At 58.2% G+C, this 67,261-nt stretch overlaps 4 protein-coding genes and 1 long non-coding RNA gene across 13 annotated transcripts; 3 read left to right on the top strand and 2 right to left on the bottom strand.

Annotated features, from left to right (window-relative positions):
- The first annotated feature begins 86 nt into the window (after positions 1–86).
- Positions 87–3,822, top strand: LOC101788231 (male-specific lethal 3 homolog). The gene is made up of 2 exons (XM_063228884.1): positions 87–242; positions 1,061–3,822. Exon 2 carries the CDS (start codon positions 2,072–2,074, stop codon positions 3,083–3,085), a length of 1,014 nt encoding a protein of 337 aa, XP_063084954.1. The 5' UTR covers positions 87–242; positions 1,061–2,071; the 3' UTR covers positions 3,086–3,822.
- A 17,171-nt stretch (positions 3,823–20,993) lies between these two features.
- On the top strand, positions 20,994–23,720 carry Tle6 (TLE family member 6, subcortical maternal complex member). Its single transcript, XM_003460817.3, has 9 exons — positions 20,994–21,198; positions 21,286–21,341; positions 21,428–21,462; positions 21,932–22,190; positions 22,272–22,522; positions 22,809–22,953; positions 23,088–23,238; positions 23,384–23,460; positions 23,558–23,720. Exons 1-9 carry the CDS (start codon positions 20,994–20,996, stop codon positions 23,660–23,662), a joined length of 1,284 nt encoding a protein of 427 aa, XP_003460865.2. The 3' UTR covers positions 23,663–23,720.
- A 731-nt stretch (positions 23,721–24,451) lies between these two features.
- On the bottom strand, positions 24,452–42,387 carry Tle2 (TLE family member 2, transcriptional corepressor). 8 transcript variants are annotated; one of them, XM_063228872.1, is made up of 20 exons: positions 42,225–42,383; positions 42,024–42,121; positions 41,712–41,775; positions 41,400–41,444; positions 40,274–40,336; positions 38,216–38,290; positions 37,906–38,089; positions 37,485–37,504; positions 36,880–36,987; positions 35,759–35,803; positions 35,495–35,644; positions 31,054–31,192; positions 30,649–30,809; positions 30,118–30,194; positions 29,236–29,485; positions 28,346–28,593; positions 28,032–28,224; positions 26,316–26,466; positions 25,841–25,917; positions 24,452–24,690 (listed from the first exon to the last, which is right to left on the bottom strand). In XM_063228872.1, exons 1-20 carry the CDS (start codon positions 42,246–42,248, stop codon positions 24,583–24,585), a joined length of 2,280 nt encoding a protein of 759 aa, XP_063084942.1. In that variant the 5' UTR covers positions 42,249–42,383; the 3' UTR covers positions 24,452–24,582. The 8 variants fall into 8 exon arrangements, with proteins under 8 accessions (XP_063084942.1, XP_063084946.1, XP_063084944.1 ...); XM_063228876.1 differs by having other exon boundaries at positions 28,077–28,224; XM_063228874.1 differs by having other exon boundaries at positions 30,685–30,809.
- Positions 31,199–33,882, top strand: LOC134471072 (uncharacterized). The gene is made up of 2 exons (XR_010040421.1): positions 31,199–31,736; positions 32,693–33,882. It is a non-coding gene; the product is annotated as an uncharacterized LOC134471072 (long non-coding RNA).
- A 9,132-nt stretch (positions 42,388–51,519) lies between the features above and the next one.
- On the bottom strand, positions 51,520–58,312 carry Tle5 (TLE family member 5, transcriptional modulator). 2 transcript variants are annotated; one of them, XM_063228882.1, is made up of 7 exons: positions 58,132–58,312; positions 57,088–57,185; positions 55,220–55,283; positions 54,346–54,390; positions 53,886–53,948; positions 52,776–52,850; positions 51,520–52,687 (listed from the first exon to the last, which is right to left on the bottom strand). In XM_063228882.1, exons 1-7 carry the CDS (start codon positions 58,156–58,158, stop codon positions 52,466–52,468), a joined length of 594 nt encoding a protein of 197 aa, XP_063084952.1. In that variant the 5' UTR covers positions 58,159–58,312; the 3' UTR covers positions 51,520–52,465. The 2 variants fall into 2 exon arrangements, with proteins under 2 accessions (XP_063084952.1, XP_063084953.1); XM_063228883.1 differs by having other exon boundaries at positions 51,520–52,684.
- Between the last annotated feature and the right edge of the window lie 8,949 nt (positions 58,313–67,261).

Genomic DNA, 67,261 nt, shown 5'->3' with positions numbered 1-67,261 from the left:
TGAAAATCTCCCCACTACCGCCCCCTCCACACTGCGCCTGCGCACTCCAGAGGTCTGCAATCCCAGGTAGCTCTGGGGCAGGATGTGTGGCTGGATGGGAGGACAGGTAAAGCCACGCCAAGCGTCCTGCGCATGCTCATTGTTAGTCTGCCATTTCCCACATGCCATCGGGGCAGCGTGCAGGAAAGGCGCATGCGTCAAGATGGACGGCGCTGTACCTGAGGCTCTGAGGCGGCGGCGAGGTAAGGAGTTAAGAAGTGGACAGGATGTCCACGGGCCTGAATGAGTGTGAGAGAACCCTGTGGAGAGACGCGGGGGCCGGGAATATGCTTAACAGCTGAGGCAGAGCACACGGGACGCCTGGTGACGGCCCTGGCGCCATTGAGGCTGTGCTGTGTGTGCCGGGCCAGCTTCTCCTTGTGTCCACCTGACGTGGGTTTTGCTTCTGCCATTCATACACCTCACAGCTGTGGGTGTCTGTCTCAGGCCTGGAACCAGCTGGCTGTGGTAGCTCATGCCTGTCACCCCAGCGCTTGGGAGGCTGAGGCAGGAGGATTGCTGTGATTTCAAGACCAGTCTGGGCTACGAAGTGAGTTCAAGGCCAGCCTGAACTGCGTAGCGAAACCCTGTCTCCAAAAGACACACCTATAAAAAGATACAATGATGCTCAAGGGTTACGACACCCCCATTAGGATCCTCTGGGAAGTGGACCTTTATGTATACCTCTTAGAGGCATGTAGGGAATTGTTTCTCTAAGTCAAACTATATCTGCAGTGGGGCTAAAACTCACCTAAGTGAACTAGAAACCGGAATCCTCAAAGGCCCAGTGCATTTGTCCTTTCAGTCCTGGTTGTATTGGGGATTGAATTTAGGTCTCTTGCACTGAGTTGCATCTCCTGTACTTTTTTATTTTGAGATGGTTTTACTAAGTTACTAGGTTGCCTAAGGCGGGCAGGAACTTGTGATCCTCCTGCATCAGCCACCCAGAGTCCTGGGATAATAGGCCACCATGCCCAGCAGTGGTGGCTCTAAACCTGAGTAATATTTGCTTCCTTTCCAGGTGTCACAAAGTTAGGGAACTGCTGAATTATAACGCAGCACCATAGAGGGAAAGAGTGCTCCGACTGACAGAATCTATCAGGAGAATCCTCTACATCTCTACATGGTTATTCACAGATATCTTTGTTCCAAATTCATTTTCCAAGTTGCTATTAGAAGCAAAAACATTTGCTGCTTAGAAAAAGGCAAAAACAAAAATAACAGTTCACCTGATAAGGAACTTTGCATATTTACCAATTTTGATCAGCCGTTTATTAACAGGATATTAACAAGGTTCCTTCAGTCAAAGAAAGGAAGGTCAGTTTCTCTGTAAGAAGACTGGAATGTATGTGGATATGGGCAAGTGTTACTCAGTACCTGTTACATTAAATGACTAAAAACAATTCCAGCATCTACCAAAAGGATATTTTTAATTACTCTTTAAAAGCAATTAAAAAATGCGTAACTCCTAGAGTCACTTGTGTAATGAAAATGTACTTCAGATCATATAAGGAGCCAACAGATCCACAAAGGTGAAATTTTATTAATTACATGGGAAAACATCATGAAATTTCTGTAATATGGCTCATAATGTAGTTCGAATTCTTGCCTAACTCCATGGCTGTTTGAAAACTAAAGTAGAAATTCATTACCCCATGGGTCCTCTATAAAAATGAACCACTGATGTGAAGCACCCTATTTGTGACTTGTACATTTCTTCTCAATTGATAAATGAGCCCAAGTCAAGGTGTGAAATTTATATTCCATTCAAAGGAGAAAGCGCTGTCCTTTGACCCTGACCCCAGTTGCTGTAGGATACCAAGATTGTACACGTCACTGTTGGGAGAGGTGAAAAAGGCAGGAACATACATCCCAGAACCTCTGATCCATCTTCATGGTTGTGATCAGAGCCGGGACAGGTAGTTGGCGTGCTTGGTGATACAGATGAAAATCATCGATTCCAGTGTAAATCAGCAAGAAAAACCAATTGCAGCTCAAAACTAGACCTGCAAACAAAGAGGAAAGAAGGAAAATGGAAGAGAGAGGGATAACTATAGAGATCCCTGACGTCCTGAGGAGGCAGCTTGAAGATGATTGTTACAACATTAACAGGAGGAAGCGGCTGGTGAAGCTCCCGAGCCAGACCAATGTCCTGACTATTTTGCAGACCTACGTGAAGCATTTTGCCATCTCTGCAGTCTCATCTGCCAAGCAGAGGCCTCGGCCCCAGCACACTGTGGTAGGTGCCAGCATTGCCCTGTGTAAGGAGATGGCTGACGGGCTGAGGATAACCTTCGACCACACTCTCCCATCACTCCTGCTCTACCCGTGTGAGCGGGCACAGTACACCAAGGTGACTTCCGCTAAACTTTTTGTCCCAATTAAGCAAAGCCCCACGACCAGTGACAGGAGCCAGGAAGCACTGTCTCCCAGCCCAGCTTTGCTGATTCCCCTCACACCACAGTCCGCAGACTGTGATGAGCTTGCCACCCCCAAGAGGCACAAAACCAAGCTGGAAGTCTCGCAGTCCGTGCGGCGGTCTGCGAGACACAGCACCCACTGTGACAGGCTGGCCCAGGGCAGCACCTGCGTGGGCCGACAGCAGGACACACCAGCCAGCACGCTCAGGCTGTCCCTGCAGCCAGAAAAGAAGTTGCCAGTGCATAGCAGGTCATCTTCCTGCATACCTGTGACCCCAAACAAGGAGGGGAATGGGAATGCCGCCTTTGCTGGCTTTGAAGGGGGCAGTGAAATAAACAGTGACCTGTTCTGGAAGCTTGTGCCCGACAGTTACCCTCCAAGTGACCAGCCACCGCCACCCTCTTACATTTATGGGGCACAACATCTTCTACGGTTGTTTATAAAACTCCCAGAAATCCTGGGAAAGGTGTCCTTTGCCGAGAAGACGCTGAAGGCTTTACTGAAGCACCTTGACCTCTTCCTGAGGTTCCTAGCAGAATACCATGCTGACCTGTTCCCAGAGTCAGCCTATGTCACTGCCTGTAGGGGCCACTGTGGCACCAAGAGCCCTGGGGCAGCTGATTAAACTGGTGGCTGCACTGCTGGCTTTATGTTTCAGGGTGCACAAATCTTGGGCCCACCCTAGGGTCTCCGGCAGAGGTGGGCTCTGTTATTTGAACTGCCCACATATTGTAGTATTTCTGTTAAGAATTACTTCCTGGCTGCCTGAATGTCCTCTGACATAACTCTTGCTGTTACACAGGACGTCTGTGGTGCCAGGCAATGAACAGATGCATTCATCAAGTAATTTCCACAAGAGTGGCTTATGTTTGGTAGGCATTGCGGTTGTTCACTGTTGTCAGCATGAAAAGATGAGTTTAGTTAGTTGTTAGCAGAATTTTTTCTTGAGTCAGCATCTTTCCAGTTAACGCTGGCCTCAAACTCAGGGCAACCCTCCTGCCTCAGCCTCCCAAGTATTAGGGTTACACACATGCACCACCACAGCTAGCTAAACTAAAACATTTTTGCAGTCTGTTTTCATTCTTGTGGCAAGGCTGAATGGCTCTGAGCAATCTATTTTAGTTCGTACGTGGAAACTACCAAGAATCCCAAAGTCTTTTCGAAGGGATCAGTATCAATAGCAAAAGATAATACGCAGCTATACATTTAGAGTTCTCTCTATGAAACCTTATTTGGGTGCTTAATAAAGCATTGCCTGTCTTGTTTGAGCTTTTATAGCCATACTTCGTTGAGTAATGTCATGGTTCCCTTTCTAGAAAATGTTATCTTTGGTGATCTAAATAAAAAAGTTTCCTGGTTTGAGTTTCCTGGAGCATTATCTGATTTCCTTCTGTCTTTCTGACCTTGCTTACCTTTACCTGCCTGCTCTCTGAGATGAGCTCTTGTGTTACGCTGAGAGCAGAGACTTTAATTCCTCAGCTTTCCTGGATTTTTCTTTTCTTTCTTTCTTTCTTTCTTTTTTTTTTTTTTTTTTGTCTTTTTCGTTTTTATCGGTACCAGGGATGGAACTCACGACTGCCTCCTTGCAAGGCAGGCGCTTATGCCACTGAGCTAAATCCCTAGCCCCTTTCCTGGATTTTTCACATGTGTGGGTTTTGCAAGTTTTTGTACACAGGACCAGATGAGGACCCCGCCCCTCTGTTTATATCGCTAGGTTTCCCTTTTGCTCACGTATTTTTGTGCAGGTGAGGGCCAGTGGTGAGCTTCACACTGTTGGCATTTGTAACTTCTCCCTCCAGGGGACGTGTTCTGATGTCCTTCACATGCAGGACAGGCCACATGCAGGTTCCCACGGTGCCATACTTGGGTACATGAGACGCTCTCCAGCAGAAAGCCTTCCTTACCGTTAAAAGGAGCAGGCTAAAGCTTGCTGGCCTTGCTGTGTTCGGTCCCTTCACTGTGACAAAATGCCTGAGACAATCAACTGAAATGAGGAGGGTTTGCCTCGAGAGGAGCACAGAGGCTGTGTGGGCAGACTGCTTACTCCAGGGCACAGAAGAGGCAGAGGGCACAGGGACCAGGGACAAACCCCGGCCCTCAGAGCTCCGCTGTCACGGTCTGTTCCCTGTGGCTGGGCCTGGTCTTCTAAGTCGCCACCGTCTCCCATTAAGGCAAGCAGGTTATGATCAGGTTGGTGGATTTGTCCTTGAATGAAGGGTGGGAGTCCCCGTGAGCCAAGCCCTTCTGAAGCTCCCCCTGTGAACGTCGCCAAATGGGGATCAAGGCCTCAATGCAGAGCTTTTGGGGGCCATTAAAGGTTCCCACCATGCCTCTGCCATTCAGCAGTGTGCCTGCCTTGGCAGAGTCTTTCGGTGTCTTAGAAAGGCATGTGAGCCGTGGTCTCTCTCCTGGCCTTGTGTTTATGTGGCTTCAGCTTGGCGGCACCCCCTGCAGATGGTGATGCCGGTACAGGCGGGAACCTCGGCTTTTCCCCTCAGAGTGACACCCAGCATAGGACACACAGGAGAGCCAAGGGTCCTGCAGGGTCTGGAGTCAGTCTGGGGCATGAGATCACCTGTGCAGCTAGCTGTGTCTTTTAAGAACAAAACTACTGCCAGGCATGGTGGCCCACGCCTGTCATCCCAGCACTCAGGAGGCTGAGGCAGGAAGATCATTGTGAGTTCGAGACCAGCCTGGGCTACAAAGTGAGCTCAAGACCAGCCTGAACCACATAGCGAGACCCCGTCTCAAAAAGACAAAAAAAAAAAAAAAAAAAAAAAAAAAAAAAAAAGAAAGGGAAAAAAAAAGGAGAAGAAAGGACCTCATTGTCGAAGACTTGTTATATATTTAATAGGTAATTCGACCTAGTAGGAAAGTGACTCGGAACCCCGAGACCAAGGTGTTCCAGGCTGGGAAATCCCCACAGCATCCATTTTTCGGGGCTCTGATGAAAAGACAGGAAATGCACCATAAGCCGTTCATATTCATATATGCAAGTCCGTGTCACACTCGTGCCCACGTGGAGATGGAGAGCCTGGGACATGCTGGGCTCTGAAGCCAGGTGCACAGTTTTGAATATATTTTGATTTTCTGTCAGCGCAGAGCCACTGCCCACATCGGTCCATTAGCATGCGCACACAGTGTGGCGACCTCATCCAGTAACTGGCAGATTGGTCCCCGAGACATTCATGATCCCTTGCTTCTGAACAGGTCATCATTGTTGACCATACTTCCCAGACCGCACTGGAGGACTTCAGAAGTTATCCTCCCACCCGGTGGCACCCAAGCCAAGTTTAATCTGCGGGGGTAGCATTGAAATCCAGAGGGACACGAGTGGATCCAACCTTGAGTTAGCTGAATTCACCCCTTTTTAGCTTAGCTTGGGATAGGAGACCGGTACCTGTTGGTCAGAGAGGCAGCAAATTGAGATGAGTGACAGAAACAGGTCTGCAGTGTCCTTAAAAGAGAACTTTCAAGAGCCGTGTTTTTAGCCATGTGTGGTGGCACTGAATCAGCACACTCAGAGGCTGAGGCAGGAGGGTCTCAAGTTGGAGCTCAGCCTTAGCAATTTAGGACTTAGGCTCTGGCTCCAAAAACAATCAATAAAATGAGCTGTAATATCAAACGCTGGCGGGGCTGGGGGAAAAGGGCCCTTCTCCAGTATTGGTGGGGTGCAGACTGGGGCAGCCACTGTGGAGATCAGTGTGGAGACTCCTCAGAAACTAGGACTAGCGGTTCCATTTGATACAGTTACTTTCCTGTTTGGTATCTTCCTGAAAAAGCTAAAAAGCATCACACCACAGTGATACACGCAGGTTTATAGCAGTGTGGTTTGTAATAGGCAGGTCTTAGGAAACAGCCCAAGTGCCCATCAGCTGAGGAATGGATAAAGAAGATGTCAAGGTTTTTAATACAGTGGAGTAGTATGCTGCCACGAAGAAGGGCACACTCGGGACAGTCCAAGGTAAATGCACACACCTTGAGACGATAATCTTAAGAAAAACATGGAAACAAAACTTTCGTAAATAGAGAAGGGAGGAAGGGCTGAGGGGAGAGAATGGAAGTGGGGGGATTAAGTTACGTCATGCACAGGTACAAATTCTCCATGATGAATGTAATTATGTGGATCTAAAATGTTCCAATAAAATCTGATTGGAAAAAATAAAAAAAGGTGGGTGTCAGGCATCTGCCCAGCAACGTGACTGAGACTAGAAGACAACTGGCCCCTTACCCCCAGTAGGGCAGAGCGGGCTCTGCATACTGGCCTAGGTCCAAGGCCTTAAGGCCTGGCAACAGCCCTCGGGCCAGAGGGACAGCTCATTCCTGAAGCCTTTGAGGCCAAGCCGGTGTGGTGGCGCCAGCCTGCCATCCCAGCACTCAGGAGGCTGAGGCAGGAGGATGGAAAATGCAGGGACAGCGCAGGCCGCTCTGGGATTGGCTCTTGCAAGGCAGCCCTGGGCCTCCGGCCCTGGCCCCTCAACCACATAGCTGTGGTGGAACACAGACCCCAGGGGCTGCCACCCTAATTGTGTGAGCGAAGGTGCCAGTCCCAGCCCTGAGCTCTGGGGACTCCACTCCGTTCTGGAGGTGGGCTCCCAAGTCTGAGCAAGCACAAAAATGTGACACGAGCCCCCTTGTCATGGCCACCCGTGCTTCTCCTTGGGGATAAAAGAAAAAACGTTTCTTTTGGATTCCGGCGCTGACGGATGCCAGAGTCTGAAATCCGTGGTCTTCATTGTGCTAGTCTCCCTCAGTCTCTCTGTCTCTCTTTTTAGATAGGGTCTCACTATATAGTCCAGCTCGAATTCACAGAGACCCTCCTGCCTCAGCCTCTCACGCGCTGGTGCCCCGCCACACCGGTCTGCAACAGTCCCTGAACAAAGTCCCTCCTCATTCCACATCTGCTGTTGACAAAGCCAGCACAGGTCACCCTCATTGCACAGGTCGAAGCCCTCAAACCCTCCGGCCGTCCATCTAACGCTGCCACGCCCCACCTGGCTGGGCAGTATCTCCAAAATAGCACACCTGCCACCTTAAAGGGTCCCGAGTCCCCCTCCTACGCTGGACGGCTTCCCAAACTGGCCCCTCCCCCATTCACCACCAGGCTGACCGCTTGCTGCAGCCCCCGCCCACCCTCAGCCCAGGACACCTGGCAGCCTGGCCCGCACCCACAGTCTCTAATCCCCTGCCGCATCTGAGCTATTAAGGCGGCGACGCCACGCCCCTGAGTTCTGATTGGGCAACGCTTATGGCTCCCTCCATGATTGGACTATGATTCTGAGATCCGCGCCTTTTATTGGACAGACCTTCGGGTCTCGCTGTGGAAGCCGTGATCGGATATTTTCCCCAGAATCCGTCCCCTAGAGCCTAAGTGACAGCTCTAGACTCTCGAGTCTCAAGTGGGCCATTCAAAGAATGCTGTCTCAGCCCCGCCCCGCTCACGCCCTCCGAGGACCCGATTTGCCACGCCCCCCCATAGCCCGAGTGACAGGTACACCCTGGACCCGCCCGGTACTGTCGCCTGCTGGGTTAAGATTGCTCTGCAGCCTCCAAAGCGAGCTGGGACGCTCAGATTAACTAAGCGAAAAGAAATCGCCCTGCGTGGTGGCGCATGCTTGCAACCCCAGCACTTGGGAGGCTGAGGCAGGAGCATTGCTGCCTGGGCTACTAGTGAGGTCAAGGCCATCCTGAATTACATAGGGAGAACCCTCTCAAAACAAACCAACTAACAAACAAATGAGGTCATTAACGGCTGCTCATAGCCCTATCTGATGGCACACACCTCTAACCACAGCACTCTGGGAGGCTGAGGCAGGAAGATGGCAAATCAGGGCCCAGCCTGGACAATTTAGCGATTTAGTGAAACCACTATAACATAAAAAAGTGATGGTGGATGTGGACAGCTGGGTTCCGCTGTGTGTGTGTGTGGGGGGGGGGGAGTTGTTCGTTTAGTGCCTTTTACTGGTGCACACCAGGGGTTTCATTTGGCACATCTACACATGTGCATAACTTTGGTCCCCTAAGCTGCCCCAGCCCCTGTTCACGGGACATCCGCACCGCTCCTCCCGCCCTGGACTCCCCCGGCAGGGAGCCCGTGAGGTCTGAATGGTCCCCTTCTTTCTCTTGACACGAGCTTCTCCTTTATCCGTGCCTCTGCTGCGCCCGCACCGTTAAGAGAGTTTTAGAAACGCACAAAACATTGCCACGTGCGGGTTCAAGGGCAAATGCCCGAAAAACATCACCTCTGCCACCCGCACAAACTCGGGTTCTGTCCCGGGGCTCGGGAGGCGGCTCATGGCGGCTTCCGGGGTGCAAAGCCCTCGACTCAATCCCCACAATCGCGATGAAAACAAAGAAAAAAAAAAGATAAACTTTAAATAGGTACTTCTGGGAAGCTTTGATACATACGTGCGGCGAGCAGAGCTCTGGGTTGAAAGCGGGACCTGACTTGCATATTTTTGTTTGAATTATTCCATTAGACAGCAAATGCAAAAATGCTCTGAGGGGCTCACTGAGATGAAAGGATTTAGCTTTCCTCTCTCTGTGAAAACTCACGGACCACGCCAAGGGTTTCATTATCTAATGAAGGCCCACTCCGTGGCATGAGAGGGACTGAAGGAGGCTTCCCCTCTCAAATGAACGGGCACGAGCCCGGCCCGCGCGGCAGCATACATCAGCATTCAGGAGGCCGAGGCAGGAGGATCGCTGAGCATTCAAAGCCACCCTGGACTACACAATGAGCCCCTGTCCCAAAAATAAATGGATGAATGAATTTCAGCTCAGACCACTCAGCATGGCAAATCTAAATCCTGGGAGGTGCGGTTTCCTGAGCCCCAAAGCCACGCGGGTTCCCTCACTCCGGGGCTGGTTGCTCCCTGCAGTGGGCTGCGTGTGCGTCGTCAGGTGCTGAACCGTTTCCACCGAAGTCCTAAGTGCTGCCACTCCGGCATCCACCAGGCCAGGAAGGTGGGGGCGTGGCCAAGTCACGGCGCATGCGCACTCCCCCCCCACGCCTCCCTGGCTCGAGGTCAGCACCTTCCTCCGCGCACATTATTTTCCAAGCGTGCAAAGCGAGCCCGACGGACACAGTGAACGTTCAACTTTTTTAAAAAGAATTTTCTTACACTTAAAAGACACATCGCCATGAATCCCCCTCAAAATCCTCCCTCTCATTTCAAACACATGTACTGATGGTTCCTGCCACCCTGTGAGCAGCCCTGAACTCTTCTTCCCCGAGTGTCTTTAGTTGTGACTTTCATTTATTTTACAAGGTCTCACCATGCGGTGCAGGCTGGCCTCAGACTGAGTGACCCTCCTGCCTCAGCCTCCCGAGTGCTGGCATTACAGCCCGGCCTTTCTGTGGCACAGCACCTGGCATACCTAACTTTTATCACACCTAAGGACACTCTCCAGCACTGCTGCCCAAAAGCGTCTCAGGATAGTGTTACAAGTGAGGGGCAACTGGGGGGTGGGATACAGGGCTGCGTCCTTTATTGTACCAAAGTTTTAAAACTTGAAGCCACGTCCTGTTTTTTATCGCATCTTGTATTAAGCGCCTTTATGTGTCCTAAGTGGAAACTGAGGCATCGGGAAGCTCTGTAGCAACTGGCCAACCATCTCCCAGGCCGTGGTTAGCGCTGGCGCCCAGCTAGGCCCAGTCTCCGCGAGAGACCTGCCAGGAGGAGTGAAATCAGCTCCATCGAGAAAGCATCTGCCGAGAACTCAGGCTGGAAGCGCAGACCAAAGTAACAAAGTTAACAGGAAAACATGCTCCAATCAGCAACTGTCCAAAATAACCCTTTCTCTGAGCCCTCGCTGCCTTCTGAACCGCCGAAAGCTCCGCCCATTAAATCACAGACAGTAAACCTGGTGGAGTGGTGTCGCCTTGCCATTCTAACCTCGGAGGCTGAGGCAGGAGGATGCCGCGACTTGAGACCCTGTCTCTGAAAGTCAACCACTCCATCCATCACGGATGGTGACTGAGGGCTGCTCTCGGGATGCACGACCGGCCTTCTCCTGGCCCCGCATTGCCTTGCTCACAATCGGTATCCATATCCAACCCGGTGGCGGGGCTCAGGTAAGGGGGTTCCGAGCACACAATCCATCTCGCGGTCCGCCCCGAGGTCCAGACCCGGTGTGACCCGGTCCACGCGTGAGTCGGATTTGCTCCGAGCAGAAGCAGGTCCTGCGGCTCTCAATTCCATCCAAACCCCGCCTTGCCCCAGAATCCCACGACAGGACCGTGGAACCCTGCTCCGCCCTTTGACCCATCCGCCCCCGGGCGCGCCCCACCCTCGCCGATCTCCAGACGCCCAGGAAACGCGGAGAAGCGGCGGTAGACAAAAGAGCAGCCGGCTCCACCACTCACCGCGCTCCCATTTCCGGTCAGGGAGCTGCCGGAAGCGGAAGAGGAGGTGTTTGCGGTTTCTGATTGGTGAAGACTTTAAGATGGGCGAGAACTGCCGCGTCCTCCAACCGCGAATCAGAGGAATGCTACCCCGCTTTCTGGGACGCGATTGGGCTCTGTGTTATACCCGCCCAGTTAGGGCGTGTCCAAAGATGGAATTCGTTTATGGGCGTAGCTTTAAAACGCATTTCCTCAGGGGCGTGGCTATGGCAAAAAAAAAAAAAAGGTTTCCCGAGGCGGTTGAGACCTTGGTCTCTGGAGCAATCACAGCCCGCCCCGTCTCCCCGCCCGCATTGCCCAATGCACAATAAACGCTAAAATGTGCAAAAAAATGTGCTCATTTCCTCCACCGCTCTTCCCTTGCTAACACATTCGCATCAAAGACACCATGTGTCTTTGTTTGAATGGCCGTTATTTCTTACAGAAAGGCACTCTGGTGCCGGGCATGGTGGCACACGCCTGCAACCCCAACACTCAGGAGGCTGAGGCAGGAGGATCAATGCGAGTTCCAGCCCAGCCTGGGCTACAAAGTGAGCTCAAGGCCAGCTTGAACTGCATAGTGAAAGCTCTTCTGAAAAAGACAAAAAAGACACCCCCCCCCAAAAAAAAAAGAGCTCTGCCTGGCGTGGTGTCGCACGGCTGTCATCTTAGCACCCCGGGAGGCTGAGGCAGGAGGATCGCAAATTTGAACCCAAGGTAGGCAATTTGACGATTTGGCGAGACCCTGCTTCAAAAACATTAAAAAAGGGCTAGGATGTAACTCAATGCAAAGACCCTGGGTTCATACTCTAGTAACACACGCACACGCACACACACGCACGCAAGGAAATCTTGTTTCATTCGTTGCTCTACACGTGGCATAAGAAACACGTGGTGATTCCCACATTGGCCACCAGAGGGCGAACTATCTTACCTTTTTTTCACATCTGGGACTCTTTCATTGTTTGCTGGAAAAACCAGCAAACACTGAGTAAGTAGAGGTCTTAGCCCTTGAACTGTGTCCCCCGTCCCTAGAAACAGTCTGGTGACAGCCTTGGAGAAGCTTCCTGAGACGTTCAGGACAAAAGTGTGTATGTTCTATAATTAACACTGCACGTGGCGTCTATCACACACCTGTTTTCGAAGGACTTAGGGAGGCTCAGACAGGAGATCAGGCGTTCAAGGCCACTGTGGACAATTTCGGGATAGCCTGTCTCAAAACAAACAAGCAAGCAAGCTAAAAATCCTTGACCAGCGAATTTGAAATGGATGACCTCATCTTCTGGGAATTAGTCAGCGGTACTGCAATACACAGATTCACCAGCAGAGGGAGCCGGAGACCGCGCGTTCTGCCGGCAGCCGGAACGGGGTGGGGGAGGGCACATTCTGCCCCTTCCCGCCTCGCCAGCCGGGCCTCCCGCGAATCCAAGGCCCTCATTTTGCAGCCCGGCGTGGAATCGGTCATCGCCTGATGCCAGGCTGGAGGTGCGGCTCTGCGGAGGGCGCTTGTGTAGCATGGGCGGGGTCCATCCTCAGCGATGCCAAAAATAAAACAAATATCCCGGCCTGGAGCCACAGGCCTGTCATCCCAGCCCTCGGGAGGCTGAGGCAGGAGGATGTAGCTGTGAGGAGTTCGAGGCCAGCCTGGGCTACAAAATGAGTTTTTAAGGCCAGCCTAGAATATACACTGCGGCCCTGTCTAAAAACAACTTAATAATTAATTAAATTTAATTAAAAACCAAAAGTAAACTACTCCTACATTTTAAAAATGAATAAAGGAAAGAATAAAAAGAATGTTTTGAACCGGAATTGCACAGAGGACCTTGCACTTGCCAGGCAGGCGCTTATGCTGTGGAGCCACATCCGGCTTCCTGTATTATTTTAACCCAGAGCCACAAGTGGTCGAGCGTTTTGTTTTTTGAGTCCGGGTCTCGCTATATAGTGGAGGCTGGCCTCTCACTCACGGCCATCCTCCTGCCTCAGCCTCCCGATGACCGGCTTGAGCCCCCACACCTGGGCACAAAGTGAGACCTGGGACCCAGCATCTAAGCTGGTCACCATGGAAACACCCCGGCCCTGTCACCGCCAGCCAGAGACAGAAGACACAGAGTCAATGGGACCAGCTCAGAGCCAGCCTACACAGCCCTGGTGGGGACAAGGGTCCAGAGGAAACGCAGGCTCCCCTGGGAGGCACCTCAGACCCTCAGCTGAGGCCCCCCAGGACAATCAGCACCAAAAACCAATGTATGGCGGGTGTGGGGGCTCACGCCTGTCACCCCAGCACTCAGGAGGCTGAGGCAGGAGGATCTCTAGTTGGAGCCCAGCCTGGGCTACTGAGAGGCCCTGTCTCAAAATACAAAAGAAAAAGGGCCAGGCTGCACTTCGGCTCCCAGTGCAACAGGGGGAACAAACGGAGGAAGAGAAGGCGACTGGGGTCCCCTCCCGCAGCCGGACGATGGCCTTCAGCTGGCCCAGCTGTGGCCACCCACCTGTCACCGCAGACCGGAAAGCCAGCGCGCCTTTCCACCGGGTGGCGGGCCGACCTCAGCGGTGCAGGGCGCCGGGAGGCCTCGCTCCGTGCAGCAGGGCTCAGCACCCTGCACCGCAGGGCCCCAGGGGCCTCTGCACCCCCACCCCGCGCCGCCTGAGGCCTCACTGTCGCCCCTGCCCAGGTCCGTTGTGCTCTCGGGAAGTAGCCAGGCTGGCCTAGAACTCACAGCGATCCTCCTGCCTCAGCCTCCTGAGTGCTGGGATGGCAGGCGTGCGCCACCATTTACACCTGCAGTCCCCGTCCCCACCACCACGCCGTGGACGCAGCCTCAGCGGTAGGACCCAGCATCGCGAGTGCTGGACACAGCAGGGTCCACAGGCTGTCACCCCTGAGCCACTGAGATTCTGTCCTGATGATGCCAATCCAAGCCACATTTGAAGAAAACTAAGAAGGCAGACAGGGAGTGGTGAGCACATCCGTGTTCCCTGCACTCTGGGAGGCTGAGGCAGGAGGGTGGCAAGTTTGGGAGACCTGCTTCAAGATAAAATAATAATAAAAACAGACCCTGGGCTCAACCCTCAATTCTGTCTAAAAAGAAAAAATTTTTAGGGAACTATTCAGGGGAATGAGGGGTTGCGAGGCCCCAATAAAGAGGTGACAGCCTCTAAAGCAGATGTCTGAAGGAGGTGAAGACAAACCGGTGGCTGTGCCCAAGCAGAGGGAATAGCAGTGCAAATGTCCTGGGGCGGCAGAAACTGAGCCTGGCCCTGTGGAACTTTGGCTCCTCCCCCACCATATGGGAAAATTTTCACACGGGCCTGGGCACAGCCCAAGGACTCCGACCTCCAGAGCCACTCACATCCGGGAAAGTTTCCTTGTCTCCCCTTTATCTCTCTCTCGGCTCCCATCCTGCCTCCCAGTGATTTCCTGTCCTGTCCTTGAACCCCAAGATAACTGTGGCAGCTTGGGCCCCAGAGCCTGACTCCCAGGCCAGGGCAGAAGAGGACATACCTGGGCGGCCTGTGTAGTCTGAGGCTGGGCTCAGTCCAGGACCGCAGGACCCATCAGGCTCTCTCCAGAAAGGGACTTGAAGCGTCATTGCCACCACACCAGGACGCCATGCCCCGGGAGGCTGAGGCAGGAGGACTACAGATCAAAAACTAGCCTGACCTACATACGGGGACTGTCTTCAATCAGTGAGGAACATTGATCCTGATCTAAGGTCTGGGGTTAAAACGCCAAAGATTCCACTCTGGGAGGCTGAGGCAGGAAGGCTGAAAAGCTCGATCTCAGCCTGGATAATTTAATAAAATAGTGAAACTCTGCCTCCAAATTTAAAAATTTTTTTAAAAGGCCCGGGGATGGAGCTCGGTGCCAAAGGCCTGGGTCAAAAATCCCACCCCACTGGCCACCTGGGTCACAAGCCAAACCAGAGCACAGCTAAACACTATCAGACCTGTCTCCGAACATGCATTTGCTACTCGCCTTCTCCGAGCCCCACGCCCTCCTAAGTATCCGCGCCCCAGCCCGAAACCCTAAACCGCCAGCAGCTCAACAAGCCATCCCTTTCCGGTGCGGGACCGCAAGGGTTAAGCAGAGGCCCGGGTTCTTTGATTGACAGCAGGGCAGACAGCCCGCGGGATTCAACCAATCAGCAACGGAGGGCGAGGCCCACGTGGGAAAGCGACCTCGGGATTGGCCGGCGCCTTCAGTGCCCGCTCGCCGAGCGCGATCCCACGTGCAGCGGTGTCTCTTCCATTGAGAGCTTCGCGGTCCCGGTGGAGGGGGCGGGGCGAGGGGCGGGGCCGAGGGGGTCAACTTGGAGGGGGCGGGGCTTCTGCGTCCAGCTCTGCCCTGTCCCTCTGGGCCGTGCTGGTGCTGGCTGGCAGGCTGTTTCCCCGAGGGCACCGGGAACTGGGGAGGGGGCTGGAGGGGTCCCAAGGGGCGGAACTGAAGCCAGGAGGATATGGCTGCTGGGAAGCGACTAAGGGAAATCGGAGCTCTTTCGGGGGCAAACTCCTACTCCTCCTTCAAAACCCATGGCCAATAAACTGTCGTGCTGTAGGAAACTCAAAACCAAGGTTCGCTGGGTGTAGTGGCGCACGCCTGTCGTCCCAGGGAGGCTGAGGCAGGAGGAGCACCAGGGTCACCCAGCCTGGGCAACTCAGCAGTGTAGGAAAATCTTGGCTCCCAAGCAGAACACCGGTGCATGGGGACTGGGGTTGGGGTGAGGGAACCGGACAGACGGATGGACGCAGGCCTGTAATCTCGGCACTCTGAAGGCCGAGGCAGGGTTTCCAGGAGTTCAAGGCCAGCCTGAAGTACAGAGTGAGACCCCGTGTCGAACAAACAAATAAGATCCATGAAAATCTTAAAGTGCCACCTGGGTCTGGGGGATGGGCATCAGCTGCTGCGACCAAGACTCCTCCCAGTGCGGTACCCCGTGGCGGCTCAGCCCTTTGGGGGTTCCCTTGGGTCCAGGCAATGCTGGAGGTCAGAGGGGGAGGGAGGGGAGGCGTGGTCGCTTGTGATCCCCGGAATCAGCTGAGGTCTCAGGGCGGCTTGGGTGTCTGTGAGGACTTGTCGGTTTTGTTTTTGTTTACTTGTTTTTGAGACAAGGTCTCCCGGTGCTGGTCTCGAACTCGCAGCGATCCTCCTGCCTCAGCCTCTCGAGTGCTGGGCTCACAGGCCTGCGCCACCACGCCTGGCTTTTTCTTTGTTTTGTTTTTCTCCCCAGTTCTAAGGATTGAAGCCAGGCCTTCAGAAACAGAGATTATTTTGAGACAGGGTTTTCTAAATCCCTAGATTGCCCAGGATAAACTCAAATTTGTGACCCTCGAGTCTCAGCCTTCCTCCCCAGGCCTCTCAAACAGACTGCAACTGAACTCAAGGTGAACAAGAGAAATGGACCTTGTGAGTCAAAGCCGGGTGGCTGTGGCTGGCGCCAGTGCGGGTGCCCGAGCCATCCCTGACTGGGGCCCTGGAACAGTGCTCCCCTGGAGGACTGGTCCCTGAGCCCCTCCAGTGCACCCACAGGGCTGCACCTGAGCGCTCAGGGACTCAGAAATCATGGAGAAACCTCAGGAGAACCAGGTCATCCCCGCACTCGGGAGGCTGAGGCAGGAGGATCACTGCAAGTTCAAGACCAGCCTGGGCTACACAGTGAGCTCAAGGCCAGCCAGAACTGTATACTGAGACCCTTCTCAGAAAGACAAAAGAGAAAAAAAGCGCTTTGACCCCACCTTTCTGCCTCTGGGGGCGGGTGGGGGACATCTAGCCACTCCGTGTCCTGCAGAGACAGCCCAGCAGCTGAGCAGGTCCCCTAGCTACCCAGGGGAACAATGCCAGGCAGGCACCAGGGTCTTGAGTCCCCCATACCCTAGACAGCCTGCCCTCTGGCTCGGGCCCTATTTGGGGACCCTCCCTTTGGGGCGGTTTGAGCCAGGGTCTCCCTGTGTAGTTCAGGCTGGCCTTGAGCTCGCTGAGATCCTCCCGCCTCAGCCTCCAGGTGCTGGGATGACAGGCGAGAGCCGCCGCCCGGCTGTCCTGTGGGTTTTCTTGATTGTTCCTTGAACACCCACCAGTAAATCCACGCTTTGGCTTCCTTCTGGGCACTGTGCAAAGTTAAAGCCTTGCTGGTCGGTCTCGGTGGCAAACACTTGGGACTCGGGCACTCTGGGAGGCTGAGGCGGGAGGGTGGCGAGGCCTGGCCAAGCTGTGCCGATTAGCGGCTTAGACCTCGTCTGAAAACATGAAATACGAGCTGGGCGGCCAAGTTCTCAGGTCACACTGCAGGACCACCGAACAAACAAACAGGAAAAGCTGAACTTTTTTAACAATGTCAGGAACTAAGTTAGATTATTGGCTGCTCAAAAAAAAAAGACAGGCAATAAGCAGGATGCACTCAAATTGTAAACAAACACCGGCAGGGTGTGGTGGCTGACACCTACACCGGCAGCCATCAGGAGGCCGAGGCAGGAAAGTTCAAGGCCAGCCTGGGCTACACAGCCTAGAAAGGAACAAAGAGAGCGGAGGATTTTTGATTTTTTAGCTCAAGCAAGGTTTAGGGGGAGAGTGATGCTCAGGACAAGGCCCCATAATTAGAGCCCAGACTGCCTGGAGAGAAGGGGCGGGTCAGCCACCCAGGCTATGCAAAGGCCCTGAGGCCAGGCCTGGGTTAGGGCAGAGACAGGAGGGAAGTGCAATGTGGCCTTCAGGTGACCTGAAATGGAATCCCCTGAGCCCCTGAGGCACTGTCCCTGGGGCGGTGCATGTTGCAGCCTATTTAAGAGGAGGATCAGAGAGGTTGTGAAGTCACCCAGCAGAGTCTGCTGTGGCATGGGAGCCGAGCTGGCTCTCCCAGTCGCCTCGAAGGTCAGATACCGTGGTGCGGTTCGCTTCTCCACGCTGCCGATGGATCTTGAAGACAAAGACAAGGTGGGTGGGAGCCCTGGAGGGCAGGTGGCGAGCACCGTGCTTCGGGAAGGTCATCACCTTAGTGCGCCCCCATCCCTTCCCCTGATCCTGGGCATGGACCCCAGGGGCTTTGCACTGAGCTGCATCTGCAGGTTTTTGTTTCGAAACAGGGTCTCACTTAGTCACCCAGGCTGGGCTCCAGCTTGTGACCCTCCTGCCTCAGCCTCCCAGAATGAGGATCACAGGCAGGTCTCGCGACCTAGGGCTGCCTGTCCTGCTCCCGGCTTCTCCGGGACTCAGGCTGTGCCCATGTGGCGCTGGGCTCCTCATGCACGGCAGAGGGGTCCGTGTGGGGCCCCTTGCCAGCCAAAGCGCCTGCCCCTCCTGCCCCCGCCTGTCCTCCCGCCACCTGGCCCTTTCTCTGGGGTGCTGGCCGCGGCTCAGCCTGAGCCAGCTGTGACTGGCAGGGCGCCAGGGCCGAGTCTGCAGCTTAGCAGCTCCGGGCAGGAAGCCGCCAGAGCACAGCTATCCATTCAGCAGGGCCTGGGCTGTCACCTGCCTGCCACCCAGGCCAGGATGCCAGTGAAGAGGCAGGGGAGGGCCGGGGGAGGAACAGAGGTTGTCAGTGAATCCGTCCAGGGATTGGGGTAGGACCGGAAAGTGGAGGTGGGGCAGGCAAGCTTGAGGTCCTGAAATCAATTTCCGATACCTCTACCCCGCCCCAAAAAAAGCTGGCTGGGAAGGTGACACTTAAGCAAAGACCAGAGCCCTGCTGTGGAAGTCTGGGACGGGGAGAAGAGTGTGGAGAGCGTGGGCCATGCAAATGGCCTGGGGCAGCACAGAGCTCCGAGGTGCAGCCCCTGTGGCTGGAGCAGAGGGAGGAGGGGCGCAGGGGAAGCGGGGAGGGGACAGACCGGCCCTGCAGGCTGCAGGAGGACTTGGGCTCCGTCCCCAGCCAGGTGGGAGCCCTGGAGGGCTGAGGGCAGAGGGGGGACCTTGCAGATTCAGGTGGCTGCTGTAGAGATGACAGGAAAGGGAGTGGGGATGTAAATATGGTTGGGACCAGTAATGGAGCCGGGCATGGGGACGCAGCCTGTCATCCCAGCACTCCGGGAGGGTGAGGCAGGAGGATCACAAAACTGAGCCCAGCCTGGGCTGTTTACAGGTCAGGTGAGATGTCGCCTAAGTCTTTCCCATGGCCCAGGTTGCGCTGACCCTCCTGCCTCAGCCTCCAGAGTGCTGGGATGACAGGCGTGCACCACCGGAGCCCTGATCGAGCCCAAAATTTTAAAAGGGGCTGAGATGATCCTGGGGAAACCCCTGACTCCTGAGTTTCCCTGGGGTGCTTTCACGGTCTGAACCTCTGAATTTCCCCCCTTGCAAAATGGAACGGCCGGCGGCCTGCTGACAGGGTCGGCGCTGCCCGAATGGCCCGGGGCTAATTCCCCTATCCTGGTTTCTGGTCTTGGCTGTAGGCGGAACCCGGCCCTGAGCGGTATTAGCAAACTTTTTTTTTTTTTGAGACAGGGTCTCACCTTGGAGCTCTGGCTGGCTTTGGGCTCCTAGTGACCCTCCTGCCTCAGCCTCCTGAAGGCTGGGATTGCAGGCGTGCACCGCCACGCCCTGCATGGTTTTTAATTTTGAGACAGCATCTCACTAAACTGTTAAATTGCCCCCAAGCCCAGCTCCAATGTGTGATCCTCCTGGCTCAGCCTCCCTAGTCCAAGGATTAGAGGTGATGACACACCTGCCTCTTTATAGGTGACCCTCAGGACAATTTTCTTGTGTTTTGTTGTTTCCTGTTTTTTGTTTGTTTGTTTTTTTGTTGTTTTTTGTGTGTGGGAATCGAACTCATGACCTTGTACTTACCAAACAGGTGCTCACACCTTGTTTCCTGTGTGTGTGCATATTTTTGTGTGTTTTGGGTTTTTGTTGTTTTTTTATTTTTATTATTTTTTTTTAAGACAGAGTCTCACTATGTGGTTCAGGCTGGCCTTGAGCTCACTTTGTAGCCCTGGCTGGTCTTGAATTTGCAATCCTCCTGCCTCAGCCTCCTGAGTGCTGGGATTACAGGAATGTGTTTTTTTGTTCAGGCTTTCTTTTTGTTTATCTTTTGTTTTAAGACAAAGCCTTGCTAAATTTCCCCAGGCTGTGTTCAAACTCAGAATTCTCCTGCCTCAGCCTCCCAAGCAGCTGGGATTACAGATGTGTCCCACCCCGCTTGGTTTATGGGTAGCTACAAACTTATTTATTTTTGGTGCTGGGGACTGAACTCATGACTTTGAGCTTGCCAAGCTGGAGCTTCAGCTGCTGAGCTAAATCCCCAGCCTATGGGCAGAGATTTGAATGGAAATTTAAAAAGCTCTGTTCCCAAGCTAGGTGTGGTGACCCACGCCTGTCATCCCGGCGCTCAGAGGCTGAGGCAGGAGGGTCTCTGAGTTCAAGGCCAGCCTGGCCTACACAGGGAGGCCCTGTCTCCCAAAAAGGTTGACGTGCAGTTGGTTCTTCTTGCCATTTGGGGTCTTGGGCGGGGGATGGAGCTTGTCACCCTCCTGCCTCGGCCTCCCGGGTTCTGGGATGGCAGGCCTGCGCACTTTGCCCAGCTTTCCAGGGGCATACACTGGGAAGTCGGGCTGCTTGGGGTTTCCAAGCCTCGACTGATGGGGTCCCCCCTCTCTAGGTTGTGAGTCCCTTCGGGTTCGCACCCTCCCCGGCCCAGGGGCGCCCGGCCTCCTCCAGGAAACCACGTGAGCAGAGAAGGAGGGCGCCAGCGCCCCACCAGACCCCAAAAGTTGAGAAACCCCAGGAGCGGGATGGCAAAGCCCCGGGGGCCCCCAGGCCCCGCGTGTGGTGGCCCCCACGGGCAGAGGGCAGCCAGGAGGAGCCCCTGCCCGCCCTGCTCATGTCCTGTAAGCCTGAAGCCTTGTGGCGGCCAAATGTCCACTCCAGGAGCCTCAGGGCCACTTCCGCTAACCAAAAGGTGGCAGCCCGGAGCCCCAGGAGTAAGTGTCCCTTCCTTTGGTGTGGCGGGGGGGGGGGGGGGGGGCCTCCGTGGGCCGGTCCAGGGACCCCGCTGTGACTCTCCATCTTCCCCCCATCCCGTTGCCATGGCAACAGCGTGGGAGCCAGGCCTGGTGAGTAAACACTGAGCAGCCTGGACAGCAGGACGGAGGGGCAGCTGCTGGGCTCGGGGCGCCCGAGGGCAGGGTCCCCCCGGGAGGGCACAGGAGGTCACCCCGCATGGTGGCTCCTCCGGCCACTCTGGGGAATCGGGAGCCGGGGTGGGGGGGAGCGCGGTGCCCCCTGCCCCGCTCCCCTGGGTGCCCTGGCGCCGGGGTCCCGGGTGCCCGCGGGGCCCTGGTGACTCCCGACTCCTACAAGGAGAAGGCCGAAGGCCCGGCGCTGCTGAACTTGGAGACTTCGGATGAGGACGCCCCCGATTCGCGTAAGGAGGCCACGGGGTGCGGGAGGCTGGGGGCGTTGGCAACCAGGGGTGCCCAGGTGCCCGCTCAGCCGCCCTGGTCTCTGTCAGTTACCGACTCCTGGGAGGACCTGGAAGAGGACCTCAGGCCGCACCGCACGGCCCAGGTGAGGCCCGGCCCAGCCCCACCTCCCGGGTGGGCACTGCAGGGGGAGGACCCTGCACCGTCCCCATCTGGTCCCTGTCCCCACAGGAACCCAGAGGAGCCTGCTCCTTCCTGGAGCCCCAGTGAGTGTCTGCACTGAGTGCCTGCTGGTGGGGGGGGAGCGCCTGTCTGTCTCTCTGTCCCCAGAGGTGTCGGTCTGTGTTCCTTTCTGGTCAGCACCGGGCAGTGCCCTGGAAGCAGAGTGGCACATTCACATGACCCTCATGTGAGGAGTGGTTCTGGGCACAAGGGACTGGGGAAGAGATCGTGTGAAAGACGGGCAGGTGGGAGGAGGAAGGGGCAAAATAGTTAGAGCCCTACAGGATGAGTAGGAGTTTTCTCTATTGGGCAAAAGGGAGAAGGGTGTGGTGGTGAAAGCAGAGGGGGACTATCTGGAGTGTGGTTAGAGGTTCTGCATGGGGACACAGCCTGAGAGGGAGGCTCCCTAATATCCAGAGACCGACACTGCTTTGGAGCTTGGTAGGAGGCTCTCCCGGGGCACGGGAATCCCAACCAGGCAGGGCGCCCCGAGTCCTCTCTGCTCCTCTGCAGATTCGGGAACTACAAAACTGTGCAGGACTCATGGGAACGGTGGGGCGCCACGCCCGGGCAGCCCGAGAGCCTGGCCTTGCCGTGCCGGGTGCAGAGGCTGCAGGTACTGCCCCACGGAGCCCACGTGCTGGCCACGGCCGTGAGCAGCTTCAGCCGCCACGTGTTCACCTGCGGCGTGGGCGGCCTCAAGGTGTGGCACCTGGACAACCAGGTGGCCCAGCAGAGGGTCCCGGAGAGTGACATGCACTGGCCCGTCCAGGTGAGAGGCGGCAGGAGCAGGAGGGCCCTGGGGGAGGGTGGGCACACCAGGATGCACCGCCCTGTCACTGTCCCCTCACAGACCCCGGGCGCCTACCTGCGCGCCTGCCTGCTGGCCCCCGACGGCAGCAGGCTCTTCGCGGGCGGCCACCACCTGCCGGGCGTGAGCACCTGGGACCTGAGGGCCCCGACCCTGCACCAGCCGGACCTGCTGCCCTGCGAGGGTCTCTCCTGCCAGGCTCTGGACACCAACCACCGCGGCAGCCTGGCCTTCGCCGGCTTCAGCAATGGCACCGTCAGGATCTGGGACCTCCGAGACCGGAAAGCAGTCAAGTGCGGCCCGGGGAGAGGCAGGCAGGGCCGGGAGGGGGACCCGGGAGCTCACACAGCTCGTGTTGGAGGAATTCTGGTGCCAGCCCTGATGCTGCAAGCTGTCATCCCAGCACTCAGGAGGCTGAGGCAGGAGGGTCCTGTGGGTTCAAGGCCAGGCTGGGCTACACAGAGAGACCTGCCTCCAAATAAAGAGGGCTGGGGTGCAGCCCTGAGAGCCGAGGGGGGAGGTGGCATGTCCAGGGACACGGCCCCAGTCAGAGTCACACGCTGACCTCTCTCCGGGCAGGGACCTGCCCGGCCGGCAGGGTGAGGCCAACAGCGTGGTCGTCAAGGACGACACGGTCTGGACCGGGGGCCTGAACGGCTGCCTGCGCTGCTGGGACCTGAGGGCGGCATCTCGGAAGGTCCAGAAGCACCTGTTCAAGTCTCAGGTGCGGCGCCCGCTGGGGACCCACAGTCCTCAGTCCCCATGTCCACGGGGTGGACATGTGAGACAGTCTGTGTCTCAGCCTGGGCCGGCCAGGTCCTGGACCAGGCTCGGGGTCTGACCGCGCTGCTCCCCCAGATCACAAGCATGTCACAGAGCCCCTGGGAGGACTGGCTGCTCGTGGGCCTGGCCAGTGGCCTGCACTGGCTGCAGCCCACCCTCAAGGGCCAGGCGCACCTGGCAGGCCACAAGAACGGGGCCATCCTGGACCTCAAGTTCTCCCCATACGGTAAGCGGCCACCGAGGTCCTGCCTGCCCCGGGGGACACGCCACTGTCCTGGGTCACAGCGGGTGGCCAGGGACGGGACAGGCCCTCTGGTTGGGTGTCCGGCTGTCCCCATCCTTTGTGACGTGGTCCTCTCTGTGTCCTCCAGGCCAGTGGTGGGTCAGTGTGGGCACGGACAGGATGACCACCATTCACAGCACGCCCAGCGGGACCACGGAGTTGCAGGTGTGCCAGGGTGGAGGAGGATGCTGGGGACCCTGCAGTGTCCCCCAGACGGACCCCAGGGCGGGGGAGCCGCCTGACTCTGCCCCCCGCCCTCCAGGTACCCGAAAAGGCCTGCATCACCTGCTGTGACGTGTCCGCCAACAACCGGCTGATCGTGACGGGCGCCAGGAGCCGCGCCTCGGTGTACCAGCTCACCTACTGAGGGTGTCGCCAGCCGGCTGGTTTGCATAGCGGAGGCAAACGGGCAGAGGCCTTGTGTAATAAAGCAAAAGTGAAAAGCCAGCCCTGTCCTGTGCCCTCCCTGCCCTCAGGGTTAGATGGGGCCTGAGGTCCCTCCCGAGAGTGTCTGGGGAAGCGGGAGGTGACTGCCCCCGGGCACACCGCTAACCAGGACCACGGAGTCAGGGGCCAAGGACACCACTCAGCAGCCTGCAGTGCCCAGGATGCCCCACAGGATGCCCAGCCCCGTGCACAGCAGGGACATTAAAGCTCCTGGTAGCCAGGTGTGGTGGTTCACACCTGTCATCCCAGCTCTTGGGAGGCTGAGGCGGGAGAGTCACACACAAAGCCAAGGGAAAAACGGGCAAAAAGGCCCTGTGTTCAATGCCCAGCACCACAAAAATAAATGTAACCACCCACAAACCCAGTATTTTGTGAGACAAATACACATTCATGGAAACACTGAGGTTAGAAGCTCATCTCTGCCACGTGAAGAGAAGATGTTGGGCAGTGTCCCCTGCATCCAGGTGGCCACAATGTTAGAGCAAAGGAGGTATCCAGGTCAGCCTAGCTAAATGACAAAACTGGGGATGCTTGTTACGCAGCCCGGCCTGCCTGATGCATCCGGTCCAATGATCCTCCCACTGCTGATCGGGTTGCTGAGCGGATGCCTGTGTCACCCAGGATGGATCCTTATCCCCAGTGGTCACACCAGAGGTGGCCATCCCTCAGTGACAGTGCCCAAGAAAAGTAGCCATGGCCTGGCCCCAGCCCAGCTCTGATAAATATATTTATTTCCCAGAACCCTGGGTCCATCAACCCCACTCTGCAGTGAAGGGAGGCAGGAGGTGTCAGCCGGTGAGCACAGGGGTCTCCCGTCACCCCCAGGAGCCGGCTGGGGCCTCAGTAGACCACCTCGTACACCGTAGCTTTCTTGTCTCCTGAGCCCGTCACGATGTATTTGTTATTCCTAGAGATGTCACAGCTCAAGACGGAGGAGGACTCCTTGGACTGCCAGGGGGGACAGAAGGGGGGGGTCAGGCGGGGGCCGCCCACGCAGCTCAGCCTGCTTCTAGGCTCCTCGGGCCCCTGTATTAAGTGCCCTTTCAAAAGCTGGTTACTGGGGCTGGGGGTTTAGCTCAGCGGCATAAGCACCTGCCTTGCAAGCAGGCGGTCGTGAGTTCGATCCCCGGTGCCGATAAAAATGAAAAAGACAAAAAAAAACAAAAAAAAAAACAAAAGCTGGTTACTGCTGGGCGTGGTGGCTCACGCCTGTAATCCCAGCACTCAGGATGCTGAGGTAGGAGGGTCATTGCACGTCTGAGACCAGCCTGGGCTACATAGTGAGCTCAAGGCCAGCCTGAACTGCACAGGGAGACCCTGCCTCAAAGAGAAAAAAAAATTTATTTTTGGGCACATGCCTGTCGCCTCAGTAGTCTGGGAGGCTGAGGCAGGAGCATCATGGGTTTCAGGCATGTGATTCGCAAGACCCTGCCTTAAAATTTGACTTTTTTGAGTTTGTTTTTTAGACCGGGTCTCCCTGTACACTTCAGGCTGGCCTTGGGCTCACTTTGTAGCCCAGGCTGGTCTCCAGCTTGCAATGATCCTCCTGCCTCAGCTTCCAGAGGGCTGGCATGACAGGTATACCACCACACCTGGCTTACCATCTTCAAAACTGTAAACACTGCCTCACACCCTCAGTGCATCTAACTATTTAAAGACAATCAGAATTGGGGCTGGGGATTTAGCTCAGCTGCATAAGCGCCTGCCTTGCAAGCAGGCAGGCGTGAGTTCGATCCCTGGTACCAATTAAAAAAAAAAAAAAGACCAAAAAAAAAAAAGACAATCAGAATTGCTGGTGAGGAGCTGAGATTTTGGAACACCGCCCTGCCCACGGGAACAGAAAATCTGGGGGTGACCCAGCAGTTTCCCAAAAGCCTCAACAGGGTCTTTGCAAATTTCCCCTCAGGGCATGTTCTGGAGACAGGGAAACATTAGCTCTGAAATTCATACACAGAGATGTTTCCCATCAGTCAAGGAGGAAGGAGAACCCAGTGTCCATGGGAGGTCCAGTGATGTCTACTGTGGACTGGAATATTACACTGCTAGGAAAAAGGATCGAGCTCCTGGGGATGGGGCGTGTGGGCATCTCCCGGGCTACCTGGAAGATGCTGGCTCCATATGGTGTCCTCCAGGCATTGAGCAGATTGTCCTTGCCTGTGCTCACGAACCACCGCCCTGGGGGAGGCAGCCAGCTGAGGGCCAGGGACCAGGAACCCAGGAATGTCCACCCCTGCTCTATAGTTCATTTTTTCTGAACTGAGCCCCCTTCTCAGCCCTTCTGAAATTTCCTATTTTGATACCCGCTCTTGCAAAGTTGCCCAGGCTGGACTCAAACTTGGAATCTTCCCACCTCAGCCTCCCACGCATCCAGGATGACAGGTCCACCTCCACAGCCAGCCAGGATTTGCTCTTTTGGGTGAGGCCCTGGTTTTGATCCCTAGGACGACCCACCTCCAAAATAAAAGTCAGCAGCCAGGAATGCGGTGCTCTCCTGTCACCCCAGCACCCCGGGAGGCCGAGGTGGGGAGGCTGCAAACTCGTGCTCAGCCGGGGCACCTCCGGGGCAGACCTACCACAGGAGGCGAACTTGAGGGACAGGACGCAGCTCTCGTGGAGGTGCAGCTGGTATTTTTCGGGCTTGCGGACGTGCAGGAGCTCTACACTGCTGCTCTCCATCCCCACGGCCAGCCAGTCCTGGTTGGGACAGTGGCCCAGGGAAAAAATCTAGGGCGACAAGAAAGAGATGGATCCTGGGCCTTTTGGTGACTATTTTTCTTTTTTGTGGCGCTGGGGATGGAGCCCAGGACCTGCACCTGCTAGGCAAGTGCATCCCAGCCTGTAATTTTGAGACAGTCCCTGAGTTGCCCAGGCTGGGCTTGAACTTGAGGGATTCTCCTGCCTCAGCCTCCCAAGTGGCTTGGATGGCAGCTGTGCACCTCAGCGCCTGGCTCCTGGACCTCTGGCTCCCAAGCAGTGCAGCTGGAGGGAGAGGGGGTCCCCCACTTCTCCCGCATCAGCCCCCAGAGAGAGAGGCAGCTGGCCGGGGCGGGTGAGCAGCAGGCGACCTTGTGTTGCGTCATTAATATTAATCAGAATCCCACAGGACCCCTGGGCCGCAATCCATTATCCACTCGCAGCGCTCAGCAGCCAGGCCGGGGCAGGAGGGCAGGAGAGCATGGATGGGAGGCGGCCAGGGTGGGGGCTGCCCTTAGCAGACCACGGAAGCTGGGGCAGCAGGGCTCAAGGTCACGTGGGACACCCAAGGCCTCCGGGCAAGAAGTCAGGAGACAGCTCCTGTGAGACCAGCCTGGAGTGAGGCGGTGGCTGGCTTTTTTGTTTGTAGTTGCTGGGGTTTTTCTGTTTTTTGTCTTTTTAAGACAGGGTCTCACTATGAGGTTCAGCCTGGCCTTGAGCTGTGTAGCCCAGGCTGGTCTCGAACTCACAACGATCCTCCTGCCTCAGCCTCTCGAGGGCTGGAATGACAGGTGTGCACCTCCATGCCTGGCCAATATTGCTTTTTTTCTTTTTTGGTACTAGGGATCAAATTCACAACCTCGAGCTTGCCAGGCAGGCGCTTACACCGCTGAGCTAAATCCCCGGCCAATATTGCTTTTCTGTTTTGATTTGGAATGCTCCCAAATTCTCCAGCTAAGCCACAACCTAAGCACCTCTGCCGCTCTGGGGGCGGGGCACACGCTGGGATCCCCAGAAGCAATGCAGACCCGCGGCAGAGAGGACCCAGCCCCCAGCAAGCCTTCCTGCCACACGGGAGAACTGCTGTACAAGGTGAGCCAGGAGGACAGGAAATCCGCCCAAGGGGCCCCCAGAAACGGGCACCGTCCACTCAAGCCTCGGTCTGTCCACCTGCACCTATGGTTTCATTCTGGAGGCCGAGGCAGGAAGATCGCAAGGTCAGCAGAGGCTACCGAGCAAATCTGAGGTCAGATTGGATTAGATGAAAGTTTGTCTTCAGGGAAAAAAGAAAACAAAAAACAAAAAAAAAGAAAAAGGAAAGAAACAAAATTGCCAGGCCAAAGCCATCAGCCAAAAAGATCGTCTGCAAGAAGCTAGAAGGCGTAGTGGGCACAGCCTGTACACCCAGCACAGCACTCAGGAGGCTGAGGCAGGAAGATCTCTGCAAGTTCAAGGCCAGCCTGGGCTACAACATGAGCTCAAGTTCAGCCTGAGTTGCAGAGTGAGACCCTGTCTCAAAGAGACAACAAAGTAAAAATAATAAAGACAGAGAGGGCGGTGGACAGGTAGCCTTGCCCTGCACTGGACAGGAGCACCTCGGGCAGAGCGGGGGGAGCCACCGTCCGCCAGGCCGGCAGCACCTGGGAGCTGAAGTCGTGCTGCTGCAGCTGGCGGCCCTCCCGCAGGTCCCAGCAGCGCACGGTGTTGTCCAGGCCGCCTGTCCATAGCCGGGTGCCGTAGTCCGAGATGTCGATGCAGCTGGCCCCGTCCGTGTGGCCCTGGAACTGCCTGCAGGAAGAGGCTGGCGTCCGAGCTGCATCAGGGCTGCTCGGCCGCGGTGCCCGGGGCCAGGCAGCAAGGCGGGGCCCGCCAGGGCCGGGTGTGTGTGTGTGTGTGTGTCCACACCCACCTGACCATGGTCTGGTTTTGAAGGTCCCAGACCACGATGTTGCCGTCGCTGCAGCAGGAGAAGCAGACCTTGGCGTCGGGGCTGACGGCCAGGGCGTAGCAGGCAGGGGCCGAAGAGGTCAGCTCAGCCTTGATGCGGGGCGTGGGCGCCGCCAGGTCCCAGATGGACAGGGTACTGGCCTCGCCACCCACGATGAGGCTCCGGCCGTCTGGCAGCAGCTTACAGGAACGGATGTAGTTGTCCCGATTCTGGGAGACCCCAAAGAAGGAATTTTGGCTGGGTTGGTCCTCCAGGTCAGGGCTGCAGACGCCCCACACATGGGTGCCTCCGCCTGCCTCTTAGCACCAAAGCACCCAGCCTTGGGCCTGCAGGGCCTCCCGGCCTGACTGTAAGCACCGACCAATAGGGACTACAGGCCACGCCCCCTTTTGCTACTGGTCAAACCTCTTTTACCAGGAACCCACCCCTCAGCACCGAAGTCCTGCCCCTGAGGAGCTGCAAGCCCCACCCTGACCTCACAGTTAGCACCACCCTGGATTTTATACAACCCCACCCCTTGGGCCACAAACCTCCCTTGACCTCATTATAAGCCCCGCCACTAGGGCTACACCCACTTTGCGGTTGCAGACCACGCCCTTTTCTATGTAAATCATGCCTTTTATCGTAAGTCCCGCCCCCTAGAGCTATATGCTCTGCTCTGGTTTGTAAGTTCCCCCATGGTCCATAAGCTCCGCCCCAGTTCTACTGAAAGCCCCGCCCCTCTAACCTGCACGCCCCACCCCTTAGACTATAGACCCGCCCCCAATGCCCTGCCTCTGGGACTATAGCCAGGCTCCCGAAGCCCCTCCTCTTGGGCTACGGCCACGCCCACCCTCGCCACGCCCCCTCACCAGGCAGTCCAGCTGGGCCACGGGCGTCTTGGCCCCGGGCTGGCCCACGTCCCACACCTTCACGCAGCCTTTGCCACCCGTGTACACGTGCTGCGTGGAGCCACTGATGGTGACAGCGCAGACCACCTCGCCATGCGCCAGTGTGTGCAGCTGCCGCGCGTGCCGCGGTATCCCCGCACCCACGAGCGCGTCCGAGGGAAAAGGCACGGGCTGCATCTGGCCGTCGGCGGACACGTGGAAGGAGTAGGCCCTGCGGGGCGCGGGCAGCGTGGGGACGGGGCACCGCTGGGCCTCGGCACCAGCCCAACGGTCTCCTGCCCGCTCCCTTTGGCTGAGGCCCGGGACCACGTGGCAGAGGTGGGGAGGTAAGGGAGGGGCTCTGGGGCGCAGGGGGCCTGCACATTAGGGGGCCCTGCTGAGCACAGATGTTTCTTGCCTCCCCCCAGCCCCGGAGCCAAGGCCCCTGGCTAAGCAACAGTCACTGCCACTCGGGCCAGTTATGCTTTCATCTGGGAGGCTGAGGCAGGAGGACTGCAAATTCCAGGTCAGCCTGGGCAACTGAGTGACTTATCGAGACCCTGACACAGAAAGGAAAAGCAGAAGGCCGGGCTGACTGAGCTCAGCGGGAAGGGCCTGGAGCCGAGCAGCAGCAGACTGAAACGCACACATTTCATTCCCGATGGTGCTGGCCGGCCGCGTTGCAAGGCCCAGACCCTAGTGGGGACTATGGGGACTGGACAGCAGGAGGTCCCGGGCCTGCCCACGGGAGCCTGGCCATGCCTGGACCCTGCCAGGACCTCCCCTGCCCCGCTTCTGCTGCAGGAGAGGCCTGGGCACCCCGGAAGCCCCGCGCAGGGCGGGCAGAGGCTGCAGCGTACTCACGGCTTCCCTCCGGGGACTGCGGGCAGCGAGGATGAGACGGACGAGGCTCGGAGGTGGGGATGTGACTCAAACGCCATCTGCCAGGACGCCAGAGCAGGTCCCCCAGGGCAGCACCTCTGCCCTGTCCTGCACCCCAGCCCTTCCCCCCAGAAGCAGAAGAGGTGGTCCCTGGATTTGAGAGAGCTGTGGGGGACCCCGCAGTCTCTGTCCAGCAAACCCTGAAGCCCCAGGTGGGAGGGTCCATCAGATGTTGAGATTTGGTCCAGGTCAGGGGTCTGCCAAGCGTAACCTCAGGACCCCCCAGGCCGCGGCTTGGCTCTGTAAAGGTGCCCTGCTCCTCCTCGTAACCCAGCCCCGCCCGGCACAGCTGTCCGCACACAGCCACAGGTCCCGCTTGCGTTGATGAGACCCTTGCGTCTCCTCCACCTGTGCCTGCCACACCAGGCCCCCTCCCTTGCTCCTTGCACCTGTCGTCCTGGACCCTAGGGGTCCTGCTGACCTCTGCCCTGTGTCCCTGGCCCGAGGACTCACCATGGGTGAGCGTCCATACACCACGGAGCTGCTGACCTGGGGCGACAGGTGGAGGCTGACATAGGAGCTGGGCACGGAGAGGTCCCCGTTCAGGGTGCCATGGGAGCCCAAGCTGAAGGATGTGGTGAACGGGCTGGACAGAGGCAGGGGGCTCCTCAGCGCTGAGCGAGAAGGATCAGGTCTTCAGACTGTCTGGAACCTAAGCCTGGACCTGGCTACCTTTCTGTCCATTGGTGAACTCCTACCCATCCTTCAAAACCCAAACCCAGCACTCACCAGTATCATGAATGTGTTCGAGCCTCTCATTTCCAGCATCTATGCTGGGTTCCTCTTCTCCCAGCCCCCCAATCATCCCTAGCTGAGAATCTGAGGGGTTTGAATCATTTCCCCAAATCAGGGTCTCACCCAGGCTGTCTGTGGAGGGGGCCGGCTTGGCCGCCAGCTGACAGAGGTGAGTGGCAGAGCTGGGCCCAGGGGTGGACGTGTCCTGGGGTGGGGAGGAATCGCAGGACTTAGAAGCAGGAGGGCCGGTGGGAAGGTCGCTCTGCAAAGAAGAGGCAGGGCTGATAGGCCCCCGGGTGTTGGGAGCCGCGGCCTACACCGGTCGCCTTACTTGGCGGACGTAGGGCCTGTGGGTGGGAGCGGAGCCTGAGCTAGATTGCCCCTCCCATCGAGTGAGTCAAGTTGGCGCCTGCTTCCTGCCCCCTGATTGCGCTGGCGACTTAAACAACCCGCTCTGTAAGATAGTCTGCCTAGCAACAACTGATGTTAGCCAATCAGCCCGCATCGGGCGCTTTGAACTGATTGGCTACTGTTGCCCTATAAAAGTGAATGCCTCTCCCGCCACGAGAAGAAGCACAGAGAGAGATAGAGAAAGTCCACCGGCGAGAAAGGGCTGGTGGCAGAGAGGAGGCCTCGCGGGGCCCACGCGGAGATAAATAAAGGCAAGATTGCACACCGCCAGACTTTGTCATGTGTCTTTCCTGCCGGCCGGGAGCGACCTCGACATTTGGTGACCCGCACGGGGACTGATCAACCCCGAGACACGGCGGTGGTGTGCAACGCTCCAGCGTGGTGCTGCCGGACAGGTGAGTTGGGGATAAGCCTGGGCTCTGGGTGGCGCGCACCTACAGGGCTTTTAGACTCCCCTCAGGCTCACGCGTAGGTGACGGGTTCTTTAAGTCACACGCGGTGAGTAACAGCCCTTAGAGGTTAGAGATGGGTAATTTACCGAGCGCGGAGGCGCGGCCCTTGGTAAAGGCCCTTAGGAAGCTTTTAAAAGCTAGAGACCTCAGGGTAGGTCAAAAAACACTAGAACTATTCATAGCAGAGGTAGATAGGGTGGCTCCCTGGTTTTTACCCACGGGGCATTTAGACCTGCCGTCATGGGAGAAGTTAGGCGGGGACCTCGCCTCGGCGGAATTGGGAGGCGATATTTCGCCGGCTATTCGCCCCCTGTGGGAAATGATACATGCGTGCCTTGACTCCTATGCTGAGTTGCGCCGTGAATTGGAATTGTGTGCGTGCGCCGCCCGGGAAAAGCAGAGAGAGGAGAAAGGGCCCCCGAGCGCTCTCTGGCGGGGAGGAGATAGAGAGCCATCCGCTCCGCCCTGGAGCTCTTTTCCAGAAGCGGCTCCCCGCCCAGAGGCCGCTACAGGGAACCCTCCCTTCTCTCAGCCGGCACAGGAAGTGACGCCCCGTTCCACTCTGTCGCGACCGCCGTCCTATGATTTTCATGGGCGGCTACTCTGCCGAGCAGGCTGAGAAAAACGCCGGTTGAGGAAACGGGGGCTGGGGATTTAGCTCAGCGGCATAAGCGCCTGCCTTGTAAGCAGGCAATCGCGAGTTCGATCCCTGGTACCGATAAAAAAAAAAAAAAAAAAACGAAAAAGACCAAAAATAAAAAAAAATAAAAAATAAAAAACAAAAAGGGGGAGTAAGCCAAGGCCTGCCTCCAAAGGCGCGGTTATCTATGGCATGACAATGGATGGGCCCGGATCCGGTGGTTAGCTGGAACCGAGGCGCGGTTTGTGTTTTTCTGCAGGAATCGGGACGAGAACCACTGTGGGTCCCAGAGAGGTTGCCATGCGACAAGTCCCTCGACTGAAGATCAGGCCTGTTCCACCAGAGGCCAACCGCAGACCCAACAACAAGCTGAGCCCTAAAAGAACTGCAGGACAATCCCTTTTTGGGGAGCCTGGAATGGCTTGCTCCCCTATGTTTTACCATTGTTAGGTCCCCTGTGCTCCTTGCCTCTGCTCTTACTTGTAGGACCATTCTTGCTCCGATGGGTTACATCATTTATTAATGGGCGCCTTGCGGCGGCCCGGCGTCAAGTACGCCTGGTTGCCCATGCGGCCCTGGCAGCAGCCCGTGATGGGCACAATGACCCTCAGGCTTACGCATGGCTCGCTCGACTGGCCTACGACCGGGTCTAGGTGTGGCGGGTCTTCCGCACTCCTTCCCTATTGACACCACACAGCAGGGTAGGTGAGTCAATGACGGGTAAGAGCGTGCCTCCCCAGCACGACTCGACCTAAGCCAGGCCCTACCCCATGGCGCACGAAAGCCGCTGGATTACTAGAATCTGCCCAGATCTAGATGCCTCTCCGAGGGGATCACACGGAGGGGCATGAGTGCATGCCTATGTGCATCCAGGTTCCGTCCAGTTCACTCCTGGCCCTGGAAAAAGGACGAGGGTCTCAAGGCCTTGGCGGACCCAGGGATGGCCGACCAGGGTCCAAGCCAAGGGCCTACGGTGGGCCTCAACACAGGGCATAAGCCTCTGCACTCGATCCAGGGCGGGCTGCGATGCATACATTCATTCAAAGTAAATAAAATAGGGGGAGATGTTGGGAGCCGCGGCCGACACCGGTCGCCTTACTTGGCGGACGTAGGGCCTGTGGGTGGGAGCGGAGCCTGAGCTAGATTGCCCCTCCCATCGAGTGAGCCAAGTTGGCGCCTGCTTCCTGCCCCCTGATTGCGCTGGCGACTTAAACAACCCGCTCTGTAAGATAGTCTGCCTAGCAACAGCTGATGTTAGCCAGTCAGCCCGCATCGCGCGCTTTAAACTGATTGGCCACTGTCACCCTATAAAAGTGAATGCCTCTCCCGCCACGAGAAGAAGCACAGAGAGAGATAGAGAAAGTCCACCGGCGAGAAAGGGCTGGTGGCAGAGAGGAGGCCTCGCGGGGCCCACGCGGAGATAAATAAAGGCAAGATTGCACACCGCCAGACTTTGTCGTGTGTCTTTCCTGCCGGCCGGGAGCGACCTCGACACCCGGGGACCCTGTGGCCCGAGGACCTGGACAGAACCTGAATGGGAGAGAACAGCGCATGGCAGTTCCCCGGGAGGGGTGCGCAGGTGGGCGCAGCACATGTACATGGAGGTCTGCGCACTCCAGGGGTATTCCTGGCAGTGGGGCTTTTGCCATCACCTATTTTACAAAACGTGAATGTCCACCGAGCCTCACACAGCAGGGTCTGGGGCTCCCTCAGGGGACCCTCCCGCCTCTGCCTCCTGCGTGCTTAGACGACACGTGTATACCACCACACCCAGCCTCCCCCTTTATTTTTGAGGCAGGGACTTGCTGAGGTGCTAAATTGCCTAGGCTGGGCTTGCATGGTGGCGATCCTCCTGCCTCGGCCTCCTGGGTCACTGGTTCTGCACCCCTGAGCCGGGCTTTATCTGGGTCCTTTTGGAGGAGGACTTGGAAACCAAGGCGGGGCACGCAGTGAGCCCTTGGCTGTAGGAGTCTGGGGCACCCTGGGTGTTCCTCATCCCCACAGGAGGAGCCTGAGGGAAAGGGGGGGCCAGCCAGACCCCGCTCTGGGCTGCACCCCCCCAGTTCTTCCTACTTTACAGAATTCTGCATCACAGCCAGGCATGTGGCACCTGTCCATGATCCCAGCACTCTGGGAAGCTGAGGCAGGAGGACCGCCAGTCCCAACCCAGTCTGGACAATTTAGGAACTGAGTGAGACCACGTCTCAAAAAGTAACAAATAAAACGGGCTGGGAATGGAGCCCAGTGCGAAGGCCCTGGCTGTGTCCCCTTTGTGGGTGAGGGTGGGGAGTGTGGGGGCTTTGTATCCTGTCTGCGTCCAATTCGTGGCAGGTGGGGTCTGAGAGGTCACTTGGGGGCTCCTGGAGAAGGACCTGCTCCGACCCTCCCACACAAACCCTTAAAGTTTCCCTGGAGGTGGAGGGAGGAGGGCACTTAAGATAGAGTAGGAGCCCCAACCTCCTGCGGTTGCCATGGCAACCTGTTGGGAGGGGAGGCCTAGAAACCGACAATCTCACAGGGGCAAGTGCAGGGCAGGGGTCTGGGGAAGATTTGGGGAGGGAGTAACCCCGGAAACAGCTAAAGCGCGGGGCATGCTGGGAGAGACTTGGTGATAAACTCCCCCCCTTCCCGCTCCCAGGGCCCCGGGCCCTCAGCGCCTCTGGTTAACCCCGCTGGCCGCCAGGGCTCGGTGCGCTTTCCTATTTCCTGCTGAAGCCCTGGCTTCCCATGTAAGGTGGGGATTTGCTCCTCGTATTTATTTTCCTGGCTTAGTCAGAAAGTTGCTATTTAATATTTACTGAGGTTCAACCACAGGAGTCTGCGGGAGAAATCAGGGGGCCGCAGGGAATGGGGCTCCTATGGGGTCCCCGGGGGAGCCCGCGCCCCTCACCCCAGCACTCTGGGAGGCTGAGGCCCCCTGGCTCCAAATAGGACCTAAAAAGAGGTGGGGGTGGCTCAGCGCAGAGGCCCTGGGTTCGATCCCCAGGACCCCAAAAAGAAAAGCAAACCCACTCAGACCTCAGGAGGGAGGCAGGGTGTCAGGCCCCTGCCCGACCCTTACCAGGAGCAGCTCTTTGGCTCTGGGGACCGGCGAGCCCAGGCCGGAGGCCAAGGAGGCCGGGCTGTCCCCGAGGTCCCGCCGGGCGGGGACACAGACGGGGGCCTTTCCGCAGGGCGTGCTGGCCGGGCTGGGCGGCTCCGAGGGCTGGTCCTGGGCGAGAGCGGGCAGGGTGCAGGGGTGAAGGCCGAGCCCCGGTGCACAGGCACCCCACTCCCGGGGCTCCCCCCCCCCCCGGGGAGGAGAGGACGTCCACCCCGGACTCACCTCGTCCACCACCAGGTTATAGTCGCTCTTGTCTTCCTCGCTTTCCTGGGGGCGCAGGGGGTCACAGGGGGGTCACAGGGAGGCAGGGCTCAGCCTGGCCACGCCCCCACCCCGCCTCTCCTCCCAAGGGACCCCCGTGCAGGGGTGCCCAGCGGGCAGGGTGGTGTGAGCCCCGGGTGTGCTGAGCTGACTTCGGGGGACGTCTGGTTTGGCGGGAAACCAAGAACAGAGCCAGCGCAGCCTGCGCTCTGAAACCCACATCTGCCCGCTAGCTGGTCCCCCCCTCCTTCCTGCCTGTGCCATTTATTTTGTGTTTTTGTTTTTTTCTAAAGAAAAACCCAGCGCCTACACCCAGAGCTCTGTCTCAGGTCCTTCTTATTTTTTTATTCTTATTTTAAAGCATGGTCTTGCTTAGCTGCTAAGTTGCACAGGCTGGGCTGGAACTTGGAACCCTCCTGCTTCAGCCTCCCACGGCCCGGGAAGAAGGGCATGCACTGTGCCTAACCCCAGGCCCAGTGTTTTGCACACAGGGCCAGGCAAGTGGTCTGCACTACACTGCACCCCAACCCGATTCGCCTTTAATCTAAATTAGTTGCCACCACTTCTGGAAGAATCAGGTTTTTTTGTTTGTTGTACCGAGACTTGAACTCAGGACCTCGCGCTTGCCAGGCAGGCGCTTGTGCTGCTCAGCTACAGGCCGGCCCTGCTGCCACTTCTAAACCAACCAAGAAAGGACACCGGTGTCTCTGCAGCTGGGACCAGGCAGCAGCCAGCCCTGCAACAGGGATGCAGTCCCCAGGTGTCCCCGGCCCCGCCTGCAGCCTGAGCCCTAGGGACTCAAATCTGGGGTCATACAGGGACACTGGTTTTGGAGAGGCAGGCACCCCCGGGGTTCTCAGGGGGAGGGAACTAGGGAAGGGACCCCGGGGCTGCTGAGGCTCAGGGCAGCCAGAGTCCCGGTGGCCACACGGGGCCTCTGGGATTGGTCAGTGCGCCGTGAGCCTGGGGAGCTACAGGAGCCTTTGTGAGAGGCTCAGCACAGCCGGGCGCTGGAGGCCCAGGGCCAGGTCAGTGCTGATCTGGGCTGCAGTAGCCGCCCTGGCCCTGCTCCCCCAACTCACATAAGGTCCCGCCAGGTCCTTGTCCTCGGCTCTCGGCTTCCCGATGCCCCCAGGGCCACCGGGCCGCTCCTCCTCCACCAGACTCTCGGGGGGCGAGGGGGACCCGCTCTGCAGGGAGGCAGGGCCAGGCGGGAGGCGGCGTCAGGGCCCTGGGCAGCTGAGGCGAAGGACTCAAACTGGCCCACTGCACAGCCCTCTGGAGGGCGGGAGCCAGGGAGCTCCCAACCCCGGCCGCCCAGGGAGACGCCGGGCAGCTCAGCCTACGGCTGTGGGGACAGCCAGGCTGGAGGTCCAGAGCCTCTGTGCCACACCCCAGTGCGATTTTCATTTCTGTACTTTTCAAAACGATCTTGCTACGTGGCTTAGCCCAGGCTGAGCCAGAATTTAAGGCGATCCTCCTGCCTCAGCCTCCCCAAATGCTGGGATATCAGGGTAACCACCATGCCCAGCTTCTGGCTTGAAAGGTTTACAGAAAGCTCGAGGGGTACAGAACTCTGTCCCATAGAGGGGTCCTGAGCCATACAGCTTGAAAATGGGGGGGGGGGGGCATCCTGAGGCCCTCTGGACCGAGAGCAACCCAGAATTCATGGCACCCCTCGACTTACCGGGCTCAGGCCGCGCTCCACTGGCAGGTGGCGGGGTAGGGGGCAAAGAAACAGAAGGGAATCAGGGCTTTATGTTCCGGGGTGCGGGTGGAGGGTTCGTTCAGCCCTCTGCGGTTTACTATTTTACATTTTTTCTCTTTGACACAGGATCCCACCTCGTCGCTCAGGCTGGCCCTGAACCCCTGGCGACCCTCCTGCCTCAGCCGCCCGAGTGCTGGGACGACAGGCGCCACCACGCCTGGCTCCCTCTCAGAAGCTCCTCATCCCCCCTGAACCTCTACAGTGCAGCGTCTCTTCCTGGCCCGTTTCAGACAGATACCCAGAGAGGGCCAGGGCTCTGCCCGAGGACACAGAGCAGGGGGCGTCGGGGTGAGCCCCGTGGTCCCCTCCCATCCCCCTCTGCGCCAGGCTCCCCGCTCACCTCGGGATCCCTCGGGCTCCACGCCCACGCGATCCTCCTTGGCGGCCGCCACCAGCTGGGCCTGCGCAGCCAATGCTCCGGACAGGGTGAGCAGCCCTGTGGCACTGCCAGCCACCAGCCCAGCCGGGCGAGGGGTGAGGGGTACAGGGGGGGCGTGGTGGGACAGGGGCTGGAGCTGCTGCTGCTGGAGGAGGGGACGAGGATGGGCCAGGGGCGGCGGGTCCCCCCCCCCCCCCCGCCCTCCACCCCTGCACCCCAAAGCCAGGACGGGGTGGCAGCGTCCCCACAGCGGGGCCCACAGGAGACTCACCCCGATGAGGCTGTTCAGCTCCCCGACTGTGACCTGCTTCGCCCGCTCCACGGCCTGCAGGACCTGCTGCTGGTGCTGGGGGAAGGCGGCAGCGAGGGGCTCCCTGGTGTCCCCCGCCCGGCCCACACCCCAGCCCGGCTGCTCACCCCATTCCCGCCTGCCATTTTTGTTTTAATCTGATTTCTGCAGCCCAATTCTTTTTTTTAAATTTATTTTTATTTCGAGGTAGGGTCTGGCTAAGTGGTCCAGGCTAGCCTTGAATTTAAGATCCTCCTGCCTCGGCCTCCCAAACAGCTGGCATGACTTCCTTGTGTCCTTTCTCCCTTTTTAAATGCTGAAATCATCACACAGAAAAAGAGCAACACACATATCAGGACGGATCTAGCTAATAATCACAAACAGAGGCCTTGCTGCCACTGGGTACGGGCTGGCGGATGCTCTGTGGGGCATCCTGGGCCCGGCGGGAGGCGGGATGCTAAACTCTGTGCCAGGTGTAGGGACTGTGACAAATATCCCCAGGAAAGGGCCTCGGCTACCAATTAGCACCTACGTGCCAGCGCAGGGCCAGGGCAGGGCCTCGCCAGTGGGGGGTGGGGGTGGGGGTGGGGGTGGTCCTCCCCTCCCCCACGCCGCCCCTCCCCCACCTCCTGGAAGCTGTGCCCAGCCCGGAGCTTTCTGAACTGTCTACTTTTGGGCCGCCTCTGCCCTTGCCGACTGGCTTTTTTACCTCCATCCACCTGCTTTTTATTTTGATTTTGTGCGGCAGGGGACAGAGCCCAGGGCCTCGAACACGCAGGGCATGAGCTCTAGCTCTGAGCCACACCCTGGCCGTGAAATGAAAAGGGACACACACTTCATACGGGGCCTGGCGGGGACCCGGTCATCTTGGCACTCGGGGGAGGCCGAGGCAGGAGGATCGTTGCAAGTTCCAGACCAGCCTGGGCTACACAGTGAGCTCAATGCCAGCCGGAACTGCACAGCGAGACCCTGTCACAAAAGACTAAAGAGATAAAAAATAAAAGCTTTGCCTTTGCAGGCTCCGGGGTTCGCTGCTGCAGATACTCAACTCCAGCACTGCAGCGGAAGCTGAGCCTGTCCTGCACCAATGGCCGCGTCTGTGTCAATAAAACTTTATTTGCAAAAACCAGTGGACAGGCTGGGGATTTAGCTCAGCGGCATAAGTACCTGCCTTGCAAGCAGGCAGTCGTGAGTTCGATCCCTGGTACCGATAAAAAAAAAAAAAAAGAAAAAAGAAAAAGACACACACACACAAAAAAAAACCCAGTGGACAGTTGGATTTGGCCCTGGAGTTGACTCCTGTCCTACGGCACGGCTCCGCTCTGATGCCACCTCTGCACCCTGCTTTAGATGGGACCTTTCCCATCTCAAGCTTCCAGAAACCTCTGTGTCTACATTTAAGGGCCCGACCAACCAGAGACCTCTCCTCTGTGGTCGCCAGCGTAGCAAGCTGCCCAACCCATATTTATCCATTCAACCTATGTGTATCACTCCAGAATATCCAGACGGCTTCAGCTAGAAACAGGACAGGTCTGTGCAAAGGTCCTGAGGCTAGCAGGAAAGAAGGGCATCCTCATGAGGGCTGACTTTGGTTTTGCAATTTCAACAAGCTGCTCACCCAGTTATTACATATCTTTACTGATTCTATCTCTCACAAAGGATTGTTTTTTAAAAGGGAAAAAAAAATTTAACATCTGCAAAACACCCATCTCAGGGGAATTGAGTGCACACCACAGCTGTGTGCGGGCCACACCAGTCCACCTCTAGGCTTTCCACTTCCCCATGCTGAGCCTCTGTCCCCTGCCCGGACCTGCACCACCGTCCTCCTTTCTGTCTCTGTGTTGCCATGCGTGTCCCCATGTCTCGCTTGGTTCCCTGAACATGAACTAAAAGGCCACCTTTACAGAAGGCACTAAGCACGCGTCACCTTCCGGGGCCCAGGGCACGCAGCTGCCCACACCACACAGGCCGCAGTGCCCCTTCCCCCAGCCCCGCAGGGGCAGAGCCCAAGTGCCTACGCTGCCCTGGCCACCCTCTCACCTCCTGTGTCAGGAACGGGATGATCTGGGCGCAGATCCCGCTCAGCCGCTTCACGACCTCAGCCTGGCAGGAGTAACAAGATGACCTCGACGTCCACGGCTTTGGCGGGGCTGGGGACCCTCCCCCTGGCCCTCAGCTCCCAGGTGAGAAGCAGTCTCAGAGCTGGGCAGTGGGGGAACTGGCCCCTCTAGGTGCAGCAGGGAAACTGAGGCCAGCAAGCTCCGACTGGGGGAGGTGCCCCGCCATAAGTCTGGCAGATTCCCCAGGGGGCCTGGATTCCGAGGCAGAGACACCGGGCCACTCCAGTGCTGGGGTCACTGAGGGAGGTTAGGGGCCAGGCTGGGGTCCCCGAGAGGCCAAGGAACAGTGGGCAGAGGAGGCCCGAGTCCAGGTGAGCACATCCGGCCTGTCCCTGCCAGGGAAGCAGGGCACCGGCCCTCCCCCACGTCCTCTGCCCCATACAGGGCTCTGTGGCCAGCGCCCAGGGCCCACACCACCCTCCCCTCCCCAGCCTCCTCGGGGCGCACTAAACCAGCAGAGCCCACCACCCGGGGCAGCAGCCGCCCTGCTCCTAGCCACACCCCAGGAAGCCCGGTGGATGTCAGGCTTCTGCGGCCAACCTCTAAGAGCCCGGCAGCCCAGGGCCCCTCAGCCGCTCACCCCTCGGCCTCAGAGCTGACCTTAGACCCTGAGGCCCAGCTCGGAACCCACAGTGAGCCGAGAACGGACAGAGGACCCCCAGCCACCGCCCTGGGGCGAACCTTGACCCTGTCTCAAAGCTCCAGGCTCTCTGGGCCGGAAGGGACCCCGAAGGCCACCTGTGCAGCCCCTCCTGGGACAGAAGTCACCCTCACAGCCCTCCTGACCCTCTTGCTGCTACCTATGGCTTCTCAGCAAAGGGGACCCGGCTCCGGCTGCGGGTCACTGTCCCCCAAACGCTGAGACTCATTTTTTCTTCCCAGAGATTGAAATCTGCTCCCCTGTTCCAGCTGGGCCCTCGGGGGCCTCCGTGGAGATTTCAGGATAAGCCTGGGTCATCGTGGTCCCCCGCTGCCCAGGCTGGGACCCTCACAAGGCGGCGTCCAGACGCCCGCCCTCCCAGGGAGCCGGGACCCCAGGGTGGCACCTGCTTATGCATCTCGATGTTGAGGCCGTAGGACATCTCGTAGTACTGCAAAGGAAAGTCACTGCATGTCCAGCTGTGGGGACCCGGCGCTGCCCGGCTGGGTAGCACCGGGGTTCTGCATGGTGTCATAGCAGGGTGCAGAGCCCGCGGCTCCTCGGGGTCCCGGAAGCACAGCCCGGGGTTCAGGGCATGTGGGAGCCACCCTGAGCCCCGAAGCCCAGGGAAGGCCACTGCAGGAAGCCGGGGACCCCGCCGGGACGAGGAGGCAGAGGGGGCCGGAGGGGTCACCCCGGGCGGGCAGCCGGCCCTCACCATGACGTAGTGGCGCTGCATCTCTGTCTTCTCGCTGGCCAGTTTCTCACACTCCAGCTTGAGGCTGGGCAGGGACAGGACGCGGGTCCCCGCGGGCCTCGGGCAGCTCCCCAAGTGCTGGGGAGTCCCTGCTCCCCACCTTCCCACCCCGACCCCCGACCCAGAGCGGCCCCCCGGCCGCTTCCCGGACTCAGAACGCCCCAGAAGCCGGGCCCCCCCGACCCCCCACTTTCCCCGAATCCCCCCGCTCTCCCCCTGCGCCCCTCCTGCGCCCCCCCCGTTCCCCCCCTGCGCCCCCCCTGCGCCCCACACCTGTGGTACTGGGCCTGAAGAAACTGGAATTCCTCTTTGATGCGGTCGCAGATCTCCAAGATGGAAAACTTGAAGGGCTGGCCGGAGGGCAGCGGGGTCTGGGGCGCGGTAAGGGGACCTCAGGTGCGGGTCCGGGTGGGGCGGGGTGCAGGGGCGCCCCTCCGCCGCCGCCTCCGCGCAGCCCGGTCCCCGCTCACTCACCGGGTGCCGTCCCTGCGGGTACATCCTGCTGCTGGGGCGCCCCCGCCCGGCCGCGCGGGGCTCACAACCCTGGGGTGCAGAGCAGGAGGCGGGGGGCTGCCGGGGGGAGGGAGGGAGGGGGCGGGGGTCCCGGCGTCGCCCCCAGCAGCGCGGCCGGCTCCGGCACGGGGGCCTCCCCGGCGGGGCGCAGGCGGGGGGCGCGGGGCGGACGCGCAGCCGGCGCAGAGGTCGCCGCCGGGCTCGGTGGCTGCGCGGGCGGCAGGCGGGGGCCGCGCGGATCCGCCTCCCGCCTTAAGGTGGCGCCGCCCCCGCCCGCCCGCCCGGCTCTGCGCCCCCCGCGCGCCCCGGCTCCCCGCGCGCGCACCCGGCCCCCGAGCACCGCGCGCGCCCCCAGCTCCTGCGCGCTCCCGCGTGCGCGCCGGACACCCCGAGCCCCCCACCCGCTGGGAGCCCACAGTCTCTCCCCTGCGTCCCTCCCCCGGGGGAAACTGAGGCTTGCGTCTCCTCTCGCTCCTCCCTCCCACCCCCAACCGCCTGCAGGAGCAGGGTGAGCTCGGGAACGCCAAGTTCCTCCCGGTGGGCACAGAGGGGACCGGCCGGGTCAGCAATGGTGGCTTTTCCAGCCGGTGACATGCCCTCAGATGGGAGGATCCGGAGGAGGCCGCTTTGCTAAGTGCGGCCAGGGACACTTGCCAGGCAAGGGACAGGGCTAGGTTACAGCCAGGCGCCGCTTCCTGGCCCAGCTCTGGGGCTGGGCAGTTGCCTCTGTAAATGCGTCCTGTTGAGATGGGCAGGAGTGGCCAGCCACGTCCCCACCCTGGCAGAACACAGTCAGGGCCCAGAGATGGGAGTCCCGGGCTGCCACCTCCACCCCTGCTGGGCTGAGACTGCGTCACCCCCCCCCATACTCACTATCAAAGGAGTTCACTGGGGCCGGGGCCTCGAGGGAGGCTTTGGCTCCCATTTTGGATATTTAAAAACCTCAGATTCCCTCTGTGAGTCAATCAACAAACATGTACCAAGCACCTACTGTAGGTCACACAGCACTGGACACAGTGGGAGAACAAAGTAGAGGGAAAACCCCTTGAATTTGTGTTTGGGCTGTCTTTAGGCAGCTAAAGCAGCTGACAGTACAAAGGCCCTGGGGCATTAGTTTAGTAGCCAGACATCTACTGTGTATCCAATATTCTGTGCCAGGGCCCAGGGGTCCAGGAAGGAGAAAGGAAAGCCAATCCCAGCCCTGGGTGACTTGGTCTGGAGAGATGGCCAGAGGAGAAGGAGGAGGAGGAGGAGAGAGAGAGAGAGAGAGAGAGAGAGAGAGAGAGAGAGAGAGAGACCCATTAAAAAAGCTTCCCAGCTCCACACGTCCCGCCTGTCATACCAGTACTTGGGAGGCTGAGGCAGGAGGATCCCTGGAGTTAGAGGCCAGCCTGGGCTACATAGCAAGGCCCTGTCTCAAAAAACAAAAACCGGGCTGGGGATTTAGCTCAGCGGCATAAGCACCTGTCTTGCAAACCTGTGGTCTTGAGTTCGATCCCTGGTACCAGCAAAAAAAAAAAAAAAAAAAAAAAAAAAACCACAAAAAAAACACACCAGAGCTGAGGGTTTGGTCAGGCTGAAGCTCACTGCACCCGAAGCCCCAGATTTGCTGCTCAGCCCTGCAAAAATACATACAAATAACGTTCGCCCTGCTGTCTTCCCCGAAGGCTCTGTGCGGACTCCGGGCCGCGCCCCGCCCCCACGGTGCGCGCTCCCATCCGCGGCTTCCCCCTCGCCGGCTCTGCCTGCCTCTCTTCGCGGTGGGCGCAGTCCCGCCTCGGGCCTCTGCTCGCCCCCGTTCGTTCGTCATTTGGGGGTGAGCACAGATGCCCTCACCAGGGCCCTGCTCCTGGCCACCCGTGGAAGTGGCTCCCACCCTATCCAAGCCATCTTTCTGAAACACGTCACTCCGTTTTCTCTCTCTTCCTTGATTCTATGAGAGTATTTTTATTTATTAAGGTTTTTTGACTTTTTGAGACAAAAAGGGTCTCCCTATGCGGTGCAGGTTGGCCTGTGTTCACCGTGTAGCCCAGGCTGGTCTTGAACTCACAGCGATCCTCCTGCCTCAGCCTCCGGAGTGCTGGGATGACAGGCAGGTGTGTGCCTTGTGTTTTGGTTTTCTAAGACACAGTCTTACTATGTCATCCAGGCTGGCCTTGAGCTCAGGCGCACACTTCCAAGACTGGCTCAGGAAGAGTATGGTGGCTTTTCTTTTCTTTTTTTTTCAGGGATTATCTTTGTCTATCTGTGGGTCGTTCTGTTCCGTCTGTGTCCTGCCAGGGTGCGTACGCACTGAGGCCCGCTCGGTCCCTGCAGGGCCCGCGTGAAGCAAAACGCTCAAGATGTGAACAGGCAATGGGGCGAGAAAATACATGCGCTTTCTGGCTCCAGCCTGAAGGCTCCAGCCGCGCGCTCTGCACAGGTAACCTCAGAATTGAGGCTTTCCACGGGAAAAGCCATGAGCCAGGTTCTCCATGATTCCAGGTTCTCGGGGCCACTTCTGCCCTGGGAACTCCTGAGAGGGTCTTTGGTTTTGTTGTTCTTTTGTTTCTTTCTGTCTCTCTCTCTCTTTTTTTGGTCTCTTTAAGACAGGGTCTCACTACGCACTTCAGGCTGGCCTTGAGCTCACTCTGCACCCAGCATGGTCTTGAGCTTGCAACAACCGTCCTGCCTCAGCCTCTCGAGCGCTGGAATTGCAGGTGTGTGCCACCACACCTGCCTTCATTTCTGTAGCCCTGGCTGGCCTGGAACTCTCTGAGACCCTCCTGCCTCAGCCTCCTGAGTGCAGGCCTTACAGGCGTGCAGCACCAGGCCTGCTTTCTGGAAGCTTCTTCGGTCAAGGTCTCGGCCTTTGCAGACTCAGGGGCCCCCTGACCCCCAAACCCAGTGTCTCCTCCTCCCCAGCTCCTTCCAGACCCAGTGGCCCTCCTTAACCTTTGACCAAAGGGCTCTTTCCTCCTTTATGCACCTGGCCTCTGGGACACCTCAGGGTCCGGGAGGCTTTGGGGGCCACCTGCACGAGGGTGCTGGAGCCAGCAACATCGAACCTGCGCATGCAGAGCTTTCAGTGATACAGAAGGCCACCATGACTTGGGTGCCACACGCTCGCCACTACTGAGTCTGAACTCTGTCCCTGTCCTGTATCAGACCCAGAGACCCAGCACTGCAGTCCAGCAACAACTGGCATCTCGCCAAGTGCCCCGCCCTGGCCCTGTCGCCTACAGGCTCAGTCTCAGTGTCACCCTCACCCCGGCCCTGTCCCGTTCGGACCACAGACCACCTGTCCCCTGAGCCTTGCAGGTTCTGTGCAGCCGCCCTGGTTCCGAATCCCGCCATGGCTCCCTAGTGCTCCAGGGACAAGTGTCCACTTCCTCAGGCCAGCAGGGGACACTCATCTCCTTCCCCAGCCGCCCCTTCTGGCGGTTCAGTCTGCCTCTCCGGATGAGACCTCCCTCCCTGTCTTTCCGGCCGTCTCTTTCTCCTTCCGCCCTCCTGGGACTGGACCCCGGACCCTGACACTGAGCTACACCCAGCCCTTTCTGTTTTCTTGTCTTCAGACAAGGTCTCACTCGGTCATGTCCAGGGTTTCTCTGAGTCACTATACCAAGGCTGGAACTTGGGACCCTCTTGCCTCAGCCTCCCAGAGTAAGTGGCAGGATCACAGAGCGGCAGCCCGACTTCTCCAGGCTGTGAGCTCTTGCTGGAATTCCTGCCTTCTCTCTCTCTTTTCGGTTTCCTTTTTCTTTTTTTTCTGCCTGGAGAAAATCCCTGCTTTCCAGGCCAGCCACAGAGCCACTTCCTCCAAAAGCCGCCCCTCTCCAGCCTCCCCCTCGCTCAGGCCCGCAGATAAAGGCCATGTGTGCTGTTCCACCTCCTGGCACTGCAGAAAGGCCCGGCCAGCCTTGCCAGAGAGCGCTTGCGGGGCCGGGAGGCGCTGCGTGTGCCCGGGCCCACACAGGCGGTGTCAGGACAAAGGGAGGGAGCCCGGCCGCAGGAAGCGGCGGGAGGGGCCGCCTGGCACGGGTCTGCTCCCTGCCCGGGTCCCTCTGCCAGGCGCCACAGGGGGGCCAAGCTCGGTTTGCGGCTGCCCGGGGAAGCCGCGGCGGACCACACACACCTTCCCGCCGCCAGAGCGTCCACAGGTCGGGCTTCTGGTGGGATCTGGGGTCCCGGCCCAGGGCGGCCTGTGCGATGCCAGAGGGGCGCAGCTCGCCCTGCACAGAGCAGGTGAAGGACCCCGAGCTGGGTCAGCAGCCTAGGCCCCGAGGGACGGGCCTCGGGGTCCACCTGTCCCGGCCTCAGTTTCCCCATCTGCAGAATCAGAAAAAGATTTGCAAAAATGTGGAAAAGCAGCTCCTAATGGCTCTCCTCCCACTGTAGAGAAAGGCTCAGCCCCTGGTTCCCGGCTGAGTTTTTATGATGTGGATGTGGGTTTAAAAAAAAGAGAGAAAAAAAAAGCTGAGAAACAGCCTGGGACCCTGGACTGCTCAGACCACCTTAAATCAGCCCCGCTGCCCCTGCTACCGTGGAAATGCCTTTCTCCGCGGTGGTTGGCTGGGAGTGTCAGCCAATCCGCTTGCGGTGCTCCCACATGGGTCCGTGACGTCACAAGAGGAGATGGCCAATGGCGAGCTAGATACCGGTAACCAATGGAAGAAGGCGATAAGATGGGCTAGGCCAATGAGAAGGCGGCCAGGCGCTCCCCGCGGGGGTCTGGCGAGTGTAGCTCCCCCTCCTCTCCCTCAGACCCTCGTGGACCCCAGAGCTGGTCTGGATGGGAGGGGGGAGATCTGCCACCCATTATTATCCCGAAACTGGGACGTGTCCGCTAAGGCTGGCAAGTCTCCTCTTAAAAACAAGAGTCTCTGTGCCCGGTTAGAGCCTGGCCCGCCTCCCAAGAGCACAAGCTCCACTTTTGCCCTATTTTACAGATAGGTAAACTGAGGCAAGGAGCACTGAAGTCAGGATGGACGCCCAAAGAACCGAGGGTCCTAATCCAAGCTGGGAGGCTTCTGACATGGGCTCATTTTTGTCCCCAATGGTGGAGGAATGGGCAAACATTGTAGGTAGGAAGGTGTGTGTATGGGGGGTGCCGGGCTCCATGCCTCAGTTTCCCTGAGCATAGACTGCGGAGCAGCCTGGCGTGGGGGTTCTGGGAAAAAGACTACAAGTTCCAGCAGCACCCGCGCGCCATACTGGCTCGGGCTGTCAATCAAAGTAACGTGGGTCCCGCAGTCTGCAACCCGCGCCCCCCCCCCCGCGCCTGCCTCCTGCCAGCTCCCGCTCCCTCTCCGCCGGCTCCAGGCCCGGCGCGGTATAATTACAGCCCATCGATCCGACCCGAGCCGGGAAAGCAGGTCCCTCGGGGAGGCCAAGCCTTTGGCTTCCGACACCGCTAACCTCGGCCTCCCGCGCCCCCCAGCCGAGCAGCTGGGCCACCAGCCAGCTGGGCCCCGGGCTTGCGGGTGACCTCTGTGAGCCTCGGTTCCTCCGTCTGTCTTGGCCGAGAGCCCACCCGCACCCCCAACCCGCGGAAAAGCCACACACAGGCACAGGGAGCCCCCTCCCCCTAGCTGAAGACTGTGGCCCCCTCTCTGTGCCTCAGTTTTCGTACTTGGGGTCAAGATTCATTCATGAAACCAATTTTCTTGGCTGTTGAGTTGGGGGACAGCCCGGGGGATGTAGTACTGGGGACTCGGTGGGGGGCTCCCAAGTTTGGGAGGAAAGCCAGGCCCAGGTGTGGTGAGTGGCATGGGCCTGTCATCCCGACTCTGGGAGGCTGAGGCAGGAGGATCCCAAGCTGCAGTTCAGCCTGGGCACCTTAGCAACCTAGGGAGACCCTGTCTCTCAAAATAAAAAGGGCTGGTGCTGGGGCTCCATGTCAAGTCCCTGAGTTCAACCCCCATTACAGGACTGAGGGATGGGTGGATGGGGAGAAGAGCCCCCTGTCATCTGTACTGGGGAAGACTGAGGACCAGACCAGGAAGTGGGGGTGTGGAACCAGAGTGAGACTCCTGCCTGGGAAGGTGGAAAAGGATCCTACACATTGGATCGCAGTGGGTGCTTAATCTAGGGTTTTGCAGAGTGCCTAGGAATTGCCTAGTCTGAGAGCTGCATTTAACTCCTCACATAAAGCAGCCAGGGAAAGATGGGGCGGCCTCCGACACTCTGGGCGGACCCTGACTGAAAAGGGGAGGTGACACCTGTGAGTGGCTGACCCTTGCTGGTTCCCTTGGTCCTGAATCCACCACGGGCCCAGTGTCAGGCTTGCTCATGCTGGAAGGGGAAAGTGGCCTCACAGGCTGGACTGTCGCCTTAGCACTGGGGAGGCTGAGGCAGGAGAGTCACCAGGAGCTCAAGGCCAGCCTGAGAGAGTCTGTCTCAAACAAAGAAGCCGAAGAAGAAAAGAAAGAAAAAAGAGGTTGTAGCAGAAGCTTCTCGGAAGTTAAATTACACAAAGCCATTGTTTGTTTCATTTTTGTTTTGTTTTTTGAGTCAGGGTCTGGCTGTGCAGCACAGGCTGGCATCAAACTCAGTGACCCTCCTGCCTCAGCCTCGTCAGTGTTGAGATTGCAGGCGTGTGCACCACGCCCAGCTTCATAAAGTTATTCTCAGCGAAGGCTCAGTAAGGGAGAGCTGTTTGTCCCCCATCCTGTCCCGAAGGGCCCTTCTCGTCCACTGTGACTGGCCCCCCACAGCCCCGCTGCATCTTCTCCCTCTCTTTGCCTCTGACTATCCACTAAAATGGGGGTCAGCTCTGATCACACCCCACCTCCAATGGTCCCCAGGTACTCCCCTCAAATGTAAAACCCCACCTCCTGGCCCCTGAGCCATCCAGACCCCATCCACTTCCAGAACACCAGCTGGGGCCCAGCGCAGGGCCTTTGCACCTCCGTCGCCTCAGAAGTACACTTCCGGGACTGGGTCATACTCCACACTGCTGTATACCTGCCAGGCCCAACATGGAGTGGCTACACTGTGTTCACCGGAGATTGGGAGGGGGGGGAGTGTCGAGGGAGACAGGTCAGCCAGCATATTGGCCAGGATGCTAGCTAGGTCTCCATGGAAACCTGTCCCACTGAGTTTTATAATCCCTTCCTGAGCCTGGATGGTGTGGGGTGAGCTCCCTGCCTCAGCCTCCCCGAGTACTGTCATGAAGGGCTTTGTCCTCTGTCTTAATGTATCTGTTCTCCCCGCCGGCCTGGGCTCTGGGTGCGGGCAGTGGGGTGGGTCCCTGGTGCCCAGCTGCAGCCTGGCACACAGCAGACCCCCGGGACGCCCCGTATCCTGCCGTGAAAGGACCTTGCTGGGCGGGTCACCAAGGGACCCCGGGGGGAGGCCCGTGCCATCCTCAGCCAGGCGGGGCCCTGTGGCTCCCCCGGCAGGGTGCCCAGGCCGGCCTTGAACTCAAGACCCTGCTGCCTCAGCCTCCTGAGTGTCTGGGTGGTTTTCAGGCTTTATCAGAAAGCCCCTCCCTGTCACAAAGGCCCGCTCCCCCCGGGGCCTCTGCCTCAGTCTCCTCTCCCGCCTGGTCCTCACCTTTGTGTCCCCTCAAAAGCCCCAGAATATCCAGGAGCGATGCCCCTGGTTAGCACCTGCCACGGCTGTGGGTGCCCCAGCTCCCCCGGGGCCCTGGCAGCGTCCCGTGCTGGCGCTGACCGGCTGTCTCACCGGCCAAGTGGCCAAGATACTGAATGTCCAGTCGCCTTGGCTGTGTGAGCTGGGCCAAGTCCCTTGGCATCTCGGAGACAGCGTCACACTGTGCAGCCCAGGCTGGCCGTGACCTCGGGGTGATCCTCCTGCCTCAGCCTCCCGAGCCCTGGGGAGACAGCTGCGTGTGCCCCAGTCATTGCGCTGGGGCGCTGCAGGCTGGCCCTGGGCACTGAGGACAGCATGGCAACTGTGTGGGTGGGGAAACTGAGGCACCACAGAAGAACCAAGGTCCTCAGGTCCTCCTAGGGCTGAGTGGCCAGTGTTCACTTGATCCCCCTTCAAACCCCTTCTGGGAAGTCCCTGAGGGCCTGGCCAGCAGACTGCCCAGAGGGGCAGGGGCTTTTGTTTTTTTGTTTTTGAGAAAGGGTCCCCTTTTGGTTACCGAGGGTCACCAAGTTGCCCTGACCAGGCTTGACCCTGGACCCTCCTGCCTCAGCCTCCGAGTGCTGGGATAACTGTCCTGTGCCACGGAGTCTTGAGAATGAGGTGGTCAGAAAGGGTCACTGGCTGCGGTCACCGCTGTGCCCTCCGCCCCGGGCCAGGCGGGTGGGAGCTGAGGTCACCGCCCCGCCCCCTCCCTCCCCTGCCTGCCTCATTAGGCCCCAGCTCGGGGCCCATTAGCCGATCAATTAGCCGAGGTTGCCAGCAGCTTGGACAGGGGAGACCGCAGGGAGGTGACTTCACCCACCTGAGGCTGCCAGGGGTCAGAGGCCCAGCCTGCCCGGCTGCCGTGCCCCCACCGGAGGCTCTGCCCAGCTGCCCGGCTCTCTATGGGGTGGGCCCGGGGCTCACCAGGCTTTTAAATCCTGAGATGCGATCTCCAAATGGCTCAGGGTGGGCCTGAACTTGGGATCCTCCTGCCTCAGCCTCCCAGAGCGCTGGGGTGATGGGTGCATGCTGGAGCCATCCTCCCCTTGGGGACAGAGGCCGGGACCCACATGGCCCTGCCCTGGGTTTGTTGTTCTGGCTCCACTGCTGGGGGCACCCCGAGGTCCCCTTGAGCCAAGTCCCACTCTGACAAGGCTGCCGTCACCAGGATGTAACCCAGCTTGGCTGAAGCAGGGGGGAACCTGCAGGTCTTTCTAGGGGAGAAACTGAGGCACGGCTAGGGAGGGTCTTTTTTTTTTTTAACAGGGACTATGTAGCCCAGGCTGCCCTCAAACCTGCAGGGATTCTCCTGCCTCAGCCTCCCAGTCATAGGCAGGTGACACCACGCCCAGCCGAGTGTTTTTAAGAACATCACTGGTGGCCCACAAAGTGCCACTTTGCTGGAGTCCCTCTACCCTGGAGGTCCGAACCCCTCGGCTAAACCAGGTGCATGGCACACGCCTGTGATCCCAGCTGGCTGCCCTGGAGGCTGAGGCAGGAGACTCTCCAGATGGTCAGCCTGCGCAACTCAGCGGGACATGTGGCTGGGACACAGCTCAGGGTGCAGGCCCGGGCACCAGCAGGCCCACGGGGTGTCCTGGGACCTGGGGGGGGGGTGACAGGATGGGGCGCCCTGCCCCACCCCCCTCAACACAAAGGCCCGGACACAGCCACCAACCTTCTCACGTCTTTATTTGAAAGGCACAGCTAGCCCGCCCTCCACGCTTCCCTCCCCAGAGCCAGACAGACGGACAGCACCGAGGTTGACCAGACACAGCTGGCGCGGGGGCTCCATTTGATTTTTAGGGTCTCCTTTCTTAGAAGTCAGGCTAGCGTTACAGAAAAACCAAAATAAGAACCACCAAGACAACTTCAGTACCCTCATCTTTATTGGGGAAGGGGAAGGAAACCCCAGGGCGCTGCCCCCACCCTGCTGGTCCCGGCGGGACGTGCTTCCCTTCGGTCAGCCCTGGGGATCGAACCCGGGCCCCGTAGTTCCTATTTTGACGCAGGCTCCCACCTGAGTCGCTCAGGCTGCCCAGATTGGGCTGCACCTCCAGACCCTCCCGCCTCAGCCTCCCAGAGCTGGGCTGGGGGCCGCTCCGGCTACAGCAGCAGGCGAGGGGCAGAGGTGGTGGGGGGGGGCAGGGGCCAATTCGGGGCGCCCAGGCGGGGAGGGGCTGTTAGCATTGAGTACATGCAATGCCAGGGTGGCCGCTGCAGCGCTGTCCCAAGGGGGCCCAGCGAGAGGACAGACTAACCGACAGACGTGTGCGATGGGGTGCGTGGGGTGCTGGGGTCCTAGAGGTTTTGCTCTGCTCCCTGCGGGGCGGGTTCTGGTCCCCCCAAAGATGCCGGTCGGTCCTCAGTTTGCCACAAGGGAGTGGGGAGAAAAGTGGGGGAGCCGGAGTGGCTGGAGGGGGCAGGAGAAATCTAGGGGTGGCTAACAAGCGGCCGGCGGCAGCAGCGCTGACCATAAATACCGTGAGTGTCGCCGGTCCCGAGCTAAGCTGTCTGGCGTTCTGCATTCCTGTCGCTCTGTGCCTCAGTTTCCCCTCCCGCCCTCCCCATCCCCCGGCCGCCACCGCAGCGGCCCGCAGCAGCCTCTGCCCCACCACCGGCTAATCGGACTTCTCGCCGTCGTCCTCCTGGTGGGTGTCGCCGTCGTGGCCGTTCTTGTCCTCCTTGGACAGGTGGGCCTGGGAGCCCAGCGCGGACAGCGACAGCAGCCCGGTGCCCGCGCTCACGGCCGGCAGCGACGGCGGCTGCAGCCCCACGGGCAGGGGCGTCAGGGGCAGCGCCAGCGCCTGCAGCTGGGACAGCTGGTGGGCTTGGAGCTGCTGCTGCGGGGCACAGAGGGGCGGGTCACGGCTGCCCACCGGCCCACAGTCCTCGGGGTCCCCGCCGCCCCGCCAGCCGGCCGGCACCTACCCGGATGATGGAGTTCAGCTCTGGGGCGGTGACCTGCTTGGCCCGCTCGATGGCCCCCAGGACCTGCTGCTGGTGCTGGGTGGGCGTGAGGGCGACAAACGGCCATCAGGGAACCCCCACCCCAACCACAGCTCAGCACAGGGCCCAGAAGGCACTGGGGCTTCACTGAAAACCCTCCAGCGGTCGGGGCCAGGGGACTGGGATAAAGGCCTTTGAAGCACCCGAGAGGAACCTGGGTCACGATCAAAGCCCTGGGCGCTGTGCTCAAAGCTGGAGGATTTGTGCAGTGGCCAACCTGACCCACTATACCAACCAGGAAGTCTTTATCTTTTTCCCTTGAGCTGCAGCCCTTTAAATTTTTTTTTTTTTTTTTTTTTTTTTTTGAGATGGAGTCTCCCATGCAGTTCAGGCTGGCCTTGAGCTTAATTTGTAGTCCAGGCTGGCCTCAAACTCACAGCAATCCTCCTGCCTCAGCCTCCTTAACAGCTGGGAGGACAGGCGTGCGGAACCACATCTTCCCTGACGCTAACAGCTCAGAGAACTTGGAGAGCTGTCAATCTAAGTCCCTCTCCCTCCACGGCTGGGGAGGGCTGCAAGGACTTCCTAAGCACTGCGATATGTATCTAGGTTTGGGGAATCTCCTCCCAGGCCTGCCTGGAAGTCTGGCTCTGTTGACACGGAATTCCACTCTGACCCACCAATTTCTCTTTTTGCCTTGTCTACCAGGGGCCCCCTCTGTGAAAGGAAAGCCTAAGAGTCCAGATGTGAAGGGCTCCAAGTGGCCTCTATTGTCTGGAGCTGTCCTCCTGTCCTTCTAGAGCTGGCCTTGGGCAGTTCCCAAGATGGACCGCGGCTGAAGGAGGAAACCAGCTGCAGTGTCTGATGACTGATCTAGCTATTATGGAGGCTGAGGCAGGAATTTTTCAAGTTCGAGGCTAACCAGGGCAGTTTAGTAAGGAAAATAAAAAGGGGCTGGGGGAGAGCTCAGTGCAGGGCCCGGGTCCCGTCTGCGGTGCTGAGGTCTGGGATGGAGCCCTGGTGCCACCCGGTGGCTGTGAAATCCCCGTGGGCCCATCTAGCCTGCCGCCAAGGCCGCCCCTGGGTGCTCACCTCCTGGGAGAGGTAGGGCAGGACCTGGGCGCAGATGCCGTTCAGCCTCTTGACGATCTCAGCCTGCAGGGAGAGTGGCCATGAGGGGACGGGAGGGACAGCAGGGCCAGGGCAGCGGTCTCTGGTGCCCTGGAGGCTGAATGCCAGGCCAGAGGGCCAGAGAGGAGCTGGGGGGGCAGGGAGGGGTGGGGCCCCTCCACCCTCCAGCCTGTGCAAAGAAAAAACCCCGGGGGCAGCCCAAAACAGAAAGGGTTTGGACAGGAGAGGCTGAGGCAGGAGGCTCTCAAGTTTCAACCCAGCCTGGGCAACTGAACCACGGGGTAAGAACTTCCGGTTTTCCAAACAGGAAGTAAAAAGCACCAGAGAGGGCGCCATACTGGGGTACCGGGGTTCCAGCCTCAGGGGGGCAAAAGGATCCAAAAAGAGGGGAGGGGGCGGGGTGCAGGAGAGGGGCCCCTACCTGCTTGTGCATCTCGATGTTCAGGCCGTAGGACATCTCATAGTACTGCGAGGGGGAGAAGGGGGACTGGGGTGGGACCGGGGTCAGGGCCAAGGCAGCAGGTGGGGGCTGTGGCCGTGCCCCACGCGGGGCTGGGCCGGCGCCGCCCCTCCCCCACGCATTCCAGGCCTCAATCTTTTATCTTTCCACGTCCTGTCTGCGGGTGGCCCGGGCTCTGGGGCAGGCGGCCTCCCCGGTATAAATAATCCAGGGTAAACACAGCCTGCCGGGTTAGCTTCTGGGGCCGGGCTGCCCTCTCTAGTCAAGCCCCAGAGCCGACCCTGCCCCCTCCTGGGCTCTTAAACCCTCTCGTGGCTCCCTACTGCCCTTAAGAGAGCCAAGTTTGTGGGTTTGGCTGGGCTTTTGGTTAATTTTCCCAACCTCTGTCCAGTAGGCTCCTAAGCATTCTTCAAGGCCCCAGCCGCTGTGTCCCACGCAGCCCACCCAGCTTCCCTCAGAGCCCCTCTCGGTGCCTGGCCCCGCCTCTCCCGCAGCCTGCAAGGTAAATGAGCCCCTGGCCCTCCTGCTTTGGAGGATACAGGGGTATGGACGCAAGCGGGTTTGGGTCCAGCAGTGTGGACAGACAGGACGACACGGGGTCAGGCCCGCCGAGGTGGCAGGGGCAGCCGCAGCTCCGGGCCCGGGCGCGGAGGGGTTAAGGCGCGCGGAGGGGGCGGAGGCAGACGTCAGCGTCAGTCCCCGGGGCACCTCCCCCTCCGCCGGCCGCTGCCAAGGACGGCGGGCCCTGGGGCTGGGGGCGGCGGCTTGGCACCTGGGCCTCCCCCGGCGGGCAGCGCAGGTCCAGCGTCCCCCCCAGGCCAGGCCAGGCCCTCACCATGACGTAGTGCCGCTGCATCTCCGACTTCTCGCTAGCCAGTTTGTCACACTCCAGCTTCAGGCTGCGGGCACAGAGCCGGAGAAACTTGGTGGCAGTGGCCACCCGGTGTGTGTCCCCCCACCCTGCACCCTAACCACTGGGGACCAAACTGAGGGGGTTCTGTGCGGTTCTCTCTGGTGGCGTCGGGTGCCTCAGTCTCCCTAACTGTACAGTCTCCCCAGCTGTACAGATCGGATGGCAGAAAAGCAAACAGACGCTAAAAACCACCAGGTCCAACTTAGGAGGCCGAGGCGGGACGATCTCCAGTTTGAGCCCAGGCTGGACAACACTTGTGAGGCTCTGTCTCCAAGTTAAACTGCTAAGTAGTCCAAACTGAATCTGAACTTGGGGACCCTCCTGTCTCAGCCTCTTCTACGTTATGTGACTCTAGGGTGATTCTTCAATCTCTTTGGGCCCCCGCTGGCTCCTTTGGTAAGTACTAGCCTCCCAGAGCCCGCGACCCCAGCACTTGGGAGGCTGAGGCAGGAGGCTGCACAGTGAGCTCAAGGCCAGCCTGAGCTGCATAGTGAGACCGGGTCTCAAAAAGCCCCTCCCCCCCCAAAAGAAGACAGGGTTGCAGTTCAGGGGTGGGGGGCTGGCAATTTCACCCCAGCCCTGGATTTCTGGCCTGTTAACTTCTAGCTGGTCTTGAGTTAGTCCCCAACATTTAGGACCCACGTTCTGCACAGTGAGAACTCTAAAGTCAGTAGGTGAAGACCCCAAAGCTCAGAAAGGGTGTCCGGTCCCCCGGAGGTCACAGGGTCCTGCGGCACAATCTGACCTCTGCAGTCAGCAGCTCTAGGGGGCTCAACGGGAGGTACACGGGGCCGCCAGGCAAGGCCCCCAATCTGCATACCAAGGTGCAGAGCGGTGCCTCAGTTTCCCTCTCTTTAAAATGTGCGCCATAACGAAGTAGCCCATGCCTGTCATCTCAGCTACCTGGGAGGTTGAGGCAGAAGAGTTCAAGCCCAGCTCCCCAAACAACTGACTTAAGTCCCTGTCTGAAAAGAACAAATAAAGATGGGGTCCGGCTTGGTGGGGCGCTTGCCTAGTCTGGGAAGGGCGCTGGGCTCATCCCCAGCACGGGAAAAATAAATAAGTACAAAATATTGGGGCTGGGGATTTAGCTCAGCGGCATAAGCACCTGCCTTGCAAGCAGGCAGTTGTGAGTTTGATCCCTGGTACCGATAAAAAACAAAAACAAAATATTCTTAGTGGCCGACAGGTGAGAGGCCCGAGGGCATAGGTTCCACCCCTCACCTTCAGGAAACACCCGGAGGTCACGTTTGCACAAAAAGAAACACTCGCTTTCTTCCTGACAAAAACCCAGATCCTTAGAGAACACTTTTGAGGTACCTGCGTGAACCCGCCCCAAAGGCCTGAGGCTAGTGGCCTTGGCTCCCCGCACCCTGGGGGGGGGTGGCGGCACACACCTGTCATCCCAGCCCCGGGGAGGCTGAGGCAGGAGGAGCGCTGTGAGTTGCAGGCCAGCTTGCACTGCACAGTGAGACCCTGCCTCCAAACCAAAAAAAAAAAAAGAAAAAGAAACACCAGATGCCCAGGGAGCAGACCATCTTCCTTCCAGACAGGATGATGGGGGTCCTTGCCCAAACCCCACAGCTTTAGAAGACTTTCCTGCAATGGATGCTCAGAACCTGGAGGCTCTGAGGCCCCTCAGGCCTGCCTGGCCTTTGAGTAAATTCACATTGCGGCGCCTCGATTTTCCCATCTGTGGGAAATGGGGCTGCGCTGCGGGAGGTCTGGCTGCACACCGTGCCGTGCTCTCCGCGTGCGCAGGCGCCCCAGTACCCCCCAGTCCCCCTCACCTGTGGTACTGGGCCTGCAGGAGCTGGAACTCATCTTTGATGCGGTCGCAGGAGTCCGAGGTGGTGAATTTGAGCTGCTGGGGGAGGTGCGAGGAGCCCTGCGCGTGGGGAGGGGGCGGTGGCCGGGGTCACGCACCGCCCTCCCCGCTGGGCCCGCCCCCCTGCCGCGCCCCACTTCCTGGGCCCTGTTTACTGGCCCCCTCCCCCGCGCGCCCCCGCCTTGCTTCCTGCCCCCGCCTCTACAGGAACCCGGGTGGGGGCGCCGCGCAGGGCTCCTCCTCCGCTGCGCCCCCCCCAGGCCGTGGGGTGCACTTTAAGGCCGCCCTTGGGGGGCAGGGTGCGCCCTCTACCGAAGCGCCTGGGGTGCATATGGCAGCGCCCAGTTGCCCCTGGCGGGGAGGAGGGTGCCGGAAGGGATCCCCTCCACAGTCGGGGGAGAATCGAGATCCCCTTGGAGAAGGGGCCTCGCTCAGCGCCCCAACTCTCCCGGGGGGCCTCCAGATCGCTGCACCCTTCCTCCTTCCGGGAGGGGTGCACCTCGGCTCCGTCTCCCCACCCGCTACTGCAGAGCCCCGCAGCAGCCTCCAGCGGGAGGTGCCTGGCGGGGTGCCCGGAGCGCCCCGGACCCGCGGCCAAGGCCGCCTGAGGCCCGGCTCGGTGGGGGACGCCCGGCGGGAGCTGGGGAGGCGCAGGCTCTGGGCGCTGGGGGGGGCCCTGGGGACTGGGGGGGTCTGCGCTGGGCCCGAGCCGGAGCCCGGGCCTGGGAGTTTGGGGGGCCCCTGGGGTGCGGGCCTCGGTGGGTGCGGGGCGGGCTGCGCGGTGGGGGGGGCAGCACGGGGGCCTCGAGTTCGCGGGAGCCGGGCCTGGAGCTGGGGGGCGCGGGGTGCAGGGTTCGGGGTGCAGGGCCGGGAGCGGGGCGCGGGGTGCGGGGCCCGGAGCGGGGTTCGGGGCGCGGGGCCCGGAGCGGGGTTCGGGGTGCGGGGCCGGGAGCGGGGCGCGGGGTGCAGGGCCCGGAGCGGGATTCGGGGTGCAGGGCCCGCTTACCGAATGCCTGCTTTGTGGGAACATCATGTCAGTCGCGGCGGGGGGCGCGGGCTGCGCCCCGGCTCGGGCTGCTGGGGGCGCCGGGCGGCCGCGCCTTTGTCCCGCCGCCGCGCCCCGCGCCCGCCGCGGCCCCCGCTTCCTGCGCCCCGCCCGCCGCCCGCTCCTCCTTTTGTCTAATGGCGGCGGCGCCGGCGGGGCCGCGGCTGGCTGAGGCGGCTGCTGCTGCTGCTGCTGCTCGCTCGGCTCCACCTGCCGCCGCCCCCGCCGAGCCCCGCGCGCCGCCGCCGCCGAGGGGAGCGCGCGCCCGGGGAGCCGCCGCCGCCGCCGGGTGACCTTGGGCCGCCCCGCCCCCACCCGGCGGGGGAGGGGCGCCGGCCGGCCTCGGTTTCCCCATCCGGCCGAGCGGCGGCCCGGCTGCAGCTGCCGGGCTTGAAAGCGCGGGCGCTGTCATGGCGAGCTGGCCCCGTGCCACCGGCGCCCTCGTGGGTGACCTTGGCGGCTGTCTGCTCCGCGCCCGGCCTCCGTTTCCTCTGCTGGGCGGCCTGCGTGCACCGTGACCCCTTCCCTGGGCGCGCACTGAGTGCCTACTGTGTGCTGGACCCCTGTGTGTGTCAATGTGGGGGGGGGGACAGTCACTGCCCGGCCAGATCCCAGATGGCTCCGATGATGCCAACAGTTATGGAGGAAAACAAATGGGGGAGGGGAAGGCAGTGGATTTCCTAGGGTGAATGCCAGTGCAAAGGCCCTGGGGTAGGGCTCTGCCTGGCACAAGGAATTCTGGGAGCAGGAGAGGGCAGACCCTACTGCTTCGAGGTTGGCCCAGCAGCCTCTAAGTTAATGCTCTGCTCTTCTATTTTATTATTTATTTACTTATTTATTTTTATTGGTAGTGGGGATCAAACTCAGGACTGCGCGCTTGCAAGGCAGGCACTTATGCTCCTGAGGCAAATCCCCAGCCCCTGCTCTTATATTTTAAAATCCTTAAGTCATTTTTGAGCTAGAGGCCTCCGTGGTTTCACTTTGCATTGGGCCCTGCAAAGGCTTTTCAGTTTTCATTTGTGCCTTGCTGAGGGTGCAACCCAGGGCCTCTACCCTGAGCTGTGTCTTGGCCCTTTTGACCATTTATTTTGAGACGGGGTCTCTCTACGTTGCTGACTTGATTAGGCTGGGCTCAAATTTGCACTCCTGCCTCAACCTCCCTATAATAGCTTTGATGACAGGCATCCACCAGACACCACAGTGTTTTGGTTTGGTTTGTTGGGTGAGGAGCCCAGACTTGCAATGCAAGCTGTTACTAATAAACCGGCAGCCCTGTATGTGTTTTTGCAACACCAGGACCCTTGGGAACACCCCACTCAGCTGTCTGAGAGGTGGAGAAACTGAGGCACGGGCGAAGTGAACTGCCTTGGCCAAAGTCACAGTACGAAGCAGCAGAGCTGGGATGGAAGCAGGCACCGTGCCTGGGCCTTGATCACAAGGCCTGGCAGGGTGGGGTCACCGGCTGGAGAGGCCAGGAGCCCAGAGCACTGCCCGGCCAAGGGCCTGGGAGTGTCTGGAGGGCAGGCGGGAGCCATGGGGGTGCCAGGGCGCCTTGTTGGTTGCTTCTGGGTCCAGACCACTCTGTGGGCACTGCAGGGTGCTAAGGGACGTCCCTGGGCTCCGGGGGTCAGAGTCACCCGCCTTGGCGTAGAGCATCCCAGAGTGCAGGGAGACAAGGAGTTCAAATTCAACCTACATAGTAAGACCTTGTCTCAGAAAACAAAAGCCAGGCATGGTGATGCACATCTATCATCCTGGTACTCAAGGGGCTGAGGCAGTGAGAGCTCCACAGGTACAGGGCAGTCTGAGCTACACGGGGATACCCTATCTCAAAATCCCCAAAATAAATTAAAATAAAAATGTTTCTCTGGAGAACCGAGATTGCTGTATACTTTAATATTTGTTGTATTTTACTTATTTTTATGGCACTCAGGATAAAATCCAGAGGATTCAACCCTAGCTATATCCTGAGGCCAGTCTCGAGTTCCAGGTGATCCTCCTGCCTCAGCCTCCCAAGTGCTGAGATTACAGGCATGCACTACCATGTCCTGCCATGTTTTGGGTATTTTAACCATAATAAAAAATACACTGCATTAAAATAGTGTTCCAGAGCCAGGATACCAAAAAAAAAAAAAAAAAAAAAACAGACATAGGCTGGGTGTTGCTGGCCCTACTTGTCATTCCAAGACTTGAGAGGCTGAGGCAGGAGGATCACCAAGAGTTCCAGGCCCTGTCTCAAAAAGAAAAAAATAATACCCAAAACAAAATTTGCTCCTGGGCACATCACCTGTCTGGCAAGCACAAAGTTGTGAGTTTGATCCCTGGTAAGAGAAAGAAAAATTTATCATTACAGACATTTAATACATTTGCAATGTGCAGTCACCATGTCTGCGTGGTCCCAGAATGTCCCCTCGCCCCAGGGAAGCCCAGTGTCCCATCCTGGCACCCTTGACGTCACTTCCGGTCTCTGACGTCACTCCATTGGGCGTTTCCCATCCGCTCTGTTCTCTGGGTTCCGCGTCTCTCACTGAGCGCAGCGTTCTCGAGGTGTTAGAGCCTGGACTATTTGTTTATATCGCTGTCCTCACTGTTGGTGGCACAGAGGATTGAAAGCCGGGGCCTTCGCACCGAGCTCCATCCCCAGCCCAAGTTTGATTTTCTGACCAGTTCTGGCTAAATTGCTAGGTTACCCAAGCTGGACTCGAACTTGCAGTCCTCCTGCCTCGGCCTCCCCAGTGGGCGCCATCAGGCCCGCTGCCTCATCTGAATTGTGCCACTGTACCGCACGGGGCTCTGTGTGTGGCCGGGCAGGCCGGTTCCTTGGGCTACCCCTAAGTGTGGCAGTGCTGGGCCACGCGGTGACAGCCACCAGCCCGAGTTCCCCAGGCACCAAACCAGTCTACGTTCCTAGCAGCAGGCCAGGAAATATCCAGGGTCTGCGTTTTCACCAACACTTATTGTTTCCTTTTAAATTTATTTTTAATTTTTATTACTTTTTGTCAGTGCTGGGCTGAAACCCAGGGCCTTCCACAAGCCAGGAAAGTGGTCACCCCTCGTCTGCAGCTGAGTCCCTGGTGAGTGTAAACTACTGGCTCTTTGTGGTTCTTATTTGTACAATGTAACATTTTAAGAAATTAAAGTTTGTATGTCCAGGTGTAGTGGAGCATGCCTGTAATCCCAGCACCAGGAGGCTGAGGCAGGAGGATCGTTGCAAGTTCGAGACCAGCCTGGGCTACAAAGTGAGCCCAAGAGCAGTCTGAACTGCATAGTGAGACCTGTCTCAAAATGAAAGCCAAAAAAAAAAAAAAAAAAAAAAAAAAAAAAAGTTAAAATAAAAAAATGAAGTTAGTTTAAAAAAAAATCACAATGAACAAAACAGAAAAATTTTAAATAAAGCTGGGGGTGGTGGTGCACACCTATCCATCCCAGCACCTGGGAGGCTGAGGCAGGAGGATCACCATGAGTTCCAGGCCAGCTTGGGCTACATAAGTGAGAGCAAGGCCAACCTGCACAGCATAGTGAGACCTTAAAAAGGGGGATATAGCTCAGCGGCACAAGTACCTGCCTGGCAAGCACAAGTGTCTGATCCCCACTACCAAGAAAAAATTTAAATAACAAGACTGAGCTGGGGATAGTGGCGGCCCATGCCTATAAATCCAGCCCTCAGGAGGCTGAGGCAGGAGAATGCTTACAAGCTTGAGCCCAGCTTGGGCAATTTAGTGAGACCCCCTGTCACAAAATGAACAGAGCTGGGGATGTAGGTCAGTGGGTTAGCACCCCTATGTTCTATCCTTAGTTCTTTTTTTTTTTTTTTTTTTTGCACCAGCGCTGGAACTCATGGCCTCACACTTACCAGGCAAGTGCTTCAGCCACTGAGCTAAATCCGGGGCCCCAGAAAGAAATGTTTCTAGGGGGCGGGGCTTCCTAGGACATCTGTCTGGGGGGGGTGTGTTGATGTGTTTACATGTTAGGTCTAATATGGCTGCGCAGTGAGCAGTTAATGATGAATGTCCCAGAGGAGACACTGGACCACCACAGAGTTAAATGACATTTGCAGTTAGCATGCAGTACTCAACAGGCTCTGGGCATCCCTGGCGCCATCTTTATGGCCCGAGTGTTTTGATTGGCTCATGACATCCCAGATTCACAAATGGAATGAGTACAGTGCTTGTGATTGGCCAAAATGGTGTCACATGACAGGCCTAAATCCCAGTCTGGTCAGTATCACTTCTGATTGGGCAGTCTTGGATCATGTGACTTGCAAACACCATCGTTTGAATACTATTGGTTAAATTTAAATCACGTGACTGGGCATGACTGGGCGAGTGGGAGATTGTGTGTTCTATCCCTGGTACCCTCACCCCCAAAATCTGTGACTTTATAAAGTCTGTAAAACAGGAAATGAGTGATGACTTCTTTATTTTCAGTAAGTGAGTCCAACGCCAGCCTGCACTACATAGTTAAACCTTGCCTCCAAAAAAACAAATAGAAAAGAATGGCCTGGCTGTTAAACAATTACAAACTCAGCGTCACTGTCCCCTAGACAATGCAGGCTAAGAACCAGTTTCGCAGCATTTCTACTGCGGTAAGGATCCCCAGCCATCCAGGGGCGCTCTCGGGTCTGTGGGTGGCTGTGCACAGGTCCTGCACATACACCGCGCCGGCCTAGAGCAACCAGATCTGGGGTTCGGGGAAGAACCTGGAACCAGTTTCTGGGGGCTCAGAGGATGCCACTATTTGTGCAATGAATAACAGCTGGCAGTTTATCTTTTCCAGTACTGGGGGATCGAACCTGGGCCCTTTACACTGAGCTACATCTCCAGCCCTATTATTATTATTGGTCTTTTTGAGGCGAGGTCTCACTGTGCAGTTCCGGCTGGCCTTGAGCTCACTGTGTAGCCCAGGCTGGTCTCAAACTCTCAACGATCCTCCTGCCTCAGCCCTGAGTGCTGAGTTCTCCAGGTCTATTAATTTTGAGACTGGGTCTCCCTAAGTCACTGAGCAGCCCAGTCTAGGCTTGAACTTGAGATCATCTTGCCTCAGCTTGTCAAGGTCCTGGCCTGACCATAGGCATGCATGCATTGGGCTGGCACAACCCGGTAATGGACCCACACATTCCAGGTGATGTAGAGGGAAGCATGACAGGGGTCATCTGCCTTCTCTCAGCCACACACGCATTTATTGAGCACCTCCTGTGTGCCTCACCTAAGTCTAGGTGCCAAGGATTCAGCGATCTAAACAGCCTCAGGCTTATAGTCTAGGCTGGAAGCCGAGCTTCCTCAAATAACTACACAAACAGACACAAATAGGCAGTCAACAATCCTCGTGATTCCAGGATCACCAATATCCCAGAATCTGTTCTTTCTCACCAAATTGTAGGACCACCAGCCTGGTACCTGTCTCCATCTTGCTACATGCAGGAGTCTCTCATCTCATTCAGGATTTCTGGACATAAGTGAGGACAGCAGAAAGAACTGGCTTAAGTTTATGGGCTTCAAAAAAAAAAGTTTATGGGCTTCACTGAACATTCAGAAGGTTAGAACTAACTTCAGGCATGGCTGGATCCAGGGGCTCCTAGTTATAATCAAGAGTCTGTGTCTCTCTACACTAGTCTGCTGTGCTGGCTTCATTCCTGGGGCAGCTGTTACCCCTGTCAGCAGACCCCATTCCCTGAGGTTTTCTTGTTTCATTTTCCCATTTAGCAATGCCTTGTACGCACGCATTTGGGGGGGGGGGAAATTCCTTCCTATTGGTTAGGCTTAGGTCATGTGACATCAAGATGCACTGCAAACTTGCGTGGACTGTGCTGATTGGCCAGTGACAGATCACGTGACTGTCACTGATGGCGTCAGTGGTAAAAGGGAATGATTGATTGGCTAGGACTGAATCACATGACTTCATTGAGCCCTTTGGCTTCAGGCCATAGGAGAAGGAAATTGAGGGGATATCTGTTGCTGGGGATACCGCAGATGTCCTGGCGAGGATGCAAGGATGCAGGATGGGAGCTGGAGCTGCATGCAGATGTTCTAAGCAGCATTGAACACTTCACAGTGGGCCGGGCCTGGTGCCACACGCCTGTAATCGCAGCCCTCCCGAGGCTGACGCAAGAGGATTGCTCTTAGTTTGAGGCCAGCCTGGGCTGCATAGCGAGACTCTCTTGCAAAACAAACAAACAAATAAACAACAGCAACAAAACAACTTCACTGTGTAAATTTTTTCCGGCACTGGGGATTGAACCCAGGGCTTTCACCCTGAGCTCCATCCCCAGCCCTTTTCCGGGTTTTGAGACAGATGTCTAAAAATTGCCCAGGCTGGTGTGAGAATTGAAATCCTCCTGCCTCGGCCTCCCAAATACCTGGGGTGACAGATGTGTGGCTCTGCACCCGGCCGTGGCCCGCCTGTTAGCTCACTTGGTGGTGCTCAGCGGGGAAGCCGGCCCTCGGTGCCCCAGGTGGGCACTGCTGCCCTGGGAGGTTTCTTCCCTGCGGACCCAGCGCCCCTCACCACCGCCTCACGCATTTCGAGGCGACTGAATGAAGCACCTTGCGTGTGCCATCCAAAACCTATGAAATCGAGTCTGTGAGTGACCAGATCACCGGAAGAGGGACAGTGGTGGTCCTGTGGACACAGTGGCGCACGCCTGTAATCCCAGAATTCGGGAGGCTGAGGCAGGAGGGTCACTGCAGATTCAGGGTCAGCCTGGGCCACATAGTGAGACCATGTGTCAAAAAAAAAAAAAAAAACTCACGACCACGACCACGACGTGAGCTCAGTGCTTGCTTGCTGTGTGCCAGGAGCCGTCACAAATTAGTTCCTCCTCTAGGGTTGGCCCTGGGACAGGCTGCCTCACGGAGATCCCGCCGCCCTGGCTTACCGCCAGCATTCTGCTGCCACCACGCTGGGGCAGCGCCCGCCCCGGGGACAGGCGTGTTTTGTTCCTGTGCTTTCTATTTTCACCTGGATTCCCGCGGCTCCCCGAGGAGCCCAGTGTTGTTGGGCAGGGAGCCGCCCCTGGGGTGTTTAAACCCTTTCAAAGCCGGCCAGGCATCCCCGGGGCTGGGCGGTAATTAGGAGGCATCTCCGGTGGGCGTGTCTGTGGGGACGCAGGGGGACCTCTGGGGACTGTGGGGAGCCCAGAGGCGGGGCTGCCCTCCTGCCCTAGCTGTGTGTGTGTGTGTGTGTGTGTCTGTGTGTGTGTGTGTGTGTTTGAGACGGGATTTCACTATGCAGCTCAGGCTGGCCTTGAATTCACTTTTTAGCCCAGGCTGGCCTTGACCTTGCAGTGATCCTCCTGCCTCAGCCTCCGGAGTGCTGGGATGATAAAAGTGTGCCACCACGCCCGGTTGTGGCTGACATCAGATGAGTGGGTTCTATGGAAGTGATTAGGGTTAAGGGGCCTCACAGGGGAGACAATGGCATTGGTAGTTTTTTGTTGGTGTTTTGGTACTGGAGAGTAAACAGGGCCTTTGCAAACTGCCAAGCCTTTTGTATTTTGAGGCAGGGTCTTGCTAAGTTCCTAAAATGCAAAGACCTGGCCTGAACTTGGGATCCTCCTACATCAATCTCCAGAATTTAGGGGTGACAGGTGTGCGTCACCACACCCAGCTGCAGACTGAACCCCCCCATTCCTACATGGGAGCCCAAATGTTATTGGGATGATAGAGGACCTCCAAATAATCCAGATAATGTACAAGGAATATTGTAGCTCCCAACCTGCTAGATGGTAGATGGCCAGCATGCCGAGTTCATGCTCCCCAAGATAGAATAAATTCTTTTTTTTTTTTTTTTTTGTCTTTTTATCGGTACCAGGAATCGAACTCACGACTGCCTGCTTGCAAGGCAGGCGCTTATGCCGCTGAGCTAAATCCCCAACCCCGAGAATAAATTCTTTTTTTGGTACTGGGAATCAAACTCACAACCTCATGCTTGCCAGGCAGAAGCTGTGCTGCTGAGCTATATCCCCAGCTACCAAGAATGAACTCTAAGAAATAACAGAGGTTAAGAGTGGGTCGTGAGTTCGATTCCCGGTACCGGTAAAAATGAAAAAGACAAAAAAAAAAAAAAAAAAAGAGTGGGAGATATATATATATATATATATATATATATATATATAAATATATATATATAAAAGAGTGGGAGATATTGCGAGGGGTGGGGGCGCCTGCCTGTCATCCCAGCACTCAGGAGGCTGAGGCAGGAGGATCTTTATGAGTTCGAGATCAGCCAGGACTACAAAGTGAGCTCAAGCTCAGCCTGAATTGCACTTCGAGACCCCGTCTCAAAAAGACAAACAAACAAAAAACAGCAAAAAGTGTTTATTGAGGGAAAGGTCTGGCCTCCAATGAATGAATACAGACCCACCCAGGTTTGCAATGGTTCCTTCCCAGCCCGGCCCTGTCGGCCTGCCTGTCAATCTCCAGTACCACAATATCAAATTTCTCCCTAATTTAGTCATCAGTAGCACAAACGCCTGAGGCTTGGAGGTGGGATTTGGTGATGGATGTGGTCACCGTTCTGTAACTAAAACAAAACGCACGGGCTAACTCACTTATAAAGAGAAAAGGTTGATGTTGGCTCCTGCTTTTGGAGGTTCTATCCAAGGCCAAGCCTGTCCCTGGACTCGGCAGGACGTCACGGTGCCCTCCAGGGCAGCAAGGGCTAAGAGCAGAAGGGAAGACAGGAAGGGGTGGGGCCGAGACAGCCTCTTCAGGACACGCCCCCTTTAAGACACGCCCCTTAGGACACGCTCCCAAGACACGCCCCTCAAAAGCCTAAAGCTCTCCCTCCAGGCTGCGCCTCTTAAAAGCTCCACAGCTCCACGGTGGCAGGGGGCGGGAGGGGCAGCCTTTGGGTGCCATTCCAGACCCAAATGATGGCAGCAGGTGATCAAGGCTGGGTGAGGCCGCCCCCTACTCGTGATGGGACGGGGAGAGAGGAAGGAGCTGACTCTGGCGGCCCCCACTTGCAATCCCATGTTATTTTATCACAATAGGTCAAGCTGAATGGGTTCTATAATTGGGTCCCAGACTACATCCGGGAGGAAGCCAGGGAGACCCAGAAACGAAGCGAGGGTGAGACGCCACTCTCAGTC

This window comes from Cavia porcellus, unplaced genomic scaffold (assembly GCF_034190915.1).
Source record: "Cavia porcellus strain 051 isolate PalLab524CR breed Dunkin Hartley unplaced genomic scaffold, mCavPor4.1 scaffold_17, whole genome shotgun sequence".
NCBI classification, from domain to species: domain Eukaryota; kingdom Metazoa; phylum Chordata; class Mammalia; order Rodentia; family Caviidae; genus Cavia; species Cavia porcellus.
Note: the sequence above shows the minus strand (reverse complement) of the source record. Positions and strands in the feature narration are given on the sequence as shown.

Bases quoted from the DNA above. Each gene is read 5' to 3' on its own strand.
- Tle2 (XM_063228872.1), bottom strand. From the start codon at position 42,248: ATGTACCCGCAGGGACGGCACCCG. The intron at 35,645-35,758 runs GTGAGTCCGGGG...GCTCTCGCCCAG, and splicing joins ATAACCTGGTGGTGGACGAG to GACCAGCCCTCGGAGCCGCC. The intron at 30,195-30,648 runs GTGAGTCCTCGG...GCGTCCTGGCAG, and splicing joins TGTATGGACGCTCACCCATG to ATGGCGTTTGAGTCACATCC.
- Tle6 (XM_003460817.3), top strand. From the start codon at position 20,994: ATGGTGGCTCCTCCGGCCACTCTGGGGAATCGGGAGCCGGGGTGGGGG. The intron at 21,342-21,427 runs GTGAGGCCCGGC...CTGTCCCCACAG, and splicing joins GGCCGCACCGCACGGCCCAG to GAACCCAGAGGAGCCTGCTC. The intron at 21,463-21,931 runs GTGAGTGTCTGC...GCTCCTCTGCAG, and splicing joins TGCTCCTTCCTGGAGCCCCA to ATTCGGGAACTACAAAACTG.
- LOC101788231 (XM_063228884.1), top strand. From the start codon at position 2,072: ATGGAAGAGAGAGGGATAACTATAGAGATCCCTGACGTCCTGAGGAGG.
- Tle5 (XM_063228882.1), bottom strand. From the start codon at position 58,158: ATGATGTTCCCACAAAGCAGGCATTCG. The intron at 57,186-58,131 runs GTAAGCGGGCCC...CCCCACGCGCAG, and splicing joins TCCCACAAAGCAGGCATTCG to GGCTCCTCGCACCTCCCCCA. The intron at 53,949-54,345 runs GTAGGGGCCCCT...CTCTCCCTGCAG, and splicing joins ACATCGAGATGCACAAGCAG to GCTGAGATCGTCAAGAGGCT.